At 39.9% G+C, this 72,089-nt stretch overlaps 3 protein-coding genes and 2 long non-coding RNA genes across 6 annotated transcripts; all 5 read right to left on the reverse strand.

Moving 5' to 3' along the window:
• Positions 1-298: 298 nt before the first annotated feature.
• scn4ba (sodium channel, voltage-gated, type IV, beta a) lies at positions 299-20,884 on the reverse strand. The gene is made up of 5 exons (XM_079481298.1): positions 20,308-20,884; positions 6,288-6,451; positions 5,800-6,019; positions 5,404-5,533; positions 299-2,210 (listed from the first exon to the last, which is right to left on the reverse strand). Exons 1-5 carry the CDS (start codon positions 20,399-20,401, stop codon positions 2,117-2,119), a joined length of 702 nt encoding a protein of 233 aa, XP_079337424.1. The 5' UTR covers positions 20,402-20,884; the 3' UTR covers positions 299-2,116.
• A 4,255-nt stretch (positions 20,885-25,139) lies between these two features.
• On the reverse strand, positions 25,140-26,795 carry LOC306908555. The gene is made up of 3 exons (XR_013788023.1): positions 26,642-26,795; positions 26,459-26,564; positions 25,140-26,379 (listed from the first exon to the last, which is right to left on the reverse strand). It is a non-coding gene; the product is annotated as an uncharacterized lncRNA (long non-coding RNA).
• A 5,598-nt stretch (positions 26,796-32,393) lies between these two features.
• Positions 32,394-34,049, reverse strand: LOC306908361. Its single transcript, XR_013787995.1, has 3 exons — positions 33,896-34,049; positions 33,713-33,818; positions 32,394-33,633 (listed from the first exon to the last, which is right to left on the reverse strand). It is a non-coding gene; the product is annotated as an uncharacterized lncRNA (long non-coding RNA).
• A 4,575-nt stretch (positions 34,050-38,624) lies between these two features.
• scn2b (sodium channel, voltage-gated, type II, beta) lies at positions 38,625-49,066 on the reverse strand (the record flags this gene model as incomplete). 2 transcript variants are annotated; one of them, XM_079481163.1, is made up of 6 exons in its annotated part: positions 48,837-49,066; positions 41,597-41,763; positions 41,299-41,509; positions 40,916-41,111; positions 40,772-40,828; positions 38,625-40,527 (listed from the first exon to the last, which is right to left on the reverse strand). In XM_079481163.1, exons 1-5 carry the CDS (start codon positions 48,916-48,918, stop codon positions 40,819-40,821), a joined length of 666 nt encoding a protein of 221 aa, XP_079337289.1. In that variant the 5' UTR covers positions 48,919-49,066. The 2 variants fall into 2 exon arrangements, with proteins under 2 accessions (XP_079337289.1, XP_079337288.1); XM_079481162.1 differs by lacking the exons at positions 38,625-40,527; positions 40,772-40,828 and having other exon boundaries at positions 40,912-41,111; positions 48,837-49,039.
• Positions 49,067-49,635: 569 nt separating this feature from the next.
• Positions 49,636-58,156, reverse strand: LOC306909017 (uncharacterized protein). Its single transcript, XM_079482354.1, has 9 exons — positions 58,027-58,156; positions 57,803-57,942; positions 57,512-57,731; positions 53,291-53,453; positions 53,159-53,213; positions 52,455-52,532; positions 51,207-51,287; positions 50,766-50,846; positions 49,636-50,141 (listed from the first exon to the last, which is right to left on the reverse strand). Exons 1-9 carry the CDS (start codon positions 58,103-58,105, stop codon positions 50,097-50,099), a joined length of 942 nt encoding a protein of 313 aa, XP_079338480.1. The 5' UTR covers positions 58,106-58,156; the 3' UTR covers positions 49,636-50,096.
• Positions 58,157-72,089: the final 13,933 nt, after the last annotated feature.

A 72,089-nucleotide genomic window follows, 5' to 3' on the forward strand; every position in this document is an offset into this window, starting at 1 on the left:
AATTGTAATCTTGAAAATATTGACTTGTTTTGATAAACAAAGTTCATTTTATATTTGCAAAAATGATTTGAATTAGCATCAAGCTTGTCATAACTCCGGGTGAACTTTGAGAGTTTTATGCTAAATGCTAGATAGCATCTGCTGAAACAAAGGCTATCAGTTTAAACCCTTCCGAAAATGTAGTCTACCATTTTGGGGGTTTAATCGGTGAAACCTATAGATATCACAAGTAATTCCTGTAGTATTTTCTCACAGAATTATTTTGAGTCCATTTTTATGTTTTATATTTGTTTTTTCTGAATTAGCATTATGCTAGTCAAAACTCAGAGGACGTTTGAGAGTTATATGCTAAATGCTTGTTCCCTTCTGCTGAAACAAGGGAATTTAAAATGTTTGTGTTTTATTTAAAACCCTAGATATCAAGAGTCATTACTGTTGTATTTTCTCTCAGAGATATTTTTGTGTTCGTATAGTATGATGAAATAATTAGCCTTAGCATTGCGTCTGTAAGGAGTAGTAGCTAAATTTATTTTTTAAGTGTTTTAAGTTATTCGCTAGCTTGCTAATTCAGATGCCAAATCAAAATTCACAATGCGGAAACAACATTGAGATATGATATGAATCTGGTTGGTGCCCTATAGCTGTGACATTTGGATGGCACAATATGCTTTACCGGTGAACTGCACTGTATGTTAAACAAATACAAGACGTACTAGCAAAAGTGGCATTGCATACAACCACTGATAGCCAAGTCCGGATCACGTGAGAAAAGACAGAAAAACACAGTCTGGAGAAATGGAAACATACACTAGAATTATAAAATTGTTCACATGCATATAAGAAAAGTTATTGATTATAATTGTTAAAAGCAGCAGCATTCTTTTTCTACAGGGAGTTGGTTTCTGGGGATTGTCTTTTTGTATATTTTGTATATTTTTGTGTTGAAGATTATTTTTTTGCGTCTTTCTTATGTTAGAGTTGTTTAATAAGTTATTTCTATAGCATTTGAAGGCTCCCAGGAAGCATGTGGAGCTTAAAGCGTTTACAGGCACCTGTGTTTTCTCTAAAGCAGAAAATAAAATTGACATCAAAAGAAAACAATATAGCGCTGGACTGGATCCTGGATATATATACCCCTTAATTCTGCATATGTGGAAAGTCTGTGACCTTCAAACAACCTGATGGAACTTAAACATACTCTATACAAACACACAAACGCAAATGCTTCCGGCTCACATTCCTGTGTAATCAAATGCAAAACACAAGCATGGGCTACATTTTCAGTTATGGCACACTCAACTTTTAAAATCATTTACGATCATTTTTATCACTATGATGGCAGAGCAAAACCTTTCCCTCTATCGCCCCTGGAGTACAAAGGTTGGTTACTGCAACAGCAATGCACATTATGTAAGACAGAACCAAGCTCTTGCATTGCGTATGTATGTGTATAGTTGTGTAGAGTATGTTTCTTGCTTTATGGTGCCCTCACATCCTGCTCTTTATGACCTAATAATCACTTGTAAAATAAGTGGGAGTGGTTACAAATATCTGTGTTAGCTGCATGGGTTTGTGGTAAACATTTTCCAATTCTATGAGGCACCGGTGGTTATTTTCTGCTTTTGTGTGTCTGTTATTCCTCCACAAAAGCGTTTTGTATTGACTCGGGAACGTCTGGAATGCAGTGTGAAGATGTGTAAAGTCACACTGGAAGTTTTCGCAAACATTCGGTTATGTAGTTCTTGTGCTGTAAAGCATGGAACAGATATGGCAGTTTGTACAAGGCAGTGTGTGTGTGTGTGTGTCTGTGTGTGTGGCACAGATAAGTCAGAGCAGAATGGAGGCACACCAATGCAATATCAATCGATCAATGCTTTCTGTACAGTTCTTTTTTTTTCAGGTCAGGGTGTATGATCCAGCCCATGGCATCTCATATTTTACCTCAAGCACAATCTAAAATAAATGATATATTTTTCACATATTTATATGTCACATTTTTTATAAGATAATAAGAACAACTTGTCCATTGTTATGACTTTCGTTCAATCTTTTACATGTACGTATGCATGTATACATATATAGGTGTGCTCATATACGTACACATACATAGTTTGTTTCATGCCTTTGGTGTTGCTTTGTTGTCTGCTTTGGAGGCAGGGAGGCCATTTTCTGTGTTGTCGTTTCCTGTGGAGCTCACAAGACATTCTTTACTGAAAGATGAAGAGAAAAGATGAGAAACAATTTAAAGACATAATAAAAGCTACAACGTGACACTTTGAGGGTCCATGAAACATACACTTTGGGTACAAATCTGTTGCAGGTGTCATTCCAGAATCTTTCAAATGCTCTGAAGCCTAATCTAACAAACTAACAAATTAATGACATTCTCCAGAACTCACATTGTAGTTTGCAAATCTTGTTAATATTCATGTTGTTAAAAGCATTTTTTTTTGTCATTTTGTTCAACACTGTTCAACATCTGGGGTAAGGATGTTTAGGTGAACTGTGCTTTAAGTTCTTCTTGTTCTAGTCAAGTCATGTATTCATATAGCGCTTTTTAAAAGTTTCATTGTTACAAAGCAGCTGTAAAATAAAACATATTGACTAAAAGCAAAACATATAAGGTCATATAAAGTCAAAACAAAAAAAGGCGAAAACACAGCAGACACAGATTCAGACACTCCCACACACAAAACACTCCACACGACACATACCAACACACACAGACACCGATACAAACCCGCACACAGACAGACACGCAGACACACACAAATGCACAGGGGTGAATAGGGACACCTAGAACCACACACCAAAGCTTAGGAGAGAGGAACATGGGTCAAAAATTAAAAAGACTATAAATTCCTATATGCAGTGTTAATTAAATAAAACTTCTGGCAGCCCCATGAACTGCATCCTGCCCACTCTGGTAACCTTGTAACAATGAGACAAGACTAGCTGAGAGTAGAGTGATGTTCTGCACTCTTTGGTGCAACAAATTCATCAGTTGTTATTGGAAGAAAAATAACAACTGATGTATTTAAAAAAAACTGACGTATTTGAAAAAACATTACTAACCTCACTATTCTTAGCAATTTACATTACATTATCCCATACATTTTACACAGGTATCTATGCAATGATGCACAAATTATCTTCTCTGCATCTGATGGTGATGGCATATTACGTAGTTTAGATATATTTGTAAGTCAGAAAATCGCAATTTTACAGGTTTTGGCGACATGGTTCTCAAATGACAACGAGTACTATCGAATATAATGCCAAGATTATTTGCTGCGATGATGGTTTTATGGAACAGTCAATAGTTAAGCAGTATTCTTGGTTGTAACGTATTGCGGTTTTCGGTCCAATAAGTAACACGTCTGTTTTGTCCGAGTTCAGTAAGTTCAGATTTTTATAATGTCTATGCATTCCATTACTCGAAGGAATTACTGTGTTTCATGAGGCTCAGAGGAAATATAAAGTTGCGTATCATCAGTATAACAGTGAAAGCTAACTCCATGTCACTTTATTGTATCTCTTAGAGGTAGCATGTATAATGCGAAGAGCAAAGGCCCTAAGACTGAGCCCTTTGGAACACCATACTGGACTTGCGATTTGCATGACACCTCATTGTTTATTGCTACATGTTGAACAGTCAGATAAATAAGATCTAAACCATTTTAAAGCTATTTCCTTAGACTCGAAAATGATCTCGGCATTATGTATGAGCGTGCTGTGGTCACTGGTGTTGAATGTAGCACTAAGGTCTAGCAGCACCAATAGGGAGATACAACCTCGGTCAGTCGCCAAAAGCAGATCATTTGTAACTCTGATCAAAGCAGTCTCTGTACTGTGATGTGCTCTAAATTCAGACTGGAAATCTTCATTGATGTGATTCCTTTGGAGGAAGAAACATAATCGAGTTGAGACCACTTTTCCAGAACTTTAGATATGAAAGGTAGATTCAGTATACTGTAGATCTGTAGTTAACTTGTTCTCTAGAGTCGAGTTGGGTTTTTTGACAAGGGGCCTCATGACAGCCAGCTTATATGCTTTGGGCACATGTCCTTCTGTCAGAGATGACTAAATAATGCTAAGAAAAGGGATCTATAATATCTGGGAGCATCTCTTTCAGTAGATTTGTAGGTATTAGGTGTAGAGTGCCTGTTTTTGATTTAGATGATTGTGGTGAGGATGGCGGGAAGAGAGCCGTGAGGCGGGGCCGGTGGCGTGATCGATAGTTGCAATCAGCTGTGCGCCCACCGGTCCCGCATATCTTGCGAAGGAGAACGGGAGCTTAAAAGGAAGACCGGCAGGACTGTTGACGAGAGAGGACCGGGCCCGAACATGTGCTAAGTTTGTGTTTATGTTTTATTGACAGCAGTCTACCGTGAGGTGGCTGCCGGTCTTTACTTCCGTGTTTATTGTTTGTTTAATTAAAGTTTTATTGTTTAAATGTCCGCCGGTTCCCGCCTCCTTCCTTCCCTTCTATTGAACGTTGTTACAATGATCTAATGATTTACAATAGTTCATCATGATCTACGATAGAAAATAATAGCAATTCCCTAGGGGTGCTGTAGTTAGTTGTTTGTTCAGCGGTTTCACTTCTGGTTGCATAGTTATAATGTTTTCACTAATATCTTGGATTTTATTTGTGGTGTAGCTCATAAATTCATCACTGCTATTCTGATATACAGTATCACAAGTCGCTGACGATTTATTTTTTGTTAGTTTAGGCACAGTGTTAAATAAAAACCTAGGGTTGTGCTGGTTTTCTTCTATTAGTGATGAATAGTAGGCGGATCTAGAAGTTTTTAGGGCTTTCCTGTATTTTCGTATACTATCCTTCCATGCTGATTTTTTCACCGTTGGTCTTAATTTATTCTATGTTCCATGCAGTTTTGCGTATACTAAGGCATTGATTCATGATTGTGGTATCTGAAATGTTGCATTACTGTATGTTTACATGGAATAACACACACACAAAAACATTAAAACACCTCTTCCAGATTACATGTATCAGCACGCTATTCTCAGCTAGACCATAATGCTTCATATAATGTTAACAAACTGTAAAGAAGCTTTTTTTATGTCTTGTGCCTATAGTTCATGTTATCAGCATGCTCACTAGGGTCCATACAACTGCTTTTAAAATAAATATCGAAACATGAAGGAAAATATGATAAATGTACAGTTTTATGTGAAGAGTTAAGCAGTGGAATATGATCCAAAGAAACGACAATAATGACAAAGTTAAATAATTTCAAGTGACTGTGATATTGTGAAAAGGTAAAACCATCTTTTAAAACCCTATGTATAATATTTCACATAATAAAATTAAGAAAATGTACTTCACGACTAGAATGTTTTTAAATGGACAAAAGCAGAAACTCTGTGACTTACTTCTTCTCCTGGACCTTGCTGAGAACAGCCACGACCACAGCTTTAATAACCATGATGAGGACGATAAGACCTATGACTCCTCCCAGCACAGACACAATGATGAGCGTCAATGTATTGTCCACTACTCTTACTGCAAATACAAGACAACGGCAAGATACAGAATATGTCATACAGCATGCCATATTGTAACATTTTTAATCAAGCACATGTGCATTGGTGAGTGACAGTAATATATTTTACAGTAAGTCATAAGTGTCTTGTACAGTATTCTTCGATGCATTTTAGGTTCAATGAAGAATTTTTGCAAAGCGTGTTTCATGATTTATTGTAAGGAAATTGTGTTAGGGGTTTGTCATGATTTTCTATCGTTGATCCTTTCAGTGCATACTGACTCACATTCCTCCACTACAAAAAGAGTGAAGATGGCACTATGGTTTCGATCCTTCTCCTTGTAGTTCCGGGCGAAGCAGATGTATTCTCCCTGGTCCTCAAACGTGACATTGTGCAGAAGAATGGAGATGTTACTTTGCTTACTGGAGCCAACAAACTCCACCCGCTCGTGATGGATCTTCACGTTTGGTTCTATACCTTCAGCTGGAATGAGCGCTTCACAAAGCTGATGAGAAAAATTATAGACAGCATTAAGTTCATAATAGAATCTGGACACTTAAGCCATACTTATATTCTAGCTTCAATCATCAGCACATTTATATGTCAATAGATCAATAGACATGTGGATACAAGGACACCTGAGTGAACAACCACTAAAAATTTGGAATCAGCTGGATAAAATAATAGCAAAAATGTCCTGTTTTGTATGTTACTGTTATATGTGTTTGAGTAGTGTTTTGTAAGACCAGATGAGAGATACATTGGGGTCTCACCTTAATCATTGTTCCATTGGCCTTGAAGTGCCAGTTAAAGTACAGATTTTGAATCCCTATGCAACTTGAGTAAGTGCAGGGTAAGAGCACAGAACTTCCATTCAAAACTTCCACAAAATGAACCTTCCCTGTAGTCACCTCCAATGCCTGGGCATACCACACTCCTAACATACACAGAGAGTGAGAGAGAGATTTAGGGTTTGAATACATTGTTAAAAATCCTGTGAAAAAAATGTAATCGCTAGCAGCTGCATGGGGCGAATAAAATAAAACGTAATATAACAGTTTTTTCCTTTCAAATGACATGTTTTTCCATTTTTTGCAAACGGTTTATCGAAACTGTTACCATGTTTGAATCTAGCAGGTGGACATACTACTTTTATTTAGAATTTGTGCCATATAAACTTCAAATATTAAATTCGGTTTGTTGATGGGTACAAAGCCGAGAACAGGCAGAGTCTGTCGAATCTGGCTCTCTTCACCTTGAATTCAGAGAGCGTTGTGTTCTTGTACTTTCCATTTCCATGCAGCTTAAGGAAGTGTTCTCTTAGTTTTGTCGGTGCTCGACTAGAATTGCTCAACTTGGCATTGCAAATCATGCAGTTAGGACGCATGTTCCCCATCATGTTCCGTTATACATGTGAATCCATATTGTAAATATTTGTCCGACCACTTTCTTTTTTTGCGCGATATAGTTACTATGAAGGGATTAAAATATTATGAAAGAAATTACACAGCGTATCATCACGACAGTCACAAGTCGACTACTGGGCGCACCAAATTCCCTGCAGCACAGATAGGCCAAGCGATGTTGCCTGATCACCTGCAGTCAATGATGGCCAATCGGGGCGTGTCAACACGAATCATATGAGTCGGGTGTGTGTCTTGACCTCAGCCGAACCGCTGAGACTGACTCACCGAACCCCTGGGGTTCGATCGAACCCAGGTTAAGAACCACTGCTCTAAGGCATCATTTCAAGGTAGGAAGGTAGGAATCCAATGTTTGCTTTACTTCCTGTCTCCTGAGATACCTCCATCAGGTCGATTTTGGAAGGCAGCATAGATGTGTCTCTCGCTACCTTCGATTTCCCTTAATTCTATGTTTGGCTCACGCGGAGAATGTGATTGGCCGAGCAGGGTCGATCATTGTGTTTGTTTGCATTTTTACAAATCAAGCGCAAAAGAGAAAGTCCAGTCATCTGTTACTCATTATATTCACAGAACTTGTTGAATAACATCTTATCAGTTGTTATTTTTCACAACCCATTAGAGAACCGGCTATCATTATCAAAACAGCTCAAGTGGTCTGTAAACTCTAGAGGCTGCTGTAGACACAAAAGGTATAGAATCAAGGAACAAAAAATGTGATATTTGTGCTTTAAGCTCACATTTTTTTCCTGTTTTTGAGGCTTTATGTTTTTTGTGTGTTTAACAATGGATGTTCATATTTCTAATAAAAAAACATTTTATTGTTCACTGCTGTCCTGCTTCTAACAAAACGACTGGATTTCTATATAAAGTCACTCCTTCCGAAACCGAACTTTCTGATTGGTAAATCTGACCAGGTCAGTTGTGATTGGTGTGTGAAGATGTCCCACCCGTACCATATCAGCGAACTTCCGCTTCTCAGGCTGTTGTGATTGGTCGATCCCCTCTCAGTACACGTGCATTTAAAAAGTTTAGCTTTAAGCAGTAAACAGTAACAATGGCGTCAGCTTCACTTTATCAGTTAAAAACATGCTGATCGATCGAAGTGTAACGGAGGTCTGCTAGTGCACGTGCAAATGTCCCTCTTTCTTAGAGATCACAATTTGTTTTCCTACTATGGCGATGGAAATGACACCAGACCGAATGGCATCAGAACGGTTATATTGATTAACACTAATAACAGAAGCGGTAGTTTTGCCTTTTTATATTGGACCCGAGTTGGATAATAAAACAAGCAGATTGACCAGGAGACATATGCAAGCAGGACTTCAAAGGACGTTTCATAGAAGTGTTTTGGAGGAATGCGCACACACAATATCAGCGTATTACACATTCACGGCCGATGTTAAAGTTATGGAAGCGGTTATTTGACCACTGGTTATCCCAATGTGTCTAGCTGAATTCTTATTACCAGCTGTGGGACGGTGATGAAAGTAGTTTAAACTCTACTCCAGTGGGTCTTTCTCTTCTCTAGGGAAGGCCTCGCCCCTTTCTTGGCATATTCCTGTGGGCGGAGGTTATTAAAAGTACTCAGAAAAGTGACATGTACCCGGGCAGTAGAGGGCTGTAGTCCGATTCCAGCCGTTCTCTGTAGTTCTTGAAAAGCTAATTCTGTTAAGGCAATATCTCGTTTGGCACTGAACTTTGAGCTATATCATTTTGCAGGTATTGTTTATGCTCTAACAGCAACATTACACACTAACTAAATTTTTGAAAATCTGATCGCACGGAATGGGACCTTTAAACTAAAACAAGCCAACACTGTAGACCAACTTGTGTGCCGATTTGCAAAAGAAGAAAACTCACAAAACGATGTGTGATGAGATAGATTTTAAGGGTAAGATGTATTCTAATCCCTCTGGTATACAAAATGTCTGAGGGTCATACTGGCTATTTTTAAACCCACTCATCCCAATATTTAATTTCACTGTGTGCGTGTGTGTGTGAGAGAGAGCAAGATGCATGGAGCATGATATTGTAGATAGTGGTAAACACAACGTGTCTAGCGAGACTTGTTACAAGACATCTGATATTCAATGAGATTGGAAGTTATCGAAGAGTTACCATGTTTGAATCTAGCACGTGGACATACTACTTTTAATTAGAATTTGTGCCATATAAACTTCAATTATTAAACGTTTTCCTGACAGACATATCTCTTCAGAAGACATTTGAAGTCATTTGGATTCTTTTTAAATTAGCATGAAACATAATAGCTAGACTTGATATGTCAGGGTTCCTGTCTCTTGCGTTGCCTGGTTGACAGCCTGCCATGTGCTTTCTTGTCTTTGTGGTGTGAGACCCGTTTGTTCTGCTTGTTCTGCTGCTGTTATTCTAGTCTTGTTCCAAGTTATTGTTTTAGTATTCAGTTTAGAGATCCCCACCCCTAGTTTTGTCACCTAGTCCCCAGTGCCTTTTGCGTCTGTCCACTGCTCTCCATCTCTGTGGCATCCTGGGCGTTGGCGACTGTTGATTCCACCACGCGCTCTTGTTACATGAGTCTGCAATGGGTAGAGTTTCCCTCCCCGAGGATTGTCTCTTTACCTTTTTGTTACCCCCATCGGATTCAAGACTCCCTTCCTAACAAGATATCTATAGTAGTAAGCTACTGTATGCTACACAACTACTGTACTGTCTAATGTCCCCTTATTTCAGAAGACACCATATTTCCAAGTGATAATTTTGTGATGTGTTAACAAAGCTAATATGTTCGAAAAAGTGATTAGTAAAGTTTAGTCCGAGCAGGCTGAGATCTAGCAGCACTGCAGGACACTATACTGTAGAAGACGCTGGTTGTTGAGAGTGAAAGAGGAAAACCATCAGCATCTTCACCAACGTATCTCCTGCTATTGATTCCTGAAGCTCCTGTCATGGATGGATGAGCAGCCAATATGTCTCTTATTCATCATTGAGGCCACTCTAAAGCTGAGAGCTCATTTCAGAAGCTCACATCACATAACTGATGAGTAAATGATGCTGTAAGACAGACAGCTGATGGGGCTTTTTTCTCTTGTTCTTCCTCTCATGTCTCTCACCCTTAGACGGCTTGGGAGGAGCATCTCTTAACTCCTCCCCTTCAACTGTCAGTCTACTGCCAGTTTCATTTCAAAATGCAACAGCTGTTTTTATGCATCAAATCGCAGAGAAAAACGAAAACCACCCCCACTATTTTTCTCATTACAATATACATTTTACACGGAAAAATACGGAGGTAAAAACCACTGAAACTTCCGGTTCACGGGGACTTGTGGGACATTTGTCACATTCAGGGTTGCGTCACACAAAATATACACTAAATTTGTTTTCAGTTATAAAGGATATTATAAAAGGGGTGTTTCATCGTTTACCGATGTCATCAGGGAATATGGGTGGTATTGATTCCACTCTCCACTTTGTGCTCACTACTTTGCAGACTCTGGCTCTAAGGACGTTTCCTTATGCGCATGCCCAGTCTCTAAACTAACGTGTTTGCGTAACATGTCAGTGCCCATTGTCTACTGAACAAAAGAACTGTCCTCCTACAACATTTACATTTATTCATTTGGCAGACGCTTACAAACTAACACTCAACACCACAAGAATTAACTAAATTCAAAATTCCCCCTGGCACATGGTGAGACATGGTATGGCCTAATGAGCTGGCTTCCGGATATAGGTCTCCTCAGCCCTTTGCCACTCCTTTCGCCCAACCAGGTAGTGACTGCCCCCAACAATCCAGGTAACTCAAAGAAACATATGATTAATGCACTCCCTGTAAATCAATGTAAGGGTAAAGCAAAATAAACCAAATCAAAGAAACTGTCTTGTGTTTGTTATTTAAATATCAGTTTAGATGACTAAATAATCAGTGCAACAAACAAATAAATCGGTGATCAAATGTTTAGAATTTAGGTGATGTTACCCTGTGTGGCCGTAGCCATCACAGGTACTCTGGATTATTAATGTGGGATAATCTGGATTATTTCTCCCTTCATCTAATTCAGTGTTTATTCCCTTTTGCTGCGGACAGAAGGAGTTTGGGTGGCAACAGAGGGAAGAGAAAGACGTAGTTGCTCTCTGACAGCAGAACAGATGTTCCAGAACCCAACCTGTCCTACACTGTCCTTTTGTGACGGTCAAGGATAATAATACACACTCATGTGCCTCTACATACAGTAGGATAAGAGACACTGCATTTTCAGATGAATATGCATCTAGAGATATCCAAATAAAGATACTTAAAGAAACTGTACTATACAAATACACATTATACACCATAATTGACGTGATTTGGACTATTTTTGGGAGAGAACCCAAGCGCAGGGAGCGGTGAAGGGGTTAACAAAAGTGATTTCTTGACCCAGAAGGGGGTAAAACAATAATTACAAGGAACGAAGATTAACTAACACTAGACTAAACAACACAGGAGCAATATGACACCACAGCAATCGAATGCTGGAACAAAACAAACAAGCACAGGACAGAATACACAAGGGCATAATATGGGAACTAACAACGGGTTATTAAGAAGGCAGGTGTAGGGAATGAAACACTAAGGGGCCGTTTACACGAGACTGTTTTCAAGTGAAAGCGCAAAACAATTTATGCGATTTGGCTGTCCGTTTACACGGAAACTGCGTTGAACTCATTTCCGTGTAAACCCTGAAGTACGCAAGAATGAGAAAACGACATCGTGCACATGCGTATTAGGTGTGGGGGTGTGGTATGTGTCTGTACACCCAAACACAACGAAGAAGAAGAAACAAATACAACAATGGCGGATCACATGGGTTTTTTTGTGCTGCGCAATAGTTTGTTAACGCTTTTGTCCAGCAAAGTGTAGATTTACTACACCAGTGCTATAACCACCAGCGGAGACTAATTATTTTTCTACAGCAAAATCTTAAAACTCATTCACGGTGACGAAGGGTTTTTAAATGGCGCTTTTGGATCAGACCCGGGAGTATGAGAAGAAGGAAAACTCTTGAATGTCCAAACTTTGCTTCTCTTAACTATGTGGTACTTTTTCTTACAAAGTGGCCTGGTGGTTAGAGAGTTGGGCTTGTGATCAGAAGGTTGCTGGTTCGAATCTCAGTGCCAGTAGGTCATGACTGAAGTGGCCTTGAGCAAGGCACCTTACCCCTGATTGCTCTGCAGTAATGTGTCACTGTAAAAAAAAACTACTTGTAAGTCGGTTTGGATAGAAGCTTCTGCCAAATGAATAAATGTAAATGTAAATGTAATACAGCATTGAAGTCATTTTTGCGGATCTGTGTAAATGCGGATTGTTTTGATAACGTTGTCGTGTGTATGTGAAACTTAACAAAAACGCAAAAGAAAACCTTTTCTGTTTTTCATCGTGTAAACGTGGCCTAAAGGGAAGCTGATGAGAAAACAAGCGGGGCGGAGCCGAAGACGAGAACTGAGGGAACGCATATTATGTCATGGCCGACAATAATATGTTTCTCTCCACACAAAACATATAACTCTGTCATGAATCGGACTAGAATCAGACTAGACCAGAAAATCAAGACAAAAGGAGGCAGAGCCATGACAATAATGGAGCTGTAGCTCATTATGTTTGTTGTTTTTAAAAAAAAATACATTGAAAGAAAGAAGCCCAATTTATAGCAACTGCATAACAAGGCCCTGCAGTGCATTTTGCTTAGAGGAAGACATCAGTTAAATGTTTTAAGTAAATATTCATTATGACTTCTGTGTATTGCAGTACGTTGAATCTGTCGTTAAAATTATAAATGTAATGTTATAAAGACATTTGCTGTTTTGGTTTATTTACAGTTATTATGCATTTTGCAGTGTATTGCATTGACTGTGTTTTAAAATTACCAGTTTGGTAAGTTTTTATGTGTCACTTTTAAAAGAGTTTGGTGTCATGATCCTGCCTCTCCTTGTCTTGGTTTTCGAGTCTTGTGGCAGGATCATGTCAGTCCCATGTGTTTTGTTTGGAGAAAGAGCATTGTTTTGGTTTGTCACGCCATGCTCTCTCTCCGGTGTCGTGTCCTTTAGCCCCGCCACCTTGTTTCCCTGTTAGTGGCCCATTAGTGTTAGTCTTGTCACCAGCCCTGGTCCATCTTTCCCTTAGTGTTTTATTCCCCTCACCTGCCTCGTGCAATCCTCCTGTTAGCTTTCCTTTTGTGTTTAATTCATGTCTCCGGCCGCCACTCTCAATGTGTGATCAGTCCCCGTTAGTGTTCCCCTTTATCAAGCCCCAGTTTCCCTCTGTCCCTTGTCGGTTCATTCCTCACGTTTACCCACTTTAGTCTGTCCTGATACCTTGCCTTCTATTGGAGTAACCTTGTTGCTGTTCCCTGGACTCAAGTTTGTGGACTTATAGTTTATTTATTATTCTTATTACCTCGTTTGTTTTGTTCCCCTTGTGGGAAGTTTTAGTTTTCAGTCTTGTCTAGTTTTTGTTCATGTTTTCCCCATCTAGGGTCTTTGTTTAAATAAAGTTTTATTCTTTAGAAAACAGCTGCCTGCGCTTGGGTTCTGTCCATACCTCATAACAGAATGAACCGACCAAGAAGAACCCAGCAGGCAGCAGTGTTCGCTGCAAGGTCCCGCCAGCCTCGTCCCCTCGGCCGCGTTCGCCAGGATAACTCAGACCTGGCGGAGTACCTTGATAGGTTTCTGGAAGCTGCAGGAGCGGTGGTCCTCGGAGAGGAGGAGATGACTGCAGCATTCATCCACGGCCTCAGGGTTCCCCTATCGTCAGCGGAGATGAGGAGGCAGAGACCGCTGGACTTCGAGGGTGTGCTCAGGTTTGTCATGAGCCGACCGGAGCCCAGGGTCTCAACATATCTGTGTTTTGCATCTCCGTTGGGCCCCATCCCTGAGGGTCTTGCCCTGAAGCTCGGGGTGTTGACAACCACCGCGCCGTCAGCCTCTGTCCTTGTTTCCTCTCCACCACCAGCTAGCCTCCGTGGTAGGCGTGGACGGAGGGAGTCGTGGGACTCCCCGTCCGACTCTTCCAGCACGGAGACAGTCGGGTCCCCCACCGCTGCTCTGCAGCCGGTCAAAGAGGAAGAAGCAGAGGAGAGGTGCACCGTCCTGTCCCGTCAAGTCCGGTGGTCCCGTCAAGTCCGGCCCTGCCGGCCTTCCAGCCGGTGTCAAGGCCTGCACCCAGTCCTGCCCAGCCGGCGGCTCAGCCGGCTCTCCAACCTACAGTCCAGTCGGCCTTGCCCGAGCCTTTCCCTTCCCCTTCTAGTTCCTCCCACTCCAAGAAAGGTATCCCTACCATACCCAGGCCTTCCTACCCCACCCCTCCGCCCAGCTCTAGGAACTAGGGTCCTGTCCCTCCTAGGTCCCCACCCAGTTATGTTCCCAAGTTTTTCCCACCAATTCCGCCTCCCCCCTTCCCATTGATGTTTATTTTATTGTCCAATCCCTTTCTAGTCATGTCAGCCCTGCCCCTAGTGTGTTCTGTTCTGTGTTTATGGTGTCTGTCCTCCTGTCTGTCAGTCTTGTCATGTTTAGTGTGATCTTGAAGAACTCCTGGAGGAGTTCTTTAAGGCGGGGGCTCTGTCATGATCCTGCCTCTCCTTGTCTTGGTTTTCGAGTCTTGTGGCAGGATCATGTCAGTCCCATGTGTTTTGTGTGGAGAAAGAGCATTGTTTTGTTTTGTCACGCCATGCTCTCTCCCCGGTGTCGCGTCCTTTAGCCCCGCCCCCTTGTTTCCCTGTTAGCGGCCCATTAGTGTTAGTCTTGTCACCAGCCCTGGTCCATCTTTCCCTTAGTGTTTTATTCCCCTCACCTGCCTCGTGCAATCCTCCTGTTAGCTTTCCTTTAGTGTTTCATTCATGTCTCCTGCCGCCACTCTCCCTGTGTGATCAGTCCTCGTTAGATCAGTCCCCCTTTATCAAGCCCCTGTTTCCCTCTGTCCCTTGTCGGTTCATTCCTCATGTTTACCCACCTTATTCTGTCCTGATACATTGCCTTCTATTGGAGTAACATTGTTGCTGTTCCCTGGACTCAAGTTTGTGGACATGAGAATTTTGGAACCAAACTCTTCATATATTTTGTTCACCCTATACTTGAAAAGTTTAATTTTATTGAAATTGCCATCTCTTCAGAATAAAAATGAATGTCAGTTAATAATTTATCTTCTCAATCCTCCATTTTCCTTCTTGCTGACAGGACTGTTTCAGGATGAGTTCACTTTTACCTCCAGGCGCGGTCAGCTTGTGGGGATCACTGTGATTTGCCTTTTTTCAGCACTGCTCAGCACTGCTCATCCGATGCTGCATTTCTGTCTATCTGCTTTTACAGCATGTAGAGGAGGAAATAATCTTATTTTACATTTGTAGGTTGCATTTGCATATGTTACAGGGTTGCAAAATTCATAAAAATGAAAGTAAAATCACATTATATTAAATCAACGGTTCACCCAAAAAAGGAAAATTCTGCCATTTATTCACCCTTAAATTGTTAAATTTACATAAATGTATTTATGATGAACATAGAGAAATATATTTGAAAGAATAATTGCAACCAAACAGTTCCTGGACCCCATTGACTACCATGGTAGGGAATTCTGCTTTGTAAATGTCTTTGTTCTATGGAACACGAAAGAAGATATTTTGAAGAATGTATGACATCAACAGTTCTGGGGCACTTTTGACTACCATTGTCATTTTTCCTACTATGCTAGTCAATGGTGGCTAAGAACTGTTTGGTCAAAAGCATTCGTATCTTTCTCTGTGTTCATCGGAAGTTATACAACTTTAGAACAACTTGAGGGTGAATAAATGAAGATGGAATTCCTTTAAGGTTGAGCCTTTTTTGTGTAAAATTACTTTTTGGAGAGTTTCAGGTCATAGTTTCTACCCCTTTTCAGTGATATCTTCTTATAAGAAATGTTTAGTTTTTCATTGTATTCCTCTTTTAGCCCACATCCATCTCTTAAGCTCCCGTCTGTACCTCCATCCACTACATCTCCTTCCATTCCTCCTAATTCCCCCTGAGAGGCTCAGTGAGTGCAGTCTACAGGAAAAGAGGGTGGGGCTATAGCTTACATTAATGCGTCAGCCCTTTTCTTACTTAATGTACTGACTGCAGCATTGCATTTTGGAAGACGTTGCTCTGATCTTGTTCACCACAAGCCACTTTGTCAAGTGGTTTTCCGTATTTATTGATGGATGACTTGCAGGCAGATGGTGCGGATTGTTTCAAGATTTGTATGGATGAGGTGGTTAGGTTGTGTACAATCTAAATCGTTTGTCTATCCGGTTCTGAGTGCTTAGTCCTATTATGTAAAGTTCTGTATTTACCAAAAATGTGGTTATTTATACCTGCATTCTGAAACCAAAATTACATGAAAGAAAGTATTATTGTTGTTTAATATAAAATAGTTGTAACTGCGTGTCTATCATATGTTAAGAATTAAGTTTAAATGTGTCTTTCACTTCCAAATTTTTGAAGTGTGAACTAAACCCTAGTCACGCAGGCTCAGATTAGCAAACCATATAATCGTATTAAACAAAAATAAATAAAATCTTCACAGAAAGAGTTATACGATCTACAGTCTAGAATCTGTGGAACAATATAAAACATTAGGCTTTATGAGATTACAAGTCAAATACTTGAAGGGAAATCACATTATTCTGTCATAGATCTGATTCACATAATAACTTCCCCTTAAACCAACGCCCACCCTTCCATTCAGTAACACTCTCGAGAAGAAAACTAATTAAAGAAAACAATCCCCCTTTCTCCCATTATTCTGCCCCTCATAAGTATCTCCAGTCTATTTCTCTTATTCAGGCCATCAATTTACAGGCAGCTAACATATCTCATTATCTCCAGCACTGACAACTCAATCCCTCGACTATAAGTATTGAAATGTCAAGGGAACTCCGAATAATGTAGCACAACTGCTACGCCACGACGATCTTGCTAAATGGGTCACAGTTTAGTTATGACTTGAAAAATGTTACGGAAATAGAACAATAACATTTCAATGGTTTTGAGAACACCGCAGTATACGTTGTATGGCGTCCTTTTTGTAGAGGTCTCCAATATTCACACACACACTTGATTGAATTTCATTATAATGTTAAACTTGTTTTTAATGTTATGGTTTAATGTGTTCATTTCATAATGGAATCAATTGAGATCCGAAAATACAGTCAGAGAGCGCGATTAGCGATGTAGAACAACTCCATTTTCAGAGAAAGCTTGTACATCAGCATATTGTTCACAAACCTTAGCACACGCAGCTCTTACTGTTGGGTTCAATCTAATTCCCTCAGACCACTTGGCATCCATTTTGACAATGCTTTGGATATCTGTGTAGTGTAAATACTTAGACGGAATAAAGAAAGCACCAAAACTGTAGTTCATGCAAAGCAAAAAGTATTTAATAATTTTAAATAATGATGACTAACAACTACCATTATAAACTATGTCTGCGCTGCACTGATCTGTACTGTAGATACTAGCTGTTCAACCAGATGTTACAATTCTATCACAACACTTTTACTTGTTTTATTTAAAGGGGTCATATGAGACGACTAAATGAATATTATCATTTGTTTTAGATGTAATTCAATGTGTCTACGTGATTTAAGGTTAAAAAAAGCTGCATATCTCCTCTTTGCCCCGCCTCTCTGAAACGGGTTGATATTTTACAAATCTCATCACTCTGAAAAGCGAAGTGTGCTATGATTGGCCAGTTCACTAGTGTGTAGTTTAGGTCGAATACTGCACGGAAATGTAACGCCTCTTATAAACAAACAACCATATACATCATACAGAGTTTGCGCGAGATAGAAACAAGCTCGATTTATAGCAGGGAATGGTAATATAATAAATACCGCGAGTGCTTCGGCCCTTCAAAAAGTGTTACGCCATGTCTTGTCGCAACTCAGCAAAGACAATAAACCCCATTATAAACGCGACATTTGTTGCCTCTAGTTGGAACATAATTACTGATTATTAGGACTTATGTTGTCTTTTTTTCGACGTTGCGCTGTGTCTGCATTTGCGATTACACAAAAAAACAACATCAAACACAAATCGGGTGAGTCCGTAACACGAAAATATACTTACAGGCTGCGAATCTGAAGCCAGACAGTCCTTACAGTTTTAACTGTTGGAATTGCTGGCTGCGCCCGCGACGGGATTTACAAGACCGCCCACCTTCCTTGCGTTTAGATTTGGCCGGTCTTAGTCAAATCGTGTTACGAACTGACGTAGATTTGCCGGGGTGTGGTTACACGAGGTGTTTCAGCAATTTACAAACAATGACAAAAACACAGAAGTTTATTTGTTTCATTTCATTTTTAGCAAATACAAGTGGGACCTTGTTGGTTGTAATAATGGCAACGTCCGCCCGACGCAGCAACGCAAGCACCGCCTAGACTTCACAAAGTGATTCATCTGGAGAGAATGGGAGCTGCCACCTGGCAATTTCACCACCGCATTACCACATTGTGGTGTGCATTACCTTTGAAAAATTGACCAACCTTCGTCAATTATTCCTTACGTAATTTATCATATATTTAAGAAGGTGTTTACATTATACTAAATAGTGACTGAATTCTTATTTTTGAGTGAACTGTCCCTTTAAAAAGTGGTCTGTACTGTTGCAAAATCCTGTCATTCAGTGGAGCATCAGAGTATCATATGGAGGATGATTTCAGGCGTGAGGTGTGTGTGTCCTTATCACCACAAGGTGACGGTAGAGGAGATACAACAAGTGTTTCTCACACTCTCCGCATGCCATGACTTAACACACACATGTGCTCTTGGACTATTTATAGAGGCCTATTCTTACCCACTCCTCTTTTTGACCACATATTGCACAGGAGACAGAGTGTCCTCTTTATGTGTTTAATGAGTGTAAGTAATATAAGAGCATGCAGTGTCCATTTGGTGGTAATACAATGCTAAATACTCTTTGAGGTTGGAGCCATTTTTACACCAGGATTACACAGTAAAACTGTAATTTAACTGTTATAATTTAATGAAATTAAAAAAGAAACTAAAATTTTAAAGACTTTTAGATATTAATTGAAAGACTTAATGATGTTTAACAAATTCTAGTTGGTCTGTTAGTTGTCAGATCATCTGCAATCCTGAAGTACCCCTAAAAGTTGACTAAATAAACTTTTAGCACATATGCATTTTTAAACAATGTCTAACTTTTGGGAAAATGCCACTTTTTACCAAATCAGCAAGACAAAAAAACTGTATTTTTATGAACTGGAAAAGCAGGTCGAGCTGTGCCTATGCTTACCAACAAAAACCAGCATGGGACCTCACGGTCTAATCATCTATGACATCACAGTCAATCCTGTGTGACATCATTGTCACCCACAACATTGAAACAAAGCAATATATCAAACGTCCTAAAATTGGGACCTCTGGAGAGGATGCATATTAACCCTCGGAGTTCAAGCATTGAAGAAGAAAACGAAGGGGTATAAATGACCTAGTTTAACGGCCTCTATATCACCTTCAAGAAAAGGAGGGAGGGGGGAATTCTGTCTCGAAAGAGAAAAATGCCCACCTGCTCAAAAATAAGTAATGTAATTCAAAGGCAAAATTCAGAGAAGTGTTGAGCTCAGCATAGCTGCTGTGCAGTGTGACTCGAGAGTCGCACAACCCAATACATCAAAAAGACACTCGAAGCACGCAACCGCACGTTCTATAAACAGCAAACTGCAGATGCAGCAAAACACAGAATTTTAACAAGACCTCATGACAGACTTATTTGTTTTGGTGTCTCACGGGGTTTATTTGATATTGCATTAAAGGGGGTTGGTAAAGTAAAAAAGTAAGTTTATAAGCCAGGATGTTATGAAAAATGTATTTTACAGAATGAAAAACTTTATGATGTAGTCATTGGAAAACCCATATTATTTGGCTGCTATTTTGCATATTGGGTGGGACGTAATCCCCCACAGGGTCTATAGTGGTTACGGCCCTGTTTTTAACAGTCCTCTGAATATAGCTTGGGGAGGGACTGGATATTGATTGATTAAAAGTATTGCTTATTGATTTCTGAATTACAGTTGATGTGCACCATTAATCTGATAAGTCATAGAGTTTTAAAGATAAAAGCCAAGGGGTTTGATACACACTTCCTAATGCAATCTTCCCTCCTAAATGAACCAAACCGTAACTTCACCAAAGACAGAGACTTTAAACAAAGTGACCAGACACAGCAACAAGTAAATTACCCTGCTTGTTTGGTCCCCTCAATTTGTGTAAGCAACGCAAAACTACTGCATTTTGGCACCCATGTAACTACAAAAGGGTAGAAGTAAACAAGCAGAGCAAACAGTAGGAATTATTGAAAGACCCTTACCAATCAAAAGTGTGATGACCAGACCTGCATGCAAAGCATCGCCGGATCTTGAACCCCTGTGCTGGAAGGATCTTCTACCTTGTTGCAACTCCATGTCAGAATGTCTGCTCACTTGACCGTGTGTCTTTGGATAAATATGTTGGTGTCTTGGGCGGGATGGGTACGAGGTGTTGCAGGGGTCACCCGGGACAGAAAAAAATCAAGTCTTGCAGGAGTGCCTCCTTGTCCTCAGTGTCTCCTCCGCAGTGTGTCTTGGACCAGAGAGAACTGTACAGGACTTGAGCACCTGATACGTTGTTGTTCCTGTGATCTGTGGCTCCCAGTTGCTGGCAGTGGCTTGCTGATAGTCACTCAGCGTGTGTGCATTTGTAGGAAATGCTGCATGTATTGCATTTAGGCAGCTGCAGAGGAGATATCCACTTCAAGTCCGGGGAAGAGGCTGTCGGTCGTACCCCTGATTAGGTGCAGCATGCTGGGATGAGTGGCCAGAGGAGGGATGGAGAGGGTGGGTGGCGTGTGTGTCGGCAGCAGGCGCAGGAGAGAATGAACCACTGCAGAGGCACGGGATGAGCGAGAGGGAGAGAGAGAGATAGACTGAGAGGAGTGAGGGAGGGCACGAGTGTTTGTGAGGCGGGGATTGGTGTGTGTGTTGGGGGGGTTGTCTTTTAGACTAATCACATCTGTGGAGATCACAAAACCTTCAAGAGAGGTATGTAAGAGGGTCCTTTTGTATTACACATGTCTGTAGATTGATATGGGACCATCTCCGTCTTTCTCTTGTCTTACGTCTTCACAAAGTAAAATGTCTTCATTCAGTTCTGTCTGAACGACATTCTATATTTACTGCCTTCTTCTAAAATTATACTGCACTGCTCAGGGAAAATATTAGAGGAAAATACTTGCGTGTAGCTGGGAAACAAGGCAAAAACACCACCAAGAGTTACAAAAAGGTCACAATTTTGGACTTTGGACCCAGACGTAAAACGTTTTTACATTTTGAAATAAAATAATAAATATTTATTTTGAAATATATAACATTTTGAAATAACTAAATGTTTGAAATAAGCAAACAAACAATTATTTTGAAATACTTAAATGCATAAACAATTTTAAAAGAAAGAAAGAAAAAGAAAATGCTTAATGCTCCTCTTTTTCAATCCGAAAAGTAGGAGACTTAGATCTCTATTTAAATTCAATTAATCTTACACCATGTCTAGGAGAAGAAATTGAGATTATAATGGGATATCCTTAGTGATTTTTCTGTCCTATGGGTGTCTACCTATGTTTTCCGTGTCTATCCGATTCTCTATTTGGAGCCATACCAAGCCCGAAGTAAACAGAAATAGAAGAGTGGAGCTATCTCAGATTCCAACAACGCTGGACTGAATCAATGATTAAGCTTAAAGGAATTGACGTCGGATGGAACCCTACACAAAACTCCAAATATTCAAGATACATGAAGTAATTAGCATTTGCTGAAGCCTGTGTGGTATCCCAGCTGAGCTCATTCAGAATATCAAATACATTTTGTGCATAATTTATGGTGCCATTTTAAACTCTCCAGTAAAATAAACAATTTAGATTTCCTTGGTGGCCTTGGCTTTACGCTTGTAAACATTTGAGTGGTTAGTTTAATGACTGTTGCTTACTTCAGTCGAAAATTGCAGTTCAGCTCCAAGATGTATTAAGACCCTAGTCTCACGTAGCCAGATCACCAAACTAAAAGTCTGGGAACCATTAAAGCTTTGAATGGCCAAGGACCTCCTTGATATTATTGATATTAATATGGTTAGGCAGATGGCAAGCACACGGCGAGTAATCTTAGCTTAATAAACATTATGATGTCACAAGTATTTCCAATCTGATTGGCTGGCTTTATGCAATTAGTTAGAATACAAAACTTAATCGTTCGGCATATGCATGCCGCTTCGTTATCGCATCAATATCACATTTCTCCGTCCTCAAAGTTAATAATATTTGCCGTATATTTTGTCTTTACCTTGCAAACATCAGACATGCATTTTTAAACGGTTTGTTTTTTCTGTTTCGTTTTGTTTTATACTACGTTCGGGTTCTGCGATTTATTTGTTACACATGTCTTTGTAGTGCAGTCAGACTAACACATTTGTCTTTGTGGCATTGATTGTTCTCAATGCTTGTCGTCAGATCTCATTCTGGTTAAGGGTGAGCTGAAAAGTGAACCCTATTAATACTAAAAAAAGGTTTGACTCGAAACAGGCTAGCTTACGGATAATTCTTATATTCTTGTCTCCCAAGTATCCCAACAATTAAATTGACCGCTGAATGCACGAGAATCTGTAAGCTGAATATACAGGAAAGTGTTCCGGGACTCTTGCGGTCAGATTTTTATCGACTTTGACAACTGGTCAGTTTTAGTCCATGGCCACTTTGGTTCATCTATTGCGGTCTTCCACATAACAGCTATGACCAACCTGTTCAATATCCACCCTCTTTTTCAAAATGTAGCTCTGACCTGATAGCATAATGAAAAAAGTGTCCTTGAAAGTAAACTATGCAAATTAGACATATTTAGGAATGTTTTGAGAACAAAGCGGAATGCAAATACATTCTCCTTAGAGAATTCATTGGTGAATTATGAACCTATAAGTTCCACCTAAGTGCATCTCTTACTATCTGGTAGCCAATTGAAAGGCTCTGTAAAGCTGATCGGGGAAAATTTCCAGATGAACAACCCCTATCGCTCGATGCCGAGGCATGAAGTGAGACCATAGCGAGACAACAGCTGTTTGACAGACATCTGATCCGAGCAGAGACATTCGCACAGACACACATATGGCTGTCCGACTGACAAAATGTCAGTGTAGGGCATTGTGATTTATAGGATAGCACTCAATATCAACCTCCTGGGGTCACACACATTTACACACTCACACTCAGGACAATGTGACCTTGGGATAGCATATCACAGCATGTGTGTGAGGGTGGGGTTGTGAAAGAGAGAAAGCAATTCCCATAATGCAATCTACTGTATAGAACCAGTAAGAGAGAGAGAGAGGGAGGGAGACTGGACAAGAGAGACTCACAGAATGAATGGGAATGAAAAGAGGAAAAGAGGAAGGAATTACAACCAGATAGAGTTTGGCGACAGTTTTGGAGAAAAAAACATATGTCGGTTTAAGGACTGCTACGCTAATTTGGTTCTTTTCAAAACCCTTGATTTGTGCACACTTCACTTGAAATTTATATTCGGGACACCTCAAGCTGAATCACAACATCTAACAAATGATATGCAAGAACCAGCATTTTATAAGACGACTGACGCAAGAATGCCCATCAAACAGCTCTGCCAGAAAAACACCTGAGACGGCTGCAGGACGCTAGACTCCCCTGGACTGCACCAACAAGGGGAGCATGATGTTGCAAAACTTAGCCGGAGGGAGAAGAGCGGAGGGGAGGGGTGGAGGAGAGAAGGAGATGGGACGAACAGTGAGATAGAGAGGGAGAGAGACAGTCTCTGCATTTCAAGTGCTTAACAGTGACCTTACAATCTTCCTCTGTCTTTCTCTCTCCAAATCTCTCTCGCACTCTCTCCGAGAATCAGGGTCGAACGCTGCGGTTCTTCAGATCTTCAACGTCCCAGGAACTGCAAGACTGCGGAGAAGGATGCACACCTGCCTGATTTACATTTCTTGATGGTTTTAACTTTTTTTAATGAGGACCGCACCGCGAAACGGAGGCCTGAGAACGGGTATAGGGCAGGGTGCGAATTTCTCTTCAAACCTTCAGTGATATTCAGGTTCAGTCATTTATTTGCGTATGGGGGTAAGTTAACATCTCTTACCATGTTTGTGTTTGTACAGTATGCATTTACACATTATCAGCTCACCACCAAAATGCGTTTTTTTTGTAACCTTGAGGGTCTGTTACTTTCTAAAATAACTTTGTGGTTTACTTTAATGCAGGCAGGTTCATTGTGTGTGAAGTAATTGTTTTACTGAAATTAAACAGGCAAAATAAGGTATTAACACAAGACAAATAGCCCTTTTTAATGATTATAATAATCATCATAGAATATAGTCTAGCACATTTTCCACTTCCAAAGTGTGACAAGGTTTCTTTTGGAGGAATGCAACAATGACAAACTTACAGTAGTAAAATAAATGAGAAATTGATTCTTAAAATGTTTTAAGCTGATACAATTGCAAAAAGGTGAGCCAGTATGATAGCTTTTTTACAAATATACAAAAACATGTTTACTGTGTTACTGTGGTAAAAAATTACTGTGTTACTGTGTATGTTTCGTTCAATAAATTAAAATGTAATTTAAAGCCTTTACAAAAATGTTTTTCACCCAAACAAATGTATTAAACAATGAATAAATAAACAGGCAAATACATAACTGATAGACTTTATATGGACAACACTTAAAAATTTAAATTTCAAATTTTAAGAGGATTTGTGAAATCTATTTTATAAATTTATTTTAAAAACAATAGTTTTGTTTAAAAATGTGATTCTTTTTGGAAAAATGCCTTGTTTTTTCCACTACGGCTGTGGAAGAAATATCTCCTTCTACTGATAAAACAAAACACTATATACTTAATTTGTTAAATGTTACAAAGATGTCAGAATTTTCTGAACTTTATAAATTTATGTTACACGTCCTGTAATCAGTATAGGCCAGGATAAGCAAAAATCCAATAAACTGTGGCGATGGCATACGGTGAAAGGAGATTAATCAAAGCATGAGCAGACTACGCCACCCCGGATAGGGCCAGGGACCCAAAATTAAGTAAATCACCAAAAGCTCACAGGTTCGTTATTGGCTGAGACAGGTAGCAGACAAAAGGGAAGCTGGTAAACAATTTATTTCACACACACCATCTAAAATACAAAATCACATTTAATTAAAGTCATTAAAAGAAACAGGCCATCATCTTCGTACAAAGCATACACACACTTAAAACGTCCAACCCAGAATTGGGGAAAGTCGTCCGATTGATCCGACAACCGTTGTGCTCACTCACGTCACCACACGCCAAATGTTTCGATATTGTGGACACTACAAACAAGTCAACCACAGCACCACATACAGAGGATCTCGACCGCGACTAATTCCCCCTAATTCTGGAACGAAAAGAAAATTAATAAACTCAATCCCAAAATCACTTACACAAAACAAATTAAACCAAATCACTTAAACAAAACAAATTAAACAAAATCACTTAAACAAAACAAACGAAGTAAACAAAATCACTTAAGCAAAACGAAGTAAACAAAATCACTTAAGCAAAACGAAGTAAACCAAATCACTTACACAAAACAAATTAAACCAAATCACTTAAGCAAAACGAAGTAAACAAAATCACTTAAACAAAACCAAATCACTTAGGCAAAGCGAAGTAAACAAAATCACTTAAACAAAACGAATTAAACAAAATAAATTTTAAACAAAACGAATTAAACAAAATCAATTTAAACAAAACAAGTTACGCCCAAAATGACATCGATAATAGTAGCTAGTCCGGTAATCACCAGTCCTCCGAGAAAGAGAGCCAAATGTCGTGCCTATAGACACGCAGAACGCGATATCGAAGCACGTCAACAGACACTAAATGGTTATTATACACTGGAAATAACTGCCAGCTAAATGGGAATAGATCCTCCACACCAACCGGGACAAAGACGCTGTCCCAGGCACGGCAACGAGTGAAAGAGCAAAAAGGGAAATAAACACGACTCTACGGACTGTCCACTTCGGTCCGGAACAGTCAGCTTCATGCATCCGCTACGCAGGAAATGAAAGTGGAAGGTAAATTAAGCGTCGCACTAAAAGTAACGGGTCTGGAAACAACCCGGTTCAGGAATCCACTAGGCAGTCAGGTAGGAGAAATGGTAAGTTGGACGAATCAGTGCGAACAATAGTGGCACTGTCTATCTCGGAAAACACTCCAGTTCAAGCAGTCGTTATACATGCAGGTACGATAGCGCTAGTCCATAAGGGAGAATCACAGCCCCAAATAGCGCCGGTATCAGCCTGCGAACTGGCGTCGGTTCAGCCTGCTGCAACACCTCCAACACCCAAAGTCACTGCAAAAATATAACAAGCAAATGAATTTAGAGGGAAAATACATTCCCACAACCCTATACGTGAAAATGAGTAACACACCTGCAGCTAATGACCCGTAATGCACCACGCACTTGACGCAGACTTCACTAATGGCTCTCGAAAATACATGGCCATTCACAAATGCCCGCAGTACTCCTCAACCACACTGTAATTTAAATGCATCTCCATTTACCCTGTTTGACATTAAATATCAACACTTTAACTGCCACTGGTAGCTCTTACCTCTTGGACGTGTAGCCCAACCCACCGGAAATAAAAGTACTCCCGGAAGCCCTATAGGACACACCTGTGTGACATGCCAGTCCTATCTACCTTTATACCCCCGGACCGTACCATTTCCTCAAACATAGGTGGGTCAGGCAATCGCATCACCACAATCTACCCCCCCCACAAGTCATCGTAGTCCCGACGATGAACAACGTAGCCTCAAGGTCTGAAAGCCATAGCACGATTTAGCCCTGAAGTAGACCCAGCAGAAATCTGATGAGCCTCAGCCCCTACGGTCCGTGGTAAATGGTACAAATTCGTATGCTGCCCGGCCCTAGCACGTCTAGGTCTAACGATCCTTTCGGAGATACTAGACGGTCCGATAGAATCTGGTACTACGTCTAATGGTACACTTACACTCCTCTCGCTCCCCCCAACTGCACCCCCAGGTACCGCAGGACTCGCCCTTACCTCTGGCGATGCTCTATTCACCCCAATGCTCTCTGGAATTTCTGATGGGGCCTGGGTCACCACCAAGGCTAAATCCCCATCCTCAAATTCCTCAAAGCCTTCCTCTCTTACTGAAGGTACTGGCAACTCCGGCCAATCCTTAAAGGACTCGGTCGGCATGGGATCCCTTTGAACTCTGGGTTTTAGGGACACTCTATGCACGTTACGGACTTTAGTGAGATCTTGCACTGGTGCTACAGAGTACACCGATCCCCCATCCCGTGGCACTCGAACTACCTGATAGATGATCGAGCTCCACAGATCCTGGATCTTATGGCGCCCGGAGAACCCACGTTCTCGCAGATAGACCCTTTGGCCCTCTTCTAGCGGTTGCTCTTTTACCCGTTGATCATGCTTCGCCTTGCGATGCTGAGCTGCGGCCTGCAACCGCTCACGGGCACCTTCGAAGGCCACTTTAAGGCAAGCCTGATGCTCTTCCATCCAATGATGAACTCCACCAGCCACTGGTTCTTGCACCCGACCAAGCAAGAAATCCACAGGCAGTCTAGGCTCTTGCCCGAACATCAAAAAATAAGGACTCTCACCGGTGGCTTGATGGGGAGTGGTATTATAGCAAAATACCACCTGGGACAAACAAGAGGCCCAATCCCTCTTCCTTCCAGTGGGCAAGGTCCGCAACAAATTGTGCAGGGTACGGTTAAACCGTTCACACTGGCCATTACCAGCTGGATGGTATGCGGTAGTACGAGACTTACCCACCTGGTAAAGGGTGCACAACTGCTGGATAAGATGCGATTCGAAGTTACGTCCCTGGTCCGAATGGATACGGCCTGGGACCCCAAACTTAAAGAACCATTCGTCAACCAGGACGCGAGCCACAGTCGCCGCCTGTTGGTCCCGAGTAGGGATTGCCACTGTGAATTTACTAAAAATGTCTGTCATTATTAACACGTTTTCATGCCCCGAACGAGAAGGTTCTAGGACCGTAAAATCAATGGCCACTATCTCATTTGGACGGGAAGCTAACAGATGGGCCATGTAGCTTCTGGGGACTGGGGCAGCCTCTTTGGCTTGCTGGCACCGCTCACATTGCTGTATCCAACGGGCTACATCGGCCGACATCCCAGGCCAGTAGCACCGCTGTCGCACCAGTTCCAAAGTGCGCTCGGTGCCTTGGTGCCCATGACACTGATGCAGTTGGGTCAACACTTCAGTCTGTAACACAACAGGCAGCACCAGCTGCAACACCTTTGCACCACCATCAGGACTGCAAACCCGTCGATATAATAGGCCCCCCAGTTCCTCCAACCGCTCCCATTGCCGGAGTAACACCAACACTAGCTTGGGTAACTGTCGTCGTTCTTGGGGCCCTGGGCCTTGCCCTTGGCGCCAAAATTTAAAAGCTGAACTGATAATGGGATCCTCCTCCTGTAATCGAGCCAACTCTGGTCTAGATCGATTTGGCATCACCTGCATGGCCCTCACAGTGGTGGAGTCTGCCCGATCCACCACTCCAGCACGCCTAAGCAGTTCAGGAACTAATGTTCCCAACGAGCCTTCCCTTTCCAGGTACCGTTCCTTAGGAGTCATGCGTGATAGCGCATCCGCATTCTGGTTAGATCTCCCGGATCGGTACTGCACTTCGAAATCAAAGGCCGCTAGTTCAGCTGCCCATCGCTGTTCGGTGGCACCTAACTTAGCAGTCGCCAAATGACTAAGGGGGTTATTGTCTGTACGAACGATACAACGATGGCCCAATAAGTACTCACGAAACTTTTCAGCCATGGCCCATTTGAGAGCCAAAAACTCAAGCCGCATAGAACTATAGGTAGCAGTGTTACGCTCTGCAGGACGCAGGCTACGGCTGGCATAGGCCACTGGTCTCACCTTGCCCCCAATCTCTTGAGACAGTACAGCACCTAACCCTACATAGCTGGCATCGACTTCCAAGATAAACGGTAACTTAAAATCAGCATATGCCAGGACTGGTGTGGTGGCAAGCTTAGCTTTCAGGGTCCGGAATGCTTGTTCACACTGTTCGGACCATAACGCATCCAACTCCTGTATCTTAGTTCTCCCCTTCCCTTGTCCTACCTCCCCTACCAGCCGATGCAACGGTGCTGCTATCTGAGCAAACCCTTCCACAAATCGCCGATAGTAACTACCAAATCCCAGAAAGGTACGTAGCTCTGACACAGTCTTGGGGCGTGGCCACTGCGCCACAACCTCAACCTTTGCCGGGTCTGTGGCCACTCCTTGGGGGGATATTACGTGTCCTAAGTACTGCACCTTTTCTCTAAAAAATGCACACTTGGCCAAGTTTACCTTAAGATCAGCAGCCCGCAACCGTTCCAGCACCATCCTCAACCTCTGTAAATGATGTTGCACAGAGGAGGAATAGACAATAATATCGTCTAGATACAGCAGGAGAGACTGATGTTGCTGGTCGCCAAACAGCCGTTGCATCAACCGCTGGAAGGTGCCTGGTGCGTTACACAAACCAAAAGGCATACGGTTCCATTCATATAAACCAAAAGGTGTACAAAAAGCTGTTTTGTAGCGATCAGCCTCTGCAACCGGGACTTGATTATATCCGCTGGCCAGATCTAGCGTAGTGAACCAGCGAGCCCCTGTCAATGAATCCAATGTCTCATCGATTCGAGGCAGTGGAAACGAATCTTTCCGAGTTTTAGCATTGAGTTGGCGGTAGTCTACGCACATGCGTAGGCCACCGTCCTTCTTCTTAACCAATACTAATGGGGAGGCGTACGGGCTACAACTTTCCCGGATCACTTGGGTGTCTAAAAGCTGGCCAATATGAGTCTTAACTAACTCATATTCAGATGGAGGAATCCGTCTATAGCGTTGTCGAACAGGCGTCTCGTCGATTAAAGGAATTTCATGGGACAGGAGGTCGGTACAACCCAAGTCTCCCTCCCCAGCAGAGAACACCGCCTGGAATTCCTGAAGGAGAGCCCTAACCTTGCCCTGTTCCTCATCCGACAGCCCTGACAGTTCTATGTTCTCGACCTGTGCTGCCTCAGGGGCTGCCATCATATCACAAGTCACTGTGATAGCAGGAACCGCAGATACCTCAGTCAGTCCGGCAGGTGAATCCACCAGATACACTTCCCGCAACTTCCCGAGGATGGTTTTCGGGTATAAAACAGCGTCGAGAACACCCACATTGACAACAGGCACCCAAACCAAACCACCGTCGACATACACTAACGACGGAGAGGCCAATAAGCCAGCAGGCAGACCAGTGTCAAGGGGCTCGAATAACACGATCTTATCTCTAAACATGGACGAACATGTTGCTGTTACAAACTTCATAGTGCCCCCTGGAACGCGACAAACCCGATGCCCACGGACTCTTACATTGCCCCCGTATGCCAGAACGCCATCTACTTTCTGACAGGCTTGGAAGGCCCGAGATATTCCCACGTCTTGGGTCACTAATGGTAGCTCAAATAGGGTCGGTCCGTACTGCCCGAAAAGCTCACGATAACAGCGACCAAGAACATTCATTCCCAAAATCCCAGGAACACTAGAATTACCCCCAGGTGGATCACGCACAACCAATATGCCACACCCTGATACCACACGATCACACAGTTCAACGTCCAATTCCATATACCCTATATAAGGGATTTCCAGTCCATTGGCTGCTCTAAGCTGTAACCAATGACAGTTTTGTAATCGACGCTGGCCCCATGGTTCGAATCCAGACCGAAAACAACTCTCTGTAATGGTCGATACCATGGAACCAGTGTCTATCAAACAGGGTATGGGCACACCGCCAATATTTGCAACTAAATGTGGGCATGAGGAGACTAAACGAGGCACAGAACCGCTGGCACGAAAATCACAAGAGCCATTCTTACCTCCAACCGAACTGAGACTCTGCAGTCCGGTGGGTACTAGTTTTCCGGCTGGTTAGGGAAACTTGACCTAGCATCACGAGATATCAGGTTACCCCGGGAATGGTTTTGAGGGCCAGACGAATGGGGCTGCCACTGACAGTCTCGAGCAAAATGGCCAGGCTGTTGACACCGTCTGCAAATCACGTAACTAGAACGCAGTGGCTGACCACGAGACTGGGGACTATGGTTACGGGCTAAAGTCTGAGAAAGCTGATCAATTTGCTGTTGCTGTCGAATCAGCATTTCCTTCAACTCCCTAAATTCCTGTGAATGATGTCCCTGCTCAGGATTTACCTCAGAATCATCTTTAACGCCACATTGATGTCCCTGCACCAAAGGAACAGACTGACTGCGCCCCCGTACACCGCCTGGCACTCCCTCTCTCTCCCAGCGAATTGCTTCCCCTCGGACATCTAACAGTGTTGCAGCAGGCTGACGCCTTACCAATTGTTTCAATTCTCTGCGCAAGGCATTATCCAACACACATTCAATAAACTGATCCCTAACTACCACCTGCGCATCTAAAATGGCATGCGGAGACTGTTGTTTAAGCTTATCAAATAAACTCAAGAGCGCCAGGGAGAACTCTTGTAACGTTTCTCCCTCCAACTGTCGCCGTGAGTAAAAGGCTTCTTGAAGCGTAATATAGGACTCGAGACAGCCATACACTTCACGCAATGCAGAAATAATCTTCTCAGGATTATCTTTATCAGGGCTCGGCCGATATTTAATCTCATCCCGAGCCTCTCCCTCAAGATGATCAAACAAAAAGAAAGCCTGCTCGACAGCCGTCATCGTCCGCATGCGCATGCACGCCTGAGCTTCTTCGACCCACTCTTCAATGCCTACACCAGACCTACCATTAAATTTGGGACAGCGCCGTTCACGAGGAACAAAAACAAAGCGCTCAACGGTGTTAACATTGGATCCTACAGATATAGGCGTTAATGGCCGTGACGCACTACTAGAGCCTGCGCCAGGATCAAGCAACTCAACCGGTGTCTGCTCCTGTCGCAGTCGATCGTTATCGGCCTTCAACTGAGCCACAAGGTCTCTCATTTCCTGTAATTCAGCCTCCATCTCTACACAATATAAGGGGTAATCACCAGACGCGTCTCCACCATATGGTCAAGTAGAAGAAAGAAAATATATATATGTGTGAAAAAAAATACAAATCCCTACGTCTGTACCCGTACAACAGCCAAGACCCTGCCGACTACGCCAAATGTGGCGATGGCATACGGTGAAAGGAGATTAATCAAAGCATGAGCAGACTACGCCACCCCGGATAGGGCCAGGGACCCAAAATTAAGTAAATCACCAAAAGCTCACAGGTTCGTTATTGGCTGAGACAGGTAGCAGACAAAAGGGAAGCTGGTAAACAATTTATTTCACACACACCATCTAAAATACAAAATCACATTTAATTAAAGTCATTAAAAGAAACAGGCCATCATCTTCGTACAAAGCATACACACACTTAAAACGTCCAACCCAGAATTGGGGAAAGTCGTCCGATTGATCCGACAACCGTTGTGCTCACTCACGTCACCACACGCCAAATGTTTCGATATTGTGGACACTACAAACAAGTCAACCACAGCACCACATACAGAGGATCTCGACCGCGACTAATTCCCCCTAATTCTGGAACGAAAAGAAAATTAATAAACTCAATCCCAAAATCACTTACACAAAACAAATTAAACCAAATCACTTAAACAAAACAAATTAAACAAAATCACTTAAACAAAACAAACGAAGTAAACAAAATCACTTAAGCAAAACGAAGTAAACAAAATCACTTAAGCAAAACGAAGTAAACCAAATCACTTACACAAAACAAATTAAACCAAATCACTTAAGCAAAACGAAGTAAACAAAATCACTTAAACAAAACCAAATCACTTAGGCAAAGCGAAGTAAACAAAATCACTTAAACAAAACGAATTAAACAAAATAAATTTTAAACAAAACGAATTAAACAAAATCAATTTAAACAAAACAAGTTACGCCCAAAATGACATCGATAATAGTAGCTAGTCCGGTAATCACCAGTCCTCCGAGAAAGAGAGCCAAATGTCGTGCCTATAGACACGCAGAACGCGATATCGAAGCACGTCAACAGACACTAAATGGTTATTATACACTGGAAATAACTGCCAGCTAAATGGGAATAGATCCTCCACACCAACCGGGACAAAGACGCTGTCCCAGGCACGGCAACGAGTGAAAGAGCAAAAAGGGAAATAAACACGACTCTACGGACTGTCCACTTCGGTCCGGAACAGTCAGCTTCATGCATCCGCTACGCAGGAAATGAAAGTGGAAGGTAAATTAAGCGTCGCACTAAAAGTAACGGGTCTGGAAACAACCCGGTTCAGGAATCCACTAGGCAGTCAGGTAGGAGAAATGGTAAGTTGGACGAATCAGTGCGAACAATAGTGGCACTGTCTATCTCGGAAAACACTCCAGTTCAAGCAGTCGTTATACATGCAGGTACGATAGCGCTAGTCCATAAGGGAGAATCACAGCCCCAAATAGCGCCGGTATCAGCCTGCGAACTGGCGTCGGTTCAGCCTGCTGCAACACCTCCAACACCCAAAGTCACTGCAAAAATATAACAAGCAAATGAATTTAGAGGGAAAATACATTCCCACAACCCTATACGTGAAAATGAGTAACACACCTGCAGCTAATGACCCGTAATGCACCACGCACTTGACGCAGACTTCACTAATGGCTCTCGAAAATACATGGCCATTCACAAATGCCCGCAGTACTCCTCAACCACACTGTAATTTAAATGCATCTCCATTTACCCTGTTTGACATTAAATATCAACACTTTAACTGCCACTGGTAGCTCTTACCTCTTGGACGTGTAGCCCAACCCACCGGAAATAAAAGTACTCCCGGAAGCCCTATAGGACACACCTGTGTGACATGCCAGTCCTATCTACCTTTATACCCCCGGACCGTACCATTTCCTCAAACATAGGTGGGTCAGGCAATCGCATCACCACAAAACCATGGCTGAAATTGAGAAGAACGTTTAAGGTTAAATCTTAAAGTCTTTACGAACACAATGCTTGCTTTGTAGCAAATCACAATAAGAGTAGGATTTTAGATGACTGCGAAAAATGATCCTAGGGGACAAAGGCACATATCACAAGAAAAAGGAGACAGCAGATGTCTAAAATTACACCTGCTGTCCCGCTGACTGACTGTCGGTGAATGCCCTCTGAAACAAACAACCTTAAAATTCCTTCAAATATTATACTGTCAAACTGCTTTTATTTTAATGGTGCTATTAGTACCGAATCGACATATACACTCAAACGTTATGTCATCTATCCTAGTTTGTCAAGATAGAGCTCGACATGGATTTGAGCAACTTGACAGTTTTCCTGTTAATTCTTTGCAGGTTTAAGGCACGGACCGCATGTGTTCAGGCGCAGTTTGGCACTTTGATGAATATCTAGGGTGTATTTTCGCATGCGTGGGTCACCTTTAGTTTTGCTTGTGCTGCGATTTTTTCAGAAGCTGTTGATCACACTGCAGACACGCTGGCCTCTAAACACCCTCTGTAAGTTCTTCTCTAAAAAAAACCTGCTCCAAATCTCCTTGCAGTGTTAAAAATTCATAGACACATAAAGTACAAAATAGCCAAATCTTATTTATGAAGCTAAATCTAATTTTATATATGTGAAATTCTGCATTTGTACACATTTGTGTATAAACTGCCCGTTTATCAGCTACTTCATAAGTATAATCAACGACATACCTGCGAATAAAATTCTTTTTTCAGTAGCATATTTAAATAAAGTAGTTCACACAAAAATGTGTGATTTTTCATTTTTCATTCTCAAATTTTTTTTAAAACCTTCAACATTCTTCTGTGAAACAAAGGGGAATCTCAGATATGTTAAAAAAAACCTAATCTTTAAGACAACTGCTTTAAAAGGGTAACAGAGACAAATACTTTGTTTCTTGACCTTTATTAAAAAAGCGATCAATGGGCCAATGAGGCAGCTCATAACTATGGTGCAGTACAAGCATATGTTTTAAACACTGAAACAGAGGCATGCATTATGAAAAACTGGTCCCATACCGTTCCAACCAAGCCGACTCGCTGCTGTTCTTTATGTTCATAGGAACATTATGTTTGAGTGAGCTTGTTGAATATGCAAAAAAGTAAAAGAAAACATCAAGGCAACACAAAACAACAGTATAATTTTCATGGTAACATTACATCATATTTCTGTCAGTATATATTTCTTTTTCAATATAACATCAGGCTCCTGGCAGTGCAAAGTTATGTTACTTTTCTTGACCCAACATCATGGTTACCATTACATTGTAAACCATATGTGTCATTATCCCAATCATTGTCATATTCTGTAGAAGATATTCAGCAATCAAGATGATTCCAATAAAGTACCAGCCATTAAAATGTATAATTAAATTTCACAAACCACGCTAATGGTTTTGTTTAGGGGTGAATAAACTTGAATGGGTCTGCAGTTTTGCTAACATTATATAAACAGAAGACGCATCTGTAAAACTGTAAACATTAAGAAATAATGTCAGCAATTCACAATCCCCATACACGTTAGAACTGTGTGTTAATTTAATTGGATTTGGATACATAATCACAATAATGGATTTGTTTCATATTAATAACATAATTTGACAAAATCAATAATGGTGCACAAGTAAATCTCAGAGTATTTTTAAATCCATAACACATCAAACATAATTAATAAAGAATACATTCCTTTACAAAACAACACTGTTGAATTACCATGGTACATTGTGTAAAAACCATGATATTACCATAGCATTACATGCTTACAGTATGTTAAGTACATGTTAGTATATTAAGTTGTCAACTTCCAAAAGAATTCTAATAAAACAAACAAAAAAAAAATTAAATGTTAAAATATCGAAATGCAATTTGTAATAAAAAATGTAAGTAGTGCTGGAGACCATCACCGTGTCTCTTTGATATTTTCATAAAGCTCATAATGGCCCAAAGTAGACTGCCCAAAGTCATCAACATATCTCCATGATCTTGTATTGCTGAGATATGGCCACTGTAGGCCTTCAGTATCGATAGATCCCACCCATATGACTCTACAAAGTTCTATAAAATCGGTTGCTATGGTGCTCTGGCTGGTTGCTAAGCCTTGACTTATCCATTACTAGGGTTTTTGAATAGCTGCTTGCTGATTAAGGCCAACCGAGCCAACCTCCAAGAGTATGATGATGACATATACGATGTTATCTCTTGCCGGGCTATATGCGCACTTCTTCTCAGTAAGTTACGTGATATACAGTTAGCCATCATTCACATTACTAGAACAAATGATGTGGCTGAGTTATTTGTTACATAAAACAGGATTGGACTGAACAAAAATTGGACAGAAAATTTCTGTTACTCCAGGCATTTGGAGAAATTATCATATGTTGAGAACAACAAAATCGTGAATGACACAAGTTAGCACTGTATATTCACTATTATTTTTTGGCAGCACAAAGAAAAACTATTTGCTATGAGCTCCATGTAAGTGTTCTAAACCCACATCTTTATAATACTGACCTGTTTATGTTTAAATATACAGATCGTTTTATATGAGACTTACTATATATTGCTACTTTATATAGACAGAATATAGAAATTTGTTCATAAATTATTCAAAACCTTCTCACATTTGCTGGAATATGATACTGTAACCCTGTAGATAATGGCTGGACGAATGCTTAGATGTAGCAGATTGTATGGAATCTGAAATCATATATAAAACAAACCAAAACTGAGTTCACAATCTCTGTTTGTACCACAATCAAAATAGATATCAATAGTGTTTGCATTTCCATTTGCATTTCATAATTTGAAATTCGCCCAGATTAGTATTTTCATTATTTATGCTTTCTTAACATGTACTTTTTCTTACAGTGCCCCCCAAAACTATCTGGACACTAAAAAGACCATTTATTACATTAGATAACAAAATTAGAAGTGTGCATTAGCAAACATTTTTCATTTTGCCTTACAATCTTCAAAAATATATAGCTTTCTTAAATAAACTTAACTCCATCTCTTATTTACCTCCCTATAGAAATACTAACATGATTGTATAGGACAAGTAACAAGGCTTATAGATGGACTTGCAAGATGGAGTATTGCGGGAAAAACAGGAAATAGATTAGTATGTTCCTCCTGAGCCTTTGTTTATCAATTTAAAGTTGTGTTTTTAAAACAATAATAGTCAATTGAAAATTTAAATAAAAATGTACTTGAATATTTGTCAAATGTTTGTGTAGCTTGTCCAAAGGTAAAGTGATAAACCACACCTGCAGTTACTCTACTCTATATTTTAGGACCAGCAATTGGAAGAAAGTGAAAATAGCACATCGTGGCTGTCCACAGTGTTTTCTTCAGGAAATGCAAAAACCATGTTATTTTTAACTGATCAAATACTGTGTTGTCAAAGTTGACAAGCACTTTTAATAGTTTTTATTGGTTAGATAATAACAAAACTCAACAACAAACATAGATAATAATTATTATTTTAGGTTTTGGAAAGACTGTGACGATACTAAACTTCTTTTTTGTATCTAATGCAATCTTTGTTACTCATACATTGAATGTATTTATTTTGTGTAAAGCTTAAATATTCACTTTGGGGCTACAGTATACATTTCATGCACTAAATTAAAGGTGTCCTGGCAGTTTTTATTATTTCATACTGTTGTCTGAGGTCTATTTATGAAGTTTTTACATTCGAAAACATCAAAATCAATAAGTAATAGGCTATTCTTTAGCCGGGTTTTTAGGGCATATTTAGGGCAATCTGTTTGATCTGTTTTAATGGGCGTGTCGCATTGAAGACTTGGAGGTAAACGGCCACTGCTATGATTCGATAGCAGTTTGCGTAGTAAACTTAGTTGGAGCCCTCTGTGAATTTTGGTTAGACACGTAACATTAGGTTACACATTATCAGGACATATGAAGCGATCAAAGCAATAGTGACACATAGTACAAATATGTTTGACCAACAAAAGATTGCTGCGCCATTACCTTCGGATCCAATACTTCTGCAAATCCAGAGCTGGAACGTCTTAATAAACTTTAATCATGCATTCCTAAAGTCACAACCAGGCACTGCACAATATTAAGCGATCTTTTTAACGGCATGTTTATTGCTTGTGCGCTCTATCTGGTTCGGCGTCACTTGTGTTACTTCAGTAATGTCATTCGTGAACCAGTGTGCGGGGGTAGAGAAGTATTCATTGATATTCTTCTGTGGAGGCGGTGTTCAACCTATCTATGTCATAGATAGTTGCATTCCAGGACCTGCCGTTTGCTGGGCCAGGTGTCAATAACAGTTGTCATTTTAGTAAAAAGGGCCTTTTCAGTTCTGACACTTAAAGGATGCGCTTGAATACGACAACCTCTTATATAACAAAAGCTTGGGTTAAAATTGATGTCTTAATTCATCGCCCCATTAACACATTGAATTCCCATTTGCACAAATTTCTTATTACATTTAGAAATTGTCTTCCTTCTTTTACAGCAGATTATTATGGTTTTTTGATTGTATTGATTATTGATTTGATTGTAAAATTTGATTATCCGATGAAGTGCGATTCTAATGTTACATCTAATACGTTCAACATATCTCGATAAAATAAATTAACATGTTTAAAATTTCATACTACTACAAACATATCAAACACAGTCAATATTAGCAATAAAATTTCTCTTTTGGTTTTTATCTATAAACACAAGAATCCACCTGAACGTAACATTTTTCACACTTTGCACCTAACATGACAATATTTATGTGTGAAAACTCTTTTAGTATACTGTGCAAACTGAGGGATCACGTTGCAGTGTATATGCATCACATTTAAAGAAATTTGGCATGCAATGATTGTATATGTTTTGATGTACGACATGCTCTAGCTTATTTTAAAACTAGCAAAATGCAGATTTGGAACAGTGAACATGTTCCATACATGAAACTGCTAAGTCATAAAACCCGCTGGATTATGAAAACAGCATTACATTCAGACGCAATAGGAGTGCTAGCACAATGAGAAGGCACACATGCACACACACGCACAAACAGAAAGTTTAGGGCAGTGCTTTTTCCAACCTAGTCTCATTCGTACCTCTTTTTGCAGCTCCACAAATTACGTACCATCAGGTACATATTGCTAGTTTTGAGACACACTGGGGGCGCTAATGGTCTGCTAGAGAATGCATGTCAGTGTCACGATTTGCCTCCGGAATGATTTTACAAATACTTATTATTTGTAATTCAATAGATATTTTCGAGCATCTAAACCCACTCCTACCCTAACCTTAAACTACCCACTTCCCAACCACACAAACACGCAACTGAGAAGTAGAAGTCAGACACGGGTGTTTATTACAAACACTTAAAGCCGTACGATATGGTTGTGTGAGCACAGCAGGTTTTAATCGCGGACGATCGCACTTCAGGAATGCTCTCAGTTGCGGTTTTTTAAACTGTACGATCAAGGTTAGCACATGATGCAATCGGAGTGGGACAGCCAATTGCGTTTCATAAAGTAGCTAACTTGATGACGCAACAAGTCACAAGACACACGAGAGCCAATGCCATTTCACTGTCGAAACTGACGTTCCGGCTGCGATTTTTGAATTCTGTCACTGCACGCAGCCGCTCTGGATGAGAGTTTTCAGCGGATGGAGAGTGGATCGCTTTTGGGTTTATTCTTTGGCCTCAGAAAATTCGCTTTGCTACGCAGCGAAATGTGAAATATAGTTGGTCGGGCTTGCGTTTCCGGTCTGTCACATTTGCATGGGGGTGAATGGAAGTCAATGGAGTGTGACTGCGCATTAATCGTGTGCACAAAATAATGAATGTACACAAAATGCAACATCTGATTCAATGAAAAATATTACACCCCAATATAATATAATATGGTGTTATTAACGTTGCTGTCATTGGAAATTGTGATGCAGGGTTGCAATATGTACCCGATGGTCCGTATTTTGGGGCGCTGCAAAAAGTGTACGTATTTCCAATGAGACCAGGTTGCAACAGTTTTTCAAAAATTGTCAAAACTTACAAACATCATAAGGGTAAAAATACTTTGGCAGTTGTAAAGAGAATTTTGCGTGCTCTGTCCATTTTTTGTACTTTTTGTACTATCCCTATAAAAATGCTCAGCATAAATAATGGATGGCTAATCCACTGGCAGTAGTTGAAGGGGAAAATGCTGTTACATCTTAACCTGGCATATTGAGCGAAAGAGGCAATTTGCATCACTTTGTAATTTTTCACTGGTTACTGGAAACCATGATACTGTGACGGGTATCTTCCCACAGTAATATGACAGGTTTGATGGCTGTACAAGAAAATCAAGCCTTTGGAATGTTAGATGAGTTACAGGACGAAGAGTCAAACACGATTAACATATCTTCAGGCAGGAGATTCATACATTTCTGTAAAGCATAACAAAGACAGAAAACTGTGATAATGTGTTTACGGTTTACAGGAATCTCAACCACTAGTGCGTACCACTAATACAACTGTAGTTATGACAAACTCCAGGTACACAATAATATCTCCAAATTATAAACATTGTCAGTATTTGGCTTACGAGATGTTAAATATATGTTTCCTCTGCTAAAAAATTAGTTTTCCACATCAAAATTAAAATTAAATTTGAATTAAGCTATAATTTACCAGAATGGCTCCACCAACCCTTAGACCTTCAGGACGTAGCAGCTGGGTTAGGGCTGTCTGTTTCAGAATTCAAAGTAAACAGACAGTTAACAGAAAAATAACACTCAAGAATGGACAAACCGATGCAAAGGCAGACTTTCTTACTTTGTGGCTTCTTCTGTCCCCCCTTCTCCGTCTACTTTGCCCTCTTCCTCCATCTTCTGCTCGTCTGAGATCAGCTCCTGGTTCTTATGTCTGCGAATGCACTTCACCACCACCATAGACAGAATCAGCAAAGCAAGAATGCCTCCCACAGATGCGCCAATGGCAACAGCGATGGTCGAGTCTCTCGGAGGAGGCACTACACATAGAAACAGGAAGGGAGATGGACTGGCATTTAGTTTAATGTATGATAAAGAAAGAATTAGAAATGAAATATACAATTATAGATGCACATAAGTAGAGAAGCTGTTTATAACATTGAGTGTAAGTGCTTAAATGCCAGAAAATCTTGTTTGACAGTTTCACGGGTCATGTTCAAGTCTTACATTCAGTAAGGACGAACAACCGGATGGTACCGTGACCCGGAATGCGGTCTGGAGGGTTGCGCACATAACAGTTGTAGATTCCTTCATCGGCTAGCTGCACATCTAAGATTGCGATCGACAGATCGTTCTTCTCCAAATTTCCAGTAAACGTGACCCGGTCTCCAAATCGGCTGGACTTCAGGGGTGTTATCTTGTTCTTGTAAGTCATAAACTTGAAGAATACAACATTTTGATTAAGATTATGATTTTGATTGGTAAGATTAAGTTAAAATTTTTGGATAGCCTTTTTTCAACTCACCATCTCTTCTGTGCTGTTGCTTGTCTCTTGATAGGTCCAGTTCATGGCAAACTTGCTGGGGTCCAGTTTGTAGCATGATGTGAAGGAACAGGGAATGTTGATCTTAGTGCCGTTGAGAGCGTTGATCTGTTGGGGCACTATCACATCCATGGAAGAGGCTGGACAGGCTATGAGATGTGAAGATATACGGGTTTATTTCAGCCATCTGTTTGGTGAGATACTTGACTGTAAATTGCATGTGTTATCTACATTCCTTTAAATACAAAATTACTTGATTTTAAGACCCATGTATAGACGGTTTCAAAGCAACAACATAAACAAATGTTACTCCACATGTGCGCTTTTGTGGTCCAAATTTAACTTTCGGTAATCATCCGTAAAAATGCTTAGCCTACTTGATGGTAGTCAATGTCTGCACAGCAATGTAGCTAGAGGAACCATGTGATTAAAGGTTTTCAGGCTGTTATAAAGCTTTTATATCACACACGGCCTATCATATGTTCCAACGACTGCAGAAGGCAATACTTAAAAAATACTGATTTGCTCAGATATTGGATTGATTAACTCTTTCCTTTATCATTCTCTCATTGACGTGTTCATATTTATAATGACCACACTTTGTGCTTATTATTAATAAAGTGCTGGTAATGCATGTCTACAATAAATATTTAGTTTGGACCTAGAAATGTAGAGTATAATATAGATAATACATAGACCCTAATACAGTTATATAATACATCTCCAATGCTAACATACACCCATTTCTAACGGATGAAGCCTTGGCCTAGAAGAGAGGTCATCAGGTGGTCCCCAACCTTCTCTGGGTGTTTGACCCTTAACCAGAACACCCTCCAGTTAGCGGGTAAACAGTGACTGGCCAGGTCACTGCCCTTCTCCTCCAGGCTTCCAGCTTGGGTCGTCTCTCTTGTGCCAGAGCCAACAGGAGGCTCTCTCTGACGCTTCTTCCAGCCTACGAACGGCTGCTTTCCTCAAGTACCCTCTCACTACAACCTTTGTCAATAGATTTCACGCAGATTGAGCTGGGAATCCTTGACATCCGACTTCCAGCGTCATCAGCCAAGTTGTCCACCCCTTGTTCCGGCCGTCTTGGAAGAGTAAGTGGTATTTGCGTTTTTTCCTCTCTGCAGCTTCCTCACAGCCCTCCTCCCATGGTACCATCAACTCCACCAGGACTAGAGTTGTAAACAGTACCGCCTTGGGGAAGTGGAGTTTCCTCCCGAGGTCGACCTCCATTTCCCATCCCTGGGCTGACTGCAGGAGATTTTGCCTGGCTTGGCTGCGGACGGCAGGTCTTTGGCCATCTTTCACAAAGGCGATGTTACTCAGCAGTGGTCTTGCTTTGGCTGGTTGTTTCTTTCTCATTTCCTGCTCCAGGATGTCTCTGAGCCCTGCCATCACCTTATCATGGTGCCACCTGTATCTCCCCTGTGTCAATCCCGCCACACAACCTGCACATTGTCCTAAGAGAACCTTCTGTCTGGTCAATTGCATGCTGTCAGCCCACTTACGGCCAGATCTTGTTCTGACTCCTGCTTCCCTGGTGAGTTGGTCTCGAGAGTCCCCATATGTCAGGGACAGTCTGCACTTAGCAACTTTAAACTCATCCACCACTAGTCACAGATGTAAAGCTGGGTAGTATTCCCAACCATCTTCTAGGGTGCTTGTTGAACTTCCTATCCATTCCTTCAACAATTGATAGGAGCACCTCGTATAAGGTGAGAAGCCACATGAGTCTCGAGAGCAGGCCATGTTGGTAGATCCAGCACTTGTATTTCCCAGGCAGGCCAGACTTGTCAATCTTCTTCAACCAATTTTCAACTTGTTTTCCAGTACTGGAGATGCTGTTCTTGTCTAGAACTAGAAATTGCCACCTCCGTACCACCCAAAGTGTAAAAAAATGTGGTTCAACAAACATAAAGAGAGCATTTTTGTAGTGCATTTTTGGGAAACGCAGGTGAAACAATGACTAACATTCGCAAAGTGGCACGTAGAATTGCTTTTAAGTGCCAAGATCCATCGTTATTGGGAAACGCAGCCCAGAACGATTTACAAACATAGACTGGAAGTTAACTTTGGGCTAGACATAGTCCTCTGATGAAGCTACATTTTTATTTATTGGGGTTCTTGATCATTGTTATTATGAAAATGCAATTCAATGACTTCTAAACAAAATTGCATGAAATATTTTAAACTACGCAAAAATTAACTTAATAAAAACGTTTTGGAGCTTGAAAATGTTTTAGTAAAAGGCTTTTATTTTCTCTTACTGCTGCATGAGATTTTATTCATGAAAAGAAAGTTTTTTGCTTCATGTTAATATTTTATTGCATATAATTTTTTTAAAATTGTATTAAAACTACTCAGCAGTTATTGACTCTTTGCTGAGGTCTACTTATGTTTGTGCCACATAATGTTTATGTAAGTTGCTCCTGAAACCGTTTATATGAGATGATGAGTCTTGATTGTTTAACAGGAAATTTTGTTTCATAAATCATTTTACGTAAAACATTATTCTATTTCCCACCAAAGCAGGAATTTCATGAAGAAAAAATGTAGGGCAGGATCTTTTGTCCCTTGAGAACTGATTGAAGGGCAAAAGGTTTGTAGTTTACACATCAACCTGCTCCTAAAACACCAACATTCTGAAGTCAAGTTTATTTTTATCGTGATGCGTCCCAATTTTGGGGTATAACCGTTGTTTTCTCTTATTTCCAAAAACTATTTTCTACAACAGTACTCTAAAATTATTATTATTATTACTATTTAGCTATTGGTCACTTCAGCTGTTTGGCAAAAATGATGTAAGAGGAAAACTTAACATTGTTTTTAAAGATTGCGAAGACATTTGTAACAACAAGTACGGAATGGTACACAATAAAACCAGGATAGGTATTAGGAGAAAATTATTTTAGATTTCATGCCGATGATCTACACATTCACAATCATAAGTATGAAGCACAAATGTTTAGATGTAAATGTTGTGTGTGTGTGTATGGTGGTAAAGTGAGTGTGTTTTCTCCACCTCTGCACCATTTCATTCCTCTGCAGTCTGGAGTTTTTTTGTTTCTGGACAAGTTCCCACTGCTGCTGCAGTGATGGTTTATCGGCCGGCTCTCTGCAGCAGTAACAGCAACTTCGTCACAGCCCACAGCCCTCCTCCCCTCCACCCACCCACCGTCCCTCGAAGTGCTGCAGTTTAGTCTGACACCCTCCCTTAAGAAAAATCAGGTGTCCTTGTGGATAGAGAGCAAGAACTACAGCTGCTCGACATTGCAACATACGCACACATGTGCAAACTGCATGTACTGTATTTCTTTTAAATGATATTTACTATTACAGTTTTCAGTTGTTTAAATCCAGAGTGACACTTTACTATTATTAGTAGTATTTTTTAAACTTGTTTTGCAAGACGACTTTAATGCTACGATACATATCTATACCGAGAGCTACATTTATCATGTTTAATGCACACAAGCAGCTCTGCATCAGGTCACTGCAGTCTGTCTTTCAATGTGAGTGAAATTTACACACACACACAGACGCATGCACGTTCAGCTGAAGCACACACATGCAGAGTCAGCACTCAGCCGGGTGTGTTACTCAATGCCGTCACTACGTCAATATCAGCCCTCACCCACCCCTTTACCTTCATGTATATTTAGTTCACTGCTCTCTACGACACTGCAGACACTCTTAAAATCTTTCACATATCTCATGCACTTTTCACAACTGCATTGCTGCATAGGCTGAAGCTGAACCCTTAAACAGCTACTAACAACACAAATCTTAAGCATCTGCGAACCATGCGGCATGACATTTGGGTTTATAGGAGCATGAAAACAGAGATCTGACAAAAGCAGCACAAGGGGGTCCCAGACGACAGCTCTGTACCAATCTGATGTCTATGAATACCATTATTCCCTTCAAAGCGTGCTGTAGGCATAAAATACTGCAGTGTAGCTCTACCTCGCTCTCTCACAACAATCCCTGACAAACCTCATCCCTACACCCTCCCTGCACCGTCTGTGTCCTTTTGTTGCTTTTTTGCTTCTCTGAAGGTTACAGTAAAAGGAGAGTTGTGAAAAAGGTACATTGTGTATGCAGTTCAAGTGCATGATGCACTCCGATGCGACACTGACTTAACAGCAGCGCAAAAAACGGAACGATTCTGGCAAACACTTGCCACAATAAATTGACTGTAATATGGTGTGCATCATTAACAAAGGTTAGTGTTAAAATGTGAGTTAAAATCAGGCAATTGTTCCTCATTCTAAAAAAATCCATAAACACGACGAGGTCTCAAGAAATATCTGTGTACACACAAAACCACTAAAACAGACTCAAAACGATGTTAACAGACCAGTATGTGGCGCTGTAATTCTGCCACAGAGATGGATCAAAGACTGAGATGACTTGGAGCATGGGCATAAACCTAGCATGTAGTCCGCCATTATTGCTGCTGTTACGTGACATAGCAGTCTCCACTATGGGACCCAGTTTCAAGAAATTGCGGTAACAAGCTCCCAAAAGCTGGATCTGTCTGGACTTTCGATAGAAGATACAAAATATTTACGTATACAGCTAAACGTGACGACGGGGCCAAACATGTTTACTTTTTTCCTTGTCATTTAAGAGGGGTTTTGTCACAGCCGGTGGACGCATAGATGCTCTTCTGTGCACAGCTTACATGACAAAACGAAAGGTAAACAATGATATTTGTGCTGATATGCGACGAAGAAGCTTACAGCACAACAGAGTGATAAAAGATAAATGCTGGAGAATAATAAAGGATGTGCTTTGAGACCCAGTGAGTACTTGGAGCATTAAACTGGTAAATCAACTGGTAAATCATTCATTACAATAATATGTTATCGGGAAATAAGCCCTGACAGTGTGATCAGGACCCGACGTGTGTATAGTGCAGACAATTCGGCACAAATCCAGAAATATGTGAGAATACACACTTTTATCACAGAGCTAACTATTACACCCACGTAGTTAACGTAGATGGTAAGGCAGATCTATAAACTAGTATATGCCTATTTGTCTATCTGAAACCAAGTCATTGAACCATTAAGCATCCAGTGGTTATCTAATAGGCCAATGATGAGATGAGCTTGTCTCTAGGGGGGGCTGTGCCCATTGAAATCTTGAATCATGGCTGAAAAGCAAAAAGAGGGTGAGATGATTGGTTCAGTGCCTTGAACTACAGGCATCCATATGACACCTGAGCATACAACTTTGAATTAATTATACAATTTCTAGTATTTTTAATAGGTTTAGATCCCATCTTAAATATGGCTATATTATGTATTATATGGCTAATTAGATTGCGGGGATGACATTTGGTTAAATCATTTGATGTAATTTTCCCCTACTACTTGAACAATTCTGAAATTATGTTTTTACGCCCTCTAGTGGCTTTGTTTAAAAACTACAGAACTACCAGAACTCACATTATCTCTGGCTCAAAATGTAAAAAAGGTTAAAGTTATAACATTTTAGAGAGAAAATATTTTGCTGCAAAGTGTTTATTTGTATTGCGTATTTACATTTATTAATTATAATTCTAAACATATTAATATAATTGATATATGAGTTGCACGATAATATATGAGTTGATCATTCATATTTATTAAACACAGCATTTAAATTAATATAACTATATTTTTATAAAACCAAACTTTAATATACAGTATAAAGGTTTTTAAAGTAATGAAGCATACATATTATCTTTAGATCTTTTTGTTAACCCGTATAAATAATTTAAATTCAGTTGATTCTGTATTGATATAGTCAGTATCTGCCTTCTCAAACTTTCACTGCAGCAGTGTTTATTCCTGCCTTGTAAATGTGTTTCAATTCATGACATTTTTTCATAATGATCTCTTCATCTTCAACATAAAAATGAATTGCTTTGTGACCTGCGAGAAGTCAATGAAAATGATGTTGCTTTCCATGTTCTGTGTGATGGGCTGTTATCCGCACGTGTCACACTTTCAGGTGCACGTGCCTCACAAACTCTGAGTCTGGATCAAACCGGAGTTGACTGAAAGTTTAAACCAAGCATTGTTCTACAGCTGAACCTGATCTGAACCGGGTTGGGTTTGTCTGGTAAATGCTCCATCTTTCTGACTGTGGCTATAATAGGCTTTGCCTCTTTAATGTATCAGCCAATTCAACTTATCTGAATGTAAAAAGTTTTGCTATTGTGTATGTACACTGCGCATCAACTGATGTTAACAGGTCCTTTTGTTATAAAAAACCAACTTCTAAATGCAGATTTTTACAGAAAAAATGAGTAAATGTATTGTTCATTGTTAGTTTATGTTAGCTAAGTTAGAATAATTAATATTTTTGTCATGTGTTATTAAATAAACATAAGACCTAACATAATAATAGGAAAAATGTATATAATATTGAAGGTATGAACAGACATAATGTACACATACATAAGCATGTGTACTTTATTGTATGGCTTATTGCTCAGGTGGTTATATTATTTTGTATATCTTAATTAACTTTGACGGGAACATTAATATGTCTTATGCAAATATGTTACAGAAGTTCACCTTGGTGGGCATTAACATTGAAAGAACACAAAAGCCTGACATATTCATCAGATGAAAAAATCTAAACTAAGACTGATGCAAACACTTAATAAATGTTATAGAAATGTCCGCATGTAATGTAATAATCATAATGAAATGACCTTATGGAGAATAAAAGCATGTCATGATCTCTTTAAATGGCGTTTTATGACGCTCACCCAATGGCAACAGTATCGGCGCAGTAATGGTGCCTGTGATGCTCACAATAACACACACATTACACAGGTTTTTTATATACTGTAAGTGACAGGGAACCTGTTGTCATGTTTTTCTGTGTATTAAGGCCGCAGCATAACCATTTGACATATTTATGATGTTACAGCATTTGCTTGGTAATAGCAAAGATTGTTTGCGTCCAGGAAGACACAAGCGATTGCGCAAACGTCTGTTTGACAGGTTGATGTATATTATTTGAAATCAAACCTATTTATGACATCGAGGCTCATCTTTACGCGTTATTATGATCCGCACGCACGTCAATAGCCTACACAACGCACCCTCTCATCCCCCCTCACACACAAACACAGAAAATGGTTTATCATTTTAAAGAAATAATTGTGTATTTGTTTTATTTTTGTCCATAATGTAAGCGATTTCTGTGTACTTACCCAAACACATCACCAACGCTACACAGGATAACTTAAAAGCTTCCACCCACTGCATCCTCCCAGACTGTAATACAATTGGCATTGGTATTCGCTGACGCTAAACTAAAAAATAATAATAATACAAAATAAAACTAAACTGACAACGCCTGAGATCTATTTCTCCCTTACAATCATAGAAAAGGGCGGAATGTGTTTTTGTTTTATGCTACGGTATGGCTGGCAGTGTCTGTAGAGGATGAACTGGTTGATATTACGGTTGCTGTTAAACAAGTGTGCATGGATTGTCAGGGTTCAAATGAACCACCCTATACGATTTTTATAGCATCTTTTCAAAACGATCCACACCTAACGTATCACAAAACATGTGTAATCGTCATCGTGCATCTACACTGAATTTCCTTCTTCATTCAGGAGGAAAGAACATTTCATGCGGCCGTTGCAGCTAAACCAAAAACAGATGGAGCCTCACGCAGAAGGACCACCTCTCCCCATCTTATCTCCACTGTACAAAAGAGTGCAGTGGAATGAGCAGAGCTAAAGGGAAAAAAAACAGGTGGTGGTGGGTGTTTTATGGTCAACCAAAAAATTTGACTTTCTCACAGTAGGTGGGTTTCTTTGGTAACCTATTCACAAAGAGAACCCGTGGGTGCGCCTGTTGGAACAAGTAGCGATTTCATGCTTATGAGATGATAAAGAGGTAAGGTTGAGTGGCTGAAGATGCCCAAAGACATACAAAACCTATACATCACTGACCGCTGTTGACACCTGAAAAATAATGAAAAAGGACACCAAGACAGCTCAATAATAATGATTTCACGATGGTATTTACAAAAATAAATGAATAAATGGACATTAAATACTGATTTGCATTATTCATGTATTAATGCTTGGGAAAAACATACAGCAGAAGGATTCCATCCATGGTTTATTTTATGAATGTCAGAAAACTGAGGCTGCCTTTCAATAAAGCAACAGATGGGTAACGTTATGACTCATTAATAAATTACCTGTTTTTTTTAATGCCGTTGTGGCTATTTTTTCTGATGCCTTGCAGGCATTCTTAAGTAATGTGTGCTAATGTTGCTAGCATACTTTTACTAAATCTCACAAGAGCAATTTGCTTTGACTGTCTGTGTATAAAAAAAGTTTCTGTGCGTGACTCATCTGTAATTTAGTTTTACACTAAACAATACTATTTAAATTCATGGCGATGAGCATTTTCCTCATCATCAGGCTTCCAGTCAGAGGGAAGACGTCAGTTCAGGTTTGGCTTGACGGCATCATTGTTGTGAATGGGGAACCGTGCTAGTTCCGGACACACAAACAAACAGATATTTTGTTATTTTCTATGTAACGTCAACTCAATGGTCATAATCCAATTTTCATATGCAGAGAGGTTTGTATAGGACACATGGACTTCTCACTTAGTTCACCCAAAAATGCCACTTTTTAATAATTTACTCATCCTCATGTAATTCCAAACCTGACTTTCTTCTGCAGTCTGAACTTTCAATATTTCAAAATGTCTTCTTTGAATAAACAAGTCCCTTTAAAATGCTGTTTTCCTTTACTCCCCCTCAAGTTGTTGCAAATCTTTATGAATGTCATTCTGCAGAACAGAAAAGAAAGATATTCGGAAGATTGTTTGTTTCCAAATTGTTTTGGGGCACCATAAACTTCAATAGAAGAGAGAAAACTACTTTGGTGGTCAATGGTGCCCAGAACTGTTTAGTTTGCCAAATTCTTCATTTATTGTCCTGCTGTGTTCAACAAAACAAAGAATGTTATACAGTTTGGAACATTTTAAGGGTGAGTGAATGACAGAATTTTGAACTACTGAAATATATTTTTGGATGATTGATCCTATTTGTCACTAGAAAAGGAACTGATGTGTAAGTCATTTCATAAAAGGAGAACTGTTTTACATACCATTGTAACATAGATGCTGTCTGCATTTTGAGGGCTGGATTTACTGGCCATTTTTCCCACAGGCAAAGAATTGTTAGTAACCTGGGAAATAAAAAACAAAACAAACTTGATTAAGCTCCAGTCCTTTTATAAGAACCAACCTTGATCACAATGAAATAGCACCAAATCCTGATCACTTATATTTTGGGGGTATGACATTTTACTACCGAAATGTCAAATATTAATAGTCTTAAAGCTTCACCTAAAAATACTTTCAAATGGATTACTTTTTTGAAGGCTTTGTGACTATTTTATTAAGTTCACATTTCGTTGCTGCACGGACTTACAGCGAGTGAGGGGAAATGTATCTAGAGAATATTGTTCAGCTGAAGAAAAGATGTCTAATACTGGAATTGGTTTACAATACATCATTTACAGTTTGTCTTGTGAAATCTTACATACCATGGTAACATAGATGTTTTCCGCAATTGGAGTGCTTGCCTGAGTGTCCATGTCAACAATAGACAGAGAACAGTTTTTGACCTGGATTGTAAAACATAAAACAAATTTGACTAAGCCATGCCTCTATAAGCATGAGGCAGAAAAAAAGGAAACTTTTAAATTGGTTGAAGTTACTAAATTGCTTGGCCTAAATATATAATATTGTTCCCTTAAAAAATGTAAATCGATATTTGGTTTCTTTTCTGCTAATAGTGTTATAAAGCAATAAAATCAATTTGGGAGCCTTAAATATATTAAAAAGTTAAAGGAGTAGTTCACTTTCAAATAAGCCCCAGTTGACTTTCCATTGTAGGAATAAAAATGGAAAGTGTGGGAATTTAGATCCATATATAGATCGATATAAAATGGATGATTGATTTTGTTTAAATCAGATGTATTTTAGTACAGGACATGATTGTGAGCAAAGGTTTGGACCAGAGAGGTATATCGTTGCCAGATGTTGGAATGTGGTCGGGGGGTTGCATGTTCTGCTTATGTGTGTGTGTAACAAGTTTGGGGGAAGAAATGTGCACACTGAAGGATTTTATCTTATTGTGGTATTAAACGTGCCTGTACATTTAAGATGCTTTAGGATTCATTAAAGATTACTAATTGTGCATAATATGTTGAAAATATAACCAAGTGTGTGAGTTGAACTTAGCGCTGATACTGTTGAGTGTATTCTTCCACAGGAAATACTATGTATGTGTTAAGATCAGGTTACGCACAGAGCGTGTTGGGCCTCTATAATTTGTTACAGATGAATGGTGGTTTGAAAAACAAGGCAGTGAGCTGATTGGCTGGAGAGCAGACAAAGGGGAGACGATCTGATTGGACCCCAGCTGAAGAAGAGGCACCCCAAGAAATATTATAAATATGCTGTGAAGTTGTTTTTCTGGGTCGGTCGGGCCGTTGTAAAGATATCAGTTCTTTTTGTAAGACTGAGTCTAAGGCAGCCCACCCACCCATCAGCTGGTGTACACAGCTGATGTATTTTGTTTTAAGCTTCTGATCAATAAACTTCAACGTTTTCTTAACTGGCCTCCTCTCCAATTTTGAACGCGCAGAACATTGCTTAAATGTTCATCAAAAGTCAATGGGGGCTTATTTTGAAGTGAACTACTACTTTAATATATCAGAAATAAATATTATAAGTTGCACTGGTATGAGGGTCTAGTATACAAATTATAATGCAATTGTTTTACATACCATAGCATAAACATTGTCTGCATTTGGGGTGCTGGGTTGAGTCCCCATGTCAACCACAGGCATGGAATTGTGTGAGACCTGTATAATGAAACATATAACAATTTTAAGAAAATCATGAAATTAAACTCATTTCAAATTTGAAATGGAATTTTGTGGTCCAGATATTTATATAAAGTAGAACAGCCTTCAATGTCCCATGTTGCAACCGTCCCCAGTCTCCCCTACATTATGTCGCGCAAGGGTGATGAAACGCAACTGAGGTAGGGTATTAACACATAAAGAAACTAAAGTATGTTTCTAAATAATACTGATTAATTAATGACCCCAGTAGATGGACATCAGAACTTTGTTGCAAAGCAGGGTAATGGATGCAGAAAGGAGAGATGATGATTTTGAGGGAGGTAAGCCTTGATAAACAAATTACTGAACATCCCCAGCCAGTCAGGTCTCAGACATTAAAGGAAAATATCTCAGGAAAACCTGTCACGTCTGTAAAAACAAAATTGTCTTTGGAATGTTGTTTTAAATATTAAATATTTTATTTATATTAGTTATGTTTCTTGTAACCTGGAAGGCAAATTGTAAGTTTTTTAAAATATGTTATTATTCATTGTTATCATAGTGAAATAAAGAACCAAATACAGATAGAAACTAAGAGCGGAAATGAGAACAGCTGTGTGAAAGTTTCACAGATAGTATGTTACCTTGTATCTCATTTCCGCAGTCTGAACTCTGGTTTCAACCTCTGCTATTTTTTGCCTAGATGCAAAAAATAAGATAAAACTGCCACCTTATATACTGTATCTGCAAAATGTGTGTTTTCAATGACACGGTACCTTAAGGGATTCTTTCTCTGGTGGGGGGATCTGCAAGTTCTCCTCACCAAAAATACTGTACCAATGAGAAGCACAATTCCAGTCACCGAAACCACTGCCACCCACCAGGGATGATGTCTCTCCACGTTGTCCACACCTGAAGTGTTTCTTCTTGTCAGTGAAGCTGAAGAATTCATAAGAGGAGAGGTTGGAACTCTTTTGAATTATCATATGATGTTTACAAAAGTTTTAATAGTACATCAATTAAATAAACAAAATGTTAATTTTTTAGTTAATTTAATATGACACAATGCAGTAAATGAGAGACAGACATAAAATTGATGAAGGTAAATGAGGAATTATTGTGTATTGTGTAAGTCTCCCTCAGGTAAGTCAAAACTTTAACCATAGCCTGTGCTCCTGAACTGCTATAAATGTTACTGTCCAAATATATAGAGATCGTATGTGTCCCCCGAATAATACTACAAAGTAAATATTTTGGCAAAAGTCCGAGAAAAAATCTGATCGTGATTAAACCTGAAGACAATGTAATAAACAAACAAAACCAATTCATAAAGTTCGGCCTACTTAATATTAGATCACTAAATTCAAAGGCAGTTATTGTAAATGAAATGATCACGGACAACAGTTTTGATATACTCTGTTTTACGGAGACCTGGCTTAAACCAATTGATTATTTCGAACTAAATGAGTGTACCCTACCAAGTTACTGTTATATGCATGAGCCACGTCCAGTTGGTCGGGGTGGCGGCGTCACTACAATATTTAGAAACTTTCTTACTTTAAATTCAGAGAACAGAGTATAAATTCAAACGATTTGAAGTGCTTGCGTTGCGTTGAACATAATTATTCCTAACAAAAGTAAAAAACCATTGCTTTCTTTTACATTGGCTACGGTGTATAGACCCCCTGGTCCCTATACTGATTTTCTGAAAGAGTTTGCGGACTTCCTATCGGACCTATTGGTTAACGTTGATAAAATACTAATTGTCGGAGATTTTAATATCCACGTAGATAGCGCTAACGATGCATTAGCAGTGGCGTTTACAGAACTACAACAATCTTTTGGGGTAACACAACACATTAAAGGACCCACTCATCGATTTAATCATACACTAGACCTGATTATATCTCACGGAGCCGATCTAACCAATATAGATATTATGCCTCAAAGCGACGATGTCACCGATCACTATCTTATAACGGGTACTTCAGCCCTTTAACTCGTTATCGACAGGGTAGAACAATTACCTCCACTACTAAAGATAGTTTCGCAAAGAGCTTGCCAGATCTGACTCCTTTAATAACCATACCAATAAATAAAGAATCGCTTGATGACATGACCAGCAAATTGGGCACTATTTTCTCTAATACATTAGAAGCTGTCGCACCTACAAAGTCAAAAAAGATTAATGAGAAAAATATTGCACCATGGTACAATAGCACCACTCGCAAACTAGCGCGCAGATGAATAAAATCGCAATTAGAGGTCTTTAAAATGGCATGGAAAGAGAGTGCAAATTGTTATAAAATTGTTATTACTCTACATTACTCTGTAATCCTGGGTCTGCCGTGGCTAGAGAAACACAACCCACAAATATAATGGAAGGAACACCAAATTGTCAAGTGGAGTGAAAACTGTCTTTCTACCTGTCTGTAACCTATACACCCAGTTATACCACTCAACACCGTCATTACTTCAAAGGACTCTAAAACCGCGCAGCTTCCTCCTGAGTATGCAGACCTAGCAGAGGTCTTAATCAAAGAGGGAGCATCACAGTTCGGATTATCGAACAGTCCTTCTGTTTTCCAGTCCTTCATTAACGATGTATTCAGAAACATGTTTGATCGATAGGTCATCACTTACATTGACGACATTCTGATCTATTCAAGCAATCTCAAGGATCACATCCAACACGTGACAACGGTATTAAAGCGCCTACTTCAATATAAATTGTATGCAAAGGCAGAGGAATTTGAGTTCCATCAGACATCGACATCTTATTTGGGGTATATAATTTCACCAGAAAGAGTTGCCATGGATGACTCTAGAGTCAAAGCAGTACTTTAATGGCCGAGACCTCATACTCTGAAGGAATTGCAACGTTTCCTGGGATTCGCTAACTTCTATCGCCGATTCATTTGTAACTTTAGCATTGTGGCAGCTCCCCTTACCACCATGACCAAACGCTCAACCTCTCGTCTCACGTGGTCTTCTCAAGTTATATACGCTTTTTTTAGAATCTGAAGGAGAGATTCACATCTGCACCCATACTCCATCATCCGATCCTACTCAAAGTCAAACAATCACACGGTCATCTTCACAGTGGTGGACAGATTCTCTAAAGCTTGTCGTCTTATCCCTTTACCCAGACTCACCACAGCCGTGGAAACAGCGGAAACACTATGTAACTGGGTGTTTAGATTTTATGGTTTACAAGAAGACATCGTATCCGACTGAGGGCCACAGTTTACCTCCAACATATGGTCTGCATTCTTCAAACAACTCAATGTTAATGTCAGCTTAACTTCTGGATATCACCCGCAATCTAACGGACAAACGGAGAGAATGAATCAATAACTCACTGGTTTTCTGCGTTCGTACTGCAGCCAAAACCAACATGGCTGGAGCAGATACCTTATGTGGGCCGAATACGCACAGAATTATCTTATCAAACCTCCCACTCCCTTTAAGTGTATCCTGGGATATCAACCTCCTTTTTTCCTCTGGTCGGGTGAGCCCACTAATCTACCTTCTGTGAATGACTGCAGAACAAGCACATCAGCATCTCCAACGAGCCATCAGGATACAAAAAGCGCAAGCTGACCGTCGCCGCAGAGCCAACCCTGAGTATAAGCCTGGTCAGTGGGTATGGCTGTCCACTCGAGACCTTCGACTCAGACTCCCCTGCAAGAAACACAGTCCTAGGTATGTGGGTCCTTTTAAGATTGATAAACAAGTAACTCCTGTGTCATTTCGGTTTATATGACCTCCTACTTATTGCATTTCTCCCACTATTCATGTTTCCTCGTTGAGACCCGCTGGTGGTCCGAGAGAGGAGAGGGAGGAGACAACCACCGGGCAGAATCCTCAGCCCCTGCGGATAGATGGTGAGGAGGCTTATCTGGTTCGTGACCTCCACGATTCCAGACGTCGGGGCAACAGACTCCAGTATCTGGTCGACTGGGAGGGGTACGGCCCGGAGGAACGATCTTGGGTGGAGGCCAGAGATATCCTCGACCCTTCACTCATCACTCAGTTTTATCGAGACAATCCTGGTCGACCGGCCCCTCGACCTCGTGGAAGACCCCGGCGTCATCCGCCTCCTTGCTCCTGCTTCACTCCTCGATCGCCACCAGAGTGAACCATCTCCCGAGTATGAAAATGTATCCGGACTTCGCTTTCCATAAACCCACATACCAGAACTGATTGCACTTGCACCGGAACCTAATTGGACTGCCTATTTAAACCTCTCATTCATTCACACTCATTGCGAGGTCTTGTTTTGTTCCGGCATCATTACTGAGCGTTATTGCTGTCTGATTATCCTGTGTCTACTTTGGAGAGTTTACTTACCTTGTGATTGTTTGCTGCCTGCCCTGATTATCTGCCTGTATTGTGACTACGAGAGTGCCTTGTGTGTTTGCCGGAGATTGACCCTGCCTGTACGACGACGATTGAGTTTAACGTATGCAAATGATTCCTCAGCCTTCTGGTGCTTCATTATAATTACTTTGATTATGGGCAGCTAAATGTGGTGAAATATAGGAATTGATATGTAATATAAGTAATTTACCATACAATGTTCCACAATCTCATGCACCTCACATAACCCATTTTACTAATAATCTACTATGTGGCTTAAAGACAGAATATCCTTTAAAGATAATTAATATTTTAGAGTTGGAAACAATTGTGTTTAGATTTTTTCTTTTGAATAACATTTCAATGCATATAGATGCATTTTACTTCCCCATCAGGAGGTACAACCAAATCAATCACTTCCTATAAAAGGCACCAGAAGACTTTTGCAACAAATTTACATTGAACAGGCTTCTACTTGGTTTTTGCCTGTGCTGCCAATTTCATAAATATAGTTTTAAATGACTATTAAAAGGTATTTGATGAACTAGCATTTTAATTGTTTTACATGGTTGTGCCAAATGTCAAATACTACAAGTAAACAAATTAAAAAGAAAACACAAACTAAATGTTATTACCTGAGTGGACAATAAGCTGTGTATCATTCTTGTAGAAAATGCCATCACGCCGCAGTTTGCACGTGTAAGTTCCATTGTGCTCATGTGTCACTGAATGGAGAACAATATCAAAACTCCCCAGCTTCACATTTCCCTGAAGCAGCACATGGTGACCAGGAGTTATTGCGGTCTGATTCCCAATTTGGTAGAGGATTATTTCATGCTTAAATGACATACCCTGCTTTAAAAATGAGAAAACAATATCAGCATTTATGACAAATGTTTGAGGAAAATAATACTAAATATATCTACCTTGAATTCCCACTCCACATTAAGAGAGCTGGGGTCCAGATGTCCAGGACATTGACTGAAATTACACAGCAAACAGACATCTGTTCCAACATTAACCCTCTGTTCTGGGCTTGTCATCACACACGCATGGGTTTCATATGCTGTCCATCAGAAAGGGTAGAACATTCAAACAAAGTGAGTTACACTGATCACGTAATAATAATACAAAATCAGCTTAGGCTTACCTGTGAAAATGAATATTGCTGTGAAAAGGTACCACATCACTTGGCATATAAGGACAAAGGGGTAGTGTAACTCAGACATTATTTACCCTGTCTAATGAGCAGTGTAATGTGCTTTCTCACACTTCTCTGTGGTTGGTTATCTCTATCTGAAACACTGCAACCACTTCCTACACTTGATGCACTCCAACGCGTGATGTGTTTTACATTCATGCATATTCTACTACACAAAAGACCACACGCTTAGTTTTGCTGAAAGATAACAGGTTTATCAGTGCTGTAAATGCAGCTGTCAGTTTTAATTTGAGACGTTTTTTTAGTTTCTCTGACAAAAAAATATGAACGATAAAGAAACATAACAATGACACTCCCGAAGAAGGACATAAAAAATGCATTTTACATTTTAGACATTGAAGAATAACAACATTTTAGATGTCTCAAAAGACTGAAAGTCCACCCAAACTTTATTTATAAAATTATTTATAATTTGGATGACACACAAATAGAAAATGTGCTTTTAGATTAAATGTTTCCTATAAAACAGGCATACTACAAACTAAACTGATCTGAAGAACCACACAAAATGAACTAAACTAATAATACATTTAAAATATGTATCTTTAAAAAATAAATGTAATTTATGCAAATTGAAAACAGCTCTGGCACGTCCAGAGTAGATGCATTTTTCTTAAATTTAAGAAAAATGCATCTACTCTGGACGTGCCAGAGCTGTTTTCAATTTGCATAAATTACATTTATTTTTATTTTTTACATATACTGTGATGATTATTCATGTTCACTTCGTGAATTGTTCTTGCTGTATGGGGGAGAAAAGTTATTCTTACCACCCCAGGTAGCCAAAACAGTTAAAAACTGAAGCAGCACATGGTGTCCAGGAGTTATTGCGGTCTGATTCCCAATTTCGTAGAGGATTAAATGAGATACCCTGCATTTATAAAACATTTATACATTTTATTTAATGAGAAAACAATATCAGCATTTATGATAAATGTTTGAGGAAAATAGTAAAATATATCTCCCACTCCACATTAAGAGAGCTGGGGTCCAGATGTCCAGGACATTGACTGAAATTACACTGCAAACAGACATCTGTTCCAACATAATAATAATAATAATAATGCATTTTATTACATGGCGCCTTTCAAAACACCCAAGGTCGACTCACAAGCAATATACAGATCACATAAAACAAAACAACAACAAACCAACAGCATATACATGTACAGTCAGATAAATCTCAGTATAAAAAAGCCTGTTTAAAAAGATATGTCTTTAGACGCGTTTTAAAAGTAAGCAAGCACTCACTATTCCGAACATCAAGAGGAAGAGAGTTCCATAGGCGGGGGGCAGCATAACTAAAAGATCTAGCACCCATGGTGGTAAATCGGATCTGAGGTACAACAAGAGAAATTGAAGAAGAAGATCTGAGTGCACGTGAAGGAGTGTAAACATGAAGAAGGTGAGAAAGGTATTTTGGTGCAAGATTATAAAGTGCCTTATACGTGAGTAGCAAGATTTTAAATTCAACTCTATGCTTTACTGGAAGCCTGTGCAACTGCTGGAGAACTGGAGAAATATGGTCAGTATAGGGTTTTCTAGAGAGAACACGAGCTGCAGAATTCTGAACCAACTGAAGCTTATACAGCAATTTAGAGGAAATACCTGTGAGAAAAGCATTACAGTAGTCATTACGTGAGGTGACTAGTGCGTGGATAAGAACTGCAGTATGACTATTTGAGAGAAAGGGACGGAGGCAGTTGATATTGCGCAAATGGAAGTATGCAATTCGTGTGATATTATTAATGTGTGCTTTAAAGGATAGTGTGCCATCCATGATGACACCCAAATCTCAATATTGTCAATGTATAAAGAAAAACAGTTTGATTTAGACACAACAGATTTTGTGCCAACAATCAGAGCCTCAGTTTTATTGCCATTTAATTTCAAGAAGTTTGCTGATAGCCAAACTTTAATTTCAGCCAAACAGCTTGACAAAGATGGCGGAGGAAAAGATCCGGTGGGTTTGGCAGACAGGTAAAGTTGGGTATCATCCGCATAACAGTGAAAATGGATACCATATTTCCTTAGAATATTACCAAGAGGGAGCATATAGATAATGAAAAGAAGCGGGCCCAAAACAGAGCCTTGGGGAACACCAGTGGTGACTGTCGATATACTTGAACTAAACCTTTTAATTTAATGCGCTGACTGTGTCCAGATAGATATGACCTAAACCAAGACAGAGCAGTGCCAGTAATACCAATTGAAATTAATTTGTCAAGGAGTATCTGATGTGAGACAGTATCAAAGGCAGCGCTCAAGTCAAGAAGGACAAGTATGGTTAAAAGCCCAAAAGCCCAGAGACATGGTGTTGTCATCACACACGCATGGGTTTTATATGCTGTCCATTAGAAAGGGTAGAAAATTCATAATGAGTGAGTTACACTGCTCACGTAATAATAATACAAAACCAGCTTAGGCTTACCTGTGAAAATGAATATTGCTGTGAAAAGGTACCACATTACTTGACATATAAGGACCAAGGGGTAGTGTAACTCAGACATTATTTACCCTGTCTAATGAGCAGTGTAATGTGCTTTCTGACACGTCTCTGTGGTTGGTTATCTCTATCTGAAACAAGACACAACCACATCCTACACGTTATGCACTCCAACACATGATAGGTTTTACACTCATGCATATTCTTCTACACAAATGACCACACACTTAATTCTGCTGAATTCACATCGTGAATCGTTCTTGCTGTATGGGGAGATAAGTTATCTGGACACTTCTCAAGTAAGTGTACCTTAAAAGAAGAACAGACTGACAGAAAGAGATAATAGAGGGATCAGAAAATGACTCATGGTTAATACATCAGACAGACGGAAGGCATGAATGGAAACTCACGTAAATGTTTAACAACATCTACAACGTCATGTACGGACAGTGTTTCTCAAGGAGCACTATTTTGTGTTTCTGTATTAATATAAAATGTAATCTGTATTTAAATTGTATCTTATTTTTTATTTCAGTTGACCTGTGTTCGCAATGATATTATTGTCATGGTTCTGCCCCTTCTTGTCAGGTTTTTCTAGTCTTGGGGCAGGATCATGACAGTACCATTGTCGGTCACGACATAATGTGCTTTCTCTCTGGTCTCCTCTTTGGCCCCGCCCCTCACGTTCTCTCGTTAGCTTCCCTTTAGTGTTTCATTTCCCACACCTGCCTTGTTAATTACCCTTTGTTTGTCTCCCTATATATTGCCCTTGTATTTGCTGTCCTGTTCTGAATTGTTTTGTATTACTTTGCATGTTGCCTCTCCTCCATGTGGCCTCGCCTCTCTGCTGCCTCGCCTCCCTGTTGCCCTGCCTCCCTGTTGCCTCGCCTCCCCGTTGCCTCGCCTTCCTGTTGCCTCGCCTGCCTGCTGCCTCACCTCCGTGCTGCCTCGCTTCCCTGTTGCCCCGCCTCCCTGTTGCCTCGCCTCCCTGATGCCTCGCCTCCGTGCTGCCCCGCCTCCCTGTTGCCTCGCCTCCCTGTTGCCCCGCCTCCCTGATGCCTCGCCTTCCTGTTGCCCCGCCTCCCTGATGCCTCGCCTTCCTGTTCCCATTTAGTAGTAAGTCTTGTAAGCTGTGTTCTCGTTTTTGCCCCATTGCAGGAAGTCTTTTGTTCTTGTTTCCATTTTAGTTACGTTACTGTTTTACCGCATCGTGGGTTTTATTTAGTTATTTGTGTGTGCACTTCTGCCTGCGCTTAGGTTCTTCCACCTACTGGATCGTGACAATTGTGTCATTGAAAATGAAGGCGACCTCTGCAGATTTAAATAAGTGTCATTATGTTTTTATCGAATAACACTTCATGGTTAATCAAGTATTAAATGAACAATTATATGAATTAACAGTTAAGTAATCTGATATAAAATAACTTCGCTTTATTAGAGCACAATAGCCGAAAGCGTTTCATGTATGTAAAATCATCTTACATTAATACACAATTAAAACTTTCTGAGGACAACATCTTTAAATTGCAAGTGATTCATCAGGTTTGTGCGTTTTAATTCAGATAAATGCTACAAAGTACGGTATGTTGCCATACACTCATTTTAAACCCCTAGAAACAACGTGTAAGCATATTTCCTTTTTTCCGGATGTCTGGACTAGCAGAGGTTTAGAAAAATATAAACAGATGTTTTTAATATATTGAGTTTAGTCCACATTATTCCTGGGACAATATACCTCATGATTTCAAAAATCCTTAAAGAAACCATATAATGCTATTTACACTTACTTGCATGGTACAGATTAATTCTTCCCAGATGGTCAACAAAACTGATGATCTTGAGAAATCTAAATGTGACAAAAACAATCACAAAAATATTTGAAGCTGTTTAATGTTAGTGGACAGTTGGGTTGTCAAGGTCCCATAAACTTATCTTGTAATATACCAGCAAAAAAAAGAGCTCAATAACTCTAATACTATTGTATTTTTATTTTATAAGGATATAAACACACTAAAGTCAAAGCCACATAGTGAAAGTAAGGTTAATAAATCTAGATAACAAATGGCTTGAATTGACTGACATTACCATTACAAATGACATGACATGACTCACCTCAATGACATATTTTCATTGTCAGAATAATTTTAAAGGTAAAGGTTATTTTATTATTGCAAAAATAAAAAATAAATGTCTTAAAGAACTTTATGTAGACATACTGCAGTATTTATTACATTTTAATGCTACATATTTGTCGATATAAGTGTGTCGTATGTATATGTCGAATATGATACCTACGCTATATCAGTCAACACACAAGATTGGCTACCTTAGAAAGTTCGTACTCATGTAATGTGTAGAATATCAATATTTTATGAAAAGCATGTTAAATGATTATAATGTTAAATGATAGGCAAGTACAGTAAATAGCACTGTTATATTCCTTCAGCAATCCAGAGGAAAAAAGTTAACGCTAAATGTTGTCACTAGATGTCACAGCTAATGCGTTGCCTTGTAACACAAGCAGCTATTTAAAGTTTTCAAAATCAAAGTTCCACTTCAAGCTTGTTTGATAAGATACACTATTTTCAAAAAAGAAATCTCAATGATAATCAGTTGAGATGAAAAATATTTTATCAGATATAAAATGTATCAGATATAAAAAGGCTTTACAGATGATTTTCAACTTATTTTTGAAAAAATAATTTAGTAAAGGGACAATTAATTTATGTCATTTGTAATAATTATGTGTGTGTTAAGATATTAGATATTACGTGGAAGATATTCCGTTACCCAGATACTCATCCACATTCAATATGGCACAGAGGTCCTGTACAATACCCTTTTCCCCACTTCCCTCTGTTTATTAGGGGAATTCTCTGAGCTTAACTTTTCATCACACTACTTAAAATCAGTCTGTTTAGCTTTAATCCTTGGTAAAAAAATCTTAATGACAGGAAAACTAAACAATTATGAACTATTAAGAAATATAATGAACAACAAAATAAAACCAATATTTAAAAACATGATCACTTCTTTTAACTTTCTTAAAGGTTGGGAATGTAAAATCTTGAATATTGATAATGGTAGTTATTGTCAGGACTCTATCCTTCCTGTCTCTAGCTCACTGGGCAGAGTCATGACATTGCAACGTTTTTCGGGTCTTGTTTTGTTATGTGTGGAGACACGTGGCTTTTGCTGTTACTTGGTGCCACGTGTCTTCCTGTTATGTCTCTTAGCCCTGCCCTCCTGTGTCCCGTAACTTCTTGTTAGGGATTTCATTCCCATCACCTGCTCTGTGTTTTTTCTTCTGTTTCACTCTCGTTAGAACTCTCCCCATGTAATTACTCCTCGTTAGTGTCTCCCTTTATGTAGCCCCAGTTTCCCTCTGTTCAGTGTCGGTGCATTACTTTGGATGTTGCTGTACACTTGTTCCTGTTTCAGTTTGTGAACTTATTATTGTTTGATTCCAAGATTCTTGTTTTGTTTGGTCCCCTCGTGGGAAGTGTTTGTTTTCTAGTGTTTGTTCATGTTTTCCCCATTGTGAGTTTTTTTTTAATAAAAGTTTTTAATGTTAACTCTTCGTTCTGCCTGCATCTGGGTTCTGTCCAAGCCATTCTGTGACAGTTATGTTCATAAAAACCCAGCTGTATTAGTTGTCTTTTGTAAATATGAATCTTAATCTGGATGTTTAATATAATATTTAAAGTAAAAACATTTGAGATCAAGTGCCTCTTTTATTACAAAGTAAAACCCGAGACTGTATGGCCATATCTCACCCAAAGTGACGCCAGCACATGAGGACCATAGTCCGGCCGAATCTGGGAAAGGTGCCATTTCTCAGCCCGAATTTGGCAAAATCCGCATAGCCAAAGCCAAGCCATATCTGGCAACCATTGGTGGGCCAGAGCTGGCTTACTTTTGGTGAGTCACTGACAGAGCACAGCCGAGTTAGCCGACTGCACTGGCTACCTGGGACAGTATTTATTTACGAAGCTTAAATTGCCTTCAAAATAAATATCACAGCACTTGTGAAACATGCTTATTCTGATTATTTCATCCTCCGAATTATATCAATAGGAATATAATTTGTATTGTCTTTATCATTAAAAACGAATAAATTCAGAACAGGATTAGAATAGAATTATATTTTAATATGAATGAATATGAATATTTTTTTCCTAGAATAACAAAAAAAAAACACTTGAGCCTGTAAACTCAATAATATCCCTCTGGAAATAAATGTCATTGTCAATTTAAATAATGAATAATATACCTGACTTGAAACCAAAGTGCAGAGGGATGGGGATATGCTGTTTTTTGTATTTGGTTTGAGGATTCCAATTTCAACTATATCATCACATGCAATATAGGAAATCATGAGGCAAATGTTGCACACTTCAGACACACAAGCAAACAACACACACATACCTCTGTCTATATAGTTTATCTGTCCAACTCTTACAAAGAGAAAGATGCATGTAAGCGATGCATCTCCTCATTTCTTCTAGCAGCCACCAATGGCAGCTAGTGAGCCAGTAATCTTTACATCTTGCGATGGTCACATACCAGTTGTTTGATCTGCTAAAATATGTCCCATATATGTTTTAATTTCTATAGTCTCAGTCAGATGACCTCCAGCAGTATCATTAGCAACATCCCCAGCAACCCTTTCAAAATCAGCTGCTCCCTGTTATGTCAGCCCACAGTATTTTGAAAGGATCCTTGGGTATAGAGCGATGTATGGCTTAATATATGAACAATGGCATTGACTTTATAATTGTGAATTAAAAAAACAGTGCAACGGTCACATTATAATATAAACTTTGATAATTTATTTTTATGCGTCAATATCCGTGATGTCAAATGGTTGCAACCTAAACCGGTTCTCTTTCGCAAAACCTAAGCTCACACATGTTATGTTTTAATCCAGATGATTAAAAGCAGAAGAACACAAACTTCTTAATTCCTTAAGGTCTTTTATTCAACAAGCCAACGAAGCTAGGCATTACATGATTGCCTGCAGGTGCCACCTTCTGTTCTTACTCTGCACCCTTTTATTGACCACAACATGTGACTACAGCACCATCTTCTGGCAAATACACAACACAACATTTTCCCAATACTTGAAGCAAAATACAACAACTTCAATTAGTTCAACCCATATATATCACATTCTGTATCCATGCATATTTAACAATGAATTCTCATTTAGCACACAAGAGTCAATGTCTTTAGTACTAAGTAACATAATCATGCAACCAACGAGGAGGACGTTTTACTTGTGATGAAGACCTTTCAGGAGCAGATGCAGATGGAACAGCCACTTGAGTAGGTAAGTTCACAAGTTCATTTTTAGGCAACCCAGTAGATGAAGAACCAGATTGGAGAGGCAAGGGCACCAGTTCATTCTCACTCACATTTTCCATCGGTGCACAAGCTGGAGAAAGATGAGAAGCATGCCAAGCTTTCGCATCTGACAACTGGTAAGTACATGAACCAAGCTGACGTACAACTTTTAAAGGGTTTGAAAATCTGGGATGCCCTTTTGGAACATGAACTGGACTTTGTATATGCACCCAGTCTCCAGGTTTAAACGTAGGAGTACAAGCTCTTCGTCTTTGATCTGTGTATAATTTCATCTTCTTTTGAGCCAATACCACTTTTTGCCTCACAGCAGTAGCCTTGCAACCATAAGGAAGAGGGAGAACACAACCATTAGGAAGAGGGAGAACATTTAGGCGAGTACGCATTTTCCTACCACTAAGTAACTCTGAAGGAGACTGTCCAGTAGTAGCATGTGGAGTAGCACGGTAGGTTTGGAGAAACCCTGTTACTGTTGATTTCCAGGCCTTTCCAGATAGTATAGCAGTTTGAATACAACTTTTCAATACTCTGTGAAATCTTTCAATAGCTCCATTTGCAGCAGGATGATATACTGATGTATGTATATGTTGGATATCTCTAGCTTTCAAAAATGCAGCAAACTCCACTGACTTGAATTGACATCCATTGTCAAGTCAAGTCAAGTCAGCTTTATTTATATAGCGCTTTTTACAATTTTCATTGTTACAAAGCAGCTGTACAAGAAAAAAATGACTATAAGTAAAACATAAAAGGTTATGGAATTCAAAACACAGGTCAAATATCAGACACACAATAAATTCCTATATGCAGTGTTAATTAAATAAGACAACCAAATTCTAGCAGCCCCCCCGGCCAGGCAAAACAGTGCAAAACAGTATGCAAACGGTGGCGAGGAACCCAAAACTCCATTGGAGGAGAAAAAAAACCTCGGAGGGAAACCAGGCCTAACCAGGGGATTCCAGTTCCCCTCTGGCAAAAACTGCAGCCTCTGCACAAGCTCAACAGTGCTTGCACAACAAGGCGAAAATAAAAAAAATTAGATTTAAAATTATCATTAATAATCTAATAGTGGCTGAAGTTTTGTAGGGACGTCACTTCCTTCGTCCAGCATTTGTCAGGTCTAGAAATGGATTGCGCCCTGCCCGCTCCGCTCTTGTAACCTTGGAACAATGAGACAAGACTGGCTGAGAGTAGAGTACTGTTCTGCACTCTTTGATGCAACAAATGCATCAGTTGTTATTGGAAGTGTCCCTGGTTCCGGTTGATCTAACTAGTGCAGCCTAGATCTTTGAAATACATGTATTATGATAATCTAGTGTATGCAAGATTAAAAAGATGCGTCTTTAGTCTAGATTTAAATTGACAGAGTGTGTCCGCCTCCCGGACATTGCAGGGAAGACTGTTCCAAAGTTTAGGCGCTAGATAAGAAAAGGATCTGCCGCCTGCACTTGATTTTGAAATTCTAGGTATTACCAACTGACCTGACGCCTGAGAGCGTAGTGCACGTGATGGACTATAATACGTAAGAAGTTCTCTCAAGTAGTGAGGAGCTAAACCATGCAAGGCTTTATAGGTAATAAGCAAGATTTTAAAATTTATGCGATGCTTTATAGGTAACCAGTGCAAGGTTGACAGAACCGGGCTAATATGCTCATACTTTTTTGTACGTGTAAGAACTCGAGCTGCCGCATTTTGGACCAGTTGGAGTTTTTGTAATAGGCCTGCAGGGCAACCACCTAATAGTGCATTACAGTAATCTAGTCTTGATGTCATAAAGGCATGTATAAGCTTCTCCGCATCTGATGATGACAGCATATGACGTAATTTTGATATATTTTTAAGATGGAAAAACGCAATCTTACAGGTGTTGGCGACCTGGTTCTCAAATGACAGAGTACTATCGAATATAAAGCCAAGATTCTTAGCTGAAGATGAGGGTTTTATGGAACATCCATCAATAGTTAAGCAGTATTCTTGTTTGTTACGTAGGGCGGTTTTCGGTCCGATAAGTAACACTTCAGTTTTGTCCGAGTTCAGTAATAAAAAATTGCTACTCATCCACTTTTTTATATCGACAATGCATTCCACTATTCGATGGAATTGCTGTGTTTCGTGAGGCTTCGAGGAAATATAAAGTTGCGTATCATCAGCATAGCAGTGAAAGCTTATTCCGTATCGCTTTATTATATCTCCTAGGGGTAACATGTATAATGCGAAGAGCATAGGCCCTAGTACTGAGCCCTGTGGTACACCGTACTGGACTTGCGATTTGCGTGATACCTCATTGTTTATTTTTACATATTGGAAACGGTCGCATAAATAAGATCTAAGCCATTTCAAAGCTATTTCCTTAATACCGACATCATTTTCAAGTCTATGTAGGAGCATGCTTTGGTCAATGGTGTCGAATGCAGCACTAAGATCTAGCAGCACCAATAAGGAGATACAACCTCGGTCGGACGCCATAAACAGATCATTTGTAACTCTAATCAGAGCAGTCTCTGTACTGTGATGTGCTCTAAATCCAGACTGGAAATCTTCATTAATCTCATTCCTTTGGAGGAAGGAACATATTTGAGTTGAGACTACTTTTTCCAGAACCTTAGATAAGAAAGGTAGATTCGAAATAGGTCTATAGTTAACTAGTTCTCCAGGGTCCAGATGGGGTTTTTTGACAAGGGGCCTTATAACAGCCACTTTATATGCTTTAGGCACATGTCCTAATGTCAGAGATGAGTTAATAATGCTAAGTAGAGGATCTATAATTTCTGGGAGCATCTCTTTCAGAAGATTTGTAGGTATAGGGTCTAGCATGCATGTAGTCGATTTAGATGATCTAATGATTTTCGATAGTTCATCGTGATCTATAGTAGAAAATAAACATAGTTTCTCCTTAGGGGTGCTGTAGTAAGTCGTTTGTTCAGCGGGTTTCGCATCTGGTTGCATAGTTATAATTTTCTCTCGAATATCTTGGATTTTATTTGTGAAATAGTTCATAAATTCATCACTGCTATGCTGGTATACAGCATCAGAAGTCGCAGACGATTTATTTTTGGTTAATTTAGCCACTGTATCAAATAAAAACCTAGGGTTATTTTGGTTTTCTTCTATTAATGATGAAATGTAGGCGGATCGAGACGTTTTTAGGGCTTTCCTGTATTTTTTTGTACTATCCTTCCAGGCAGTACGAAATACCTCTAATTTAGTCTTTTTAAAGTTGCGCTCCATTTTTCGTGCCGCTTTCTTTAGAGCCTGAGTGTGTTCATTTTTCCACGGTGTCGGTCTGTCATTTTTAATCTTCTTTAAGCGCAAGGGAGCAACTATGTCTAGCGTTTCCGAGAAGGTGGCATTAATATTTTCAATAGTAAAGTCAAGATCTTCAACGTTATTACTCATGCTAGAGATTTGAGACAATTCAGGCAAATTATCAAGAAACGCACCTTTTGTAGTCGAAGTTATTGTTCTACAATATTTGTAACTTGGAGTTTGATTTGCCACCATTGGGTATTGAAGCAAGCATGATACCAGATAATGATCTGAGATGTCTTCGCTCTGCTGAAGGATTTTAACATCGACCACGTTTATACCGTAAGACAAAATTAAATCTAAAGTATGATTACGAAGGTGAGTAGGTCCTGACACATGTTGACTAACGCCCATGGAGTTAAGAGTGTCTTTAAAAGCCATTCCTAAAGCATCTGTATCATTATCTACATGAATGTTAAAGTCCCCGGCAACAAGGACTCTGTCTGCAGCCAGTACTAGTTCTGATAAGAACCCACCAAATTCTTTAATAAAATCAGTGTGGTGCCCTGGAGGCCTATATACAATAGCCAGAATAAATTTTAAAGATGTTTTGTCCTTAGTATTAGGTATTGATGCATCAAGTACCATGACTTCAAAAGAATTGTATTTAGGTTTAGACTTCTGAGAAATGCTAAAAGAGTTACGGTAAAGTGCAGCAACACCTCCCCCTCTGCCTTTTAGGCGAGGCTCGTGTTTATAATAATAATCTTGGGGGACAGACTCATTTAACGCAATATAATCATCTGGCTTTAGCCATGTTTCTGTGAGACAGAGCATGTCTATTTTATGATCTGTTATCATATCATTAACAAAAAGTGCTTTATTAGAGAGAGATCTTATATTAAGCAATCCGAGTCGTAACAGTTGATTATCTGTATTATGTTCATGTTTAGTTAGTTTAACGTTAACTAAATTACCTTTGAGAGGTTGACGCTTTATTTTATGTTTACTAATCCGGGGGACAGACACAGTCTCTATTTTATGATGTTTGGGAGAAAGTATTATCACATGTTGTGTATTTAGTGTGTTCTGCAACGTGAGACGGCAAGCAGACCGTTGGTTAAGCCATTCAGTCTGCTCCCTGACCTGGGCCCTAGTGAGTCAAGTTTTAGCATTAAGACTATGTGCCATATTTCTAGAGAGTAGAGAAGCTCCAGCCCAGGAGGGGTGGAGACCATCTCTTTTCAACAGGTCAGGTCTGCCCTCAAAACTCTTCCAGTTATTTATAAAAACAATATCATTCTGCAGGCACCACTCAGACAACCAGCCATTTAGTGATGATACTCTGCTATGTATCTCATCACCACGATAAGTGGGGAGGGGGCCAGAGAATATTACAGTTTCTGACATCGTGCTTGCGAGTTCACACACCTCTTTAATATTATCTCTAGTGATCTCCGATTGACGGAGTCGAACATCATTTGTGCCGACGTGAATAACAATCTTACTGAATTTACGATTAGCCTTAGCCAGCACATTTAAATTTGACTTGATGTCAGGCGCTCTGGCTCCCGGTAAACATTTGACTATGGTGGCTGGTGCCTCTATGTTAACGTTCCGAACAATAGAATCACCGATAACTAGGGCACTTTCAGCAGGTTTCTCAGTCGGTGCGTCACTGAGCGGGGCAAACCTGTTCGAGACTGTAGTCGGAACGTTTGAGTGGTGTTTTGACCTGCGACTACACCGTCTCACAGTCACAAAGTTTCCCAGCTGCGGGGGTTGTTCAACCGGAACCGAACTGTGCGCGCTAATATTGCTCGCATCCAAAGTGTTTTCTAAGCTCCTTACATTCTTACTATCCTCAGATAAAGATTGGATGCGAGACTCTAATACTGTGATCTTCTCTGTCAGCCTAGCTATTTCCCTGCATTTATCGCATGTAAAACCCTCGCCGCTGACAGAGAAGGCTAAGCTAAACATATGACATGAGGTGCAAGTGACAATAATAAGAGAAGAAGCCATAACTCACCGGGTTTGAAGAGTAATTCCAACTTACCAAGGTTGCTCGATGAATCTTAGTATATACGCTTTAGAGAGAAACCGTTAGCACACAAGACAGCTAGAAGGCGAGATGATATTTAGCAGTGTAAACAGAAAGCCCGCTAGCACGCTTGTGCTATGCTAACGGCGCTGAGTGTTTTGGTTTAAGATTTTCAAGTAAATAACCAGGAGAGGTTATTGAGATATCAGGATAAGTTAGCAACGACAGTGATAATTAACAATGTATGCTATGAATAAAATACACTAATATGAAAGAAGTGCAAGTTAAGTGATACAACCTGATTCCGTGTTGTATTAGAGGGGAGAGGTGAAGCACGTTTACTCGCACGTCACAGCTGAACTAACAGGACACATCGTCAGAAACAATGTAATGAGGATTTCCATTTCTGCTGAAAACTGATGTCAAGAAGTCGATTACATTTTTACTTGTGATTGAAGCAGTGAATGCTACTTCTGGCCATTTACTATGATAGTCAATTAGTGTCATAATATAACGACAATCCCAGGTCCCAGTTTCAAATGGACCAACAATGTCAACAGCCACTTTTTCCCATGGTGCAGATGGAAAAGGCACAGGTTGTAGAGGAGCAGCACGGACATTTGTAGTCTTATCAGAAGACAAGCAAACTTCACATCTTTTAATCTGTTCATTAACTAAGCAGTCAATCCCAGGCCACCAGTAAAGTTCACGAATGCGCTGTTTCGTGCGCACAATTCCTTGATGACCTTCATGGGCCAGGTTAACCAAGACCCGTCGTAAGGAAACAGGAACAACCAGACGTGATCCTCTGAATACATAATCCTTTTGCACAGTAAGTTCATTACGTACTTGAAAATATGGCCGTATAGCAACATCCACAGCAGTTGAGGA

Source organism: Barbatula barbatula (assembly GCF_947034865.1).
Source record: "Barbatula barbatula genome assembly, chromosome: 19".
Classification (NCBI taxonomy): Eukaryota; Metazoa; Chordata; class Actinopteri; order Cypriniformes; family Nemacheilidae; genus Barbatula; species Barbatula barbatula.

Excerpts from the sequence above, each read along its gene's own strand:
- scn4ba (XM_079481298.1), bottom strand. The coding sequence starts at position 20,401 with ATGGAGTTGCAACAAGGTAGAAGATCCTTCCAGCACAGGGGTTCAAGA. Across the intron at positions 6,020-6,287 it reads CCAATGGAACAATGATTAAG|CTTTGTGAAGCGCTCATTCC; the intron begins GTGAGACCCCAA and ends TTTTCTCATCAG. Across the intron at positions 2,211-5,403 it reads AGCAAGGTCCAGGAGAAGAA|TAAAGAATGTCTTGTGAGCT; the intron begins GTAAGTCACAGA and ends TTCATCTTTCAG.
- LOC306909017 (XM_079482354.1), bottom strand. The coding sequence starts at position 58,105 with ATGTCTGAGTTACACTACCCCTTTGTCCTTATATGCCAAGTGATGTGG. Across the intron at positions 50,847-51,206 it reads AAAACATCTATGTTACCATG|GTTACTAACAATTCTTTGCC; the intron begins GTATGTAAGATT and ends TTTATTTCCCAG. Across the intron at positions 50,142-50,765 it reads ACAGCATCTATGTTACAATG|CACGGTTCCCCATTCACAAC; the intron begins GTATGTAAAACA and ends GTCCGGAACTAG.